This window comes from Tenrec ecaudatus, chromosome 2 (genome assembly GCF_050624435.1).
Source record: "Tenrec ecaudatus isolate mTenEca1 chromosome 2, mTenEca1.hap1, whole genome shotgun sequence".
Classification (NCBI taxonomy): domain Eukaryota; kingdom Metazoa; phylum Chordata; class Mammalia; order Afrosoricida; family Tenrecidae; genus Tenrec; species Tenrec ecaudatus.
This window is the reverse complement of record NC_134531.1, coordinates 27,421,532-27,493,620: the sequence shown is the minus strand read 5'-3', so window position 1 is coordinate 27,493,620 and position 72,089 is coordinate 27,421,532.

Genomic DNA, 72,089 nt, shown 5'->3' with positions numbered 1-72,089 from the left:
GGTGGACAAGTAGGTATCAATAGCCATTATGGAAATAGTTTTGGCGATATCTGACTCAGATGGAATCTAGCTACCATACAACCCAACAATTCCCCTCCTGTGCATATACCCAGAAGAGACAAGAAACAAACCACGGCCAAACATCTGTGCTCCAATATCCATCATGGCACAGTTCACAATTACAAGGAATTGGAAACAACCCAAAATTCCATTAAAAGATACCTACGCTATAACGAGGTGTCAAAGGTATCATGTATCAGGCATCATCAGAACAAAAATATCCTATCATTAAGAATGAGGGGGGGAAGTGGGTTGTGGAGACCCGAACCCCATTTGTAGGCTGCTGGACATCCCCTTACAAAAGGGTCTACAGGAGAAGATGAGCCAGTCAGGGTGCGATGTAGCAATGATGAAACATAAAACTTTTTTGTAGTTCCTAAAGGCTTCCTCTCCCCCCCCCCTCACCAAGCCCCACTATCATGATTCCAATTCTACCTTACAAATCTGGCTAGGTCAGAGGATGTACACTGGTACAGATAGGAACTGGAAACAGGCAAGCCAGAGTGGATGATCCCTTCAGGACCAGTGATGTGAGTGGCGATACTGGGACGGTGGAGGGAGGGTGGATTAGAAAGGAGGAACCAATTACAAGGACCTACATATAATCTCCTCCCTGGAGGATGGACAACAGGAAAGTGGGTGAAGGGAGACATGGGACAGGGCAAGATATGACAAAATAATAACTTATAAATAATCAAGGCTTCTAGAAGGAGGGGTTGCGGGGAGGGAGAGGGAAAAATGAGGAGCAGATGCCAGGGACTTAGCTGGAGAGCAAATGTTTTGAGAATGATGAGGGCAATGAATGTACAAATATGCTATACACAATTGATGTATGAATAGATTTTGATAAGAGTTGTATCAGCCCCTAATAAAATGATAAAAGACGAGCGGATTAAAAAACTGTGGTACATAAATACAATGGAATACTGCACATCCGTAAAACCAGTGATGAAAGTATAAAGCACATCGCTGTATGGGAAAAACTGGAGGAAATTGTGCTAAGCAAAGTAAGCCAAGAACAAAAGGACAGTACAACATGAGATAAGCTGAGATAAGCTTAAAAATGAAAAAGGGACATAGGGGAAAATCTACTATGCATTCAGGGGTGGGGTCCAGGTACTATGTACAGGGCCAGATCCAACTGAGGGATAAATATTACAGCTAACTAAAAAGGAAGGGAAAAGAAAAGAAGAAGACGATGACATGGGTAGTGGGAGAATAGGACACTAACCCACCATAGGAGAGAGTATTTTTATATCGCCACAGGAGGGGAGCTAAAGAGACCAGGCTTCAACCTGCTGTGCCAAGACGTGACTACTACATACTAGCGAACCAATAGAATGATCTGTGGGACTGGTTCTAATATGAAGTAGGTGCACACACACACACACACACACACTCAGAAGTATGATTATTATTGTGTCAACATATCTATCTAGATAAGATAGGCAAGAAGAACAATCCTGAGGAGAAAACAATGGCAGTTCCAAGGGAACATGAGAGAGGGGAGGTGGGGAAAGAAAGTGGGTATTAACAAACCCAGGGACAAGGGAACAACAAGTGATCTAAAAGTGATGTCAAGGAAGGTGTAGGACACCTGGTAGGGCTTGATCAAGGGCAATATAACTGAGAATAATTACTGAAACCTGAATGGAGGCCAAACATGATAGTGGGACAAGAGGAAGGCAAAAGGAAATAGAAGAAATAACTAGGAGGCATAGGGCATTTATTGAGGTCTAAATTCAGGCATGTACATATATAATTATATTTATAAATAATGATAGGGAAATCAATCTATGTACATATATTTTTATGTTAAGTATCAAGGTAGCAGATTGACGTTGGGCCTATGCTCAATTACTCCCTCAATGCAAGAATACTTTGTTCTCATAACCTGGCATTCCATGATGTTCTTCTTTCCAATATGATCGCTGAAGACAAAATGGATGCATAGAAAATGTAGTAAAGAAGGCTGACAGTGCTCAGCTATCAAAAGATATAGTGTCTGGGGTCTTAAATGCTTCAAGATAAACAAGCAGCCATCAAGCTGAGAGGCCAAAAGTCCACATGGAAGAACTACACCAGCCTGTGTGATCATGAGGTGTCAATGGGATCAGGTATCAGGCATCAAACACCCAAAACAAAACAAAAAAATCATATCATTGTGAATGTGGGGGCATGTAGAGTGGAGACAATTTGATATCCCCTTACAGAAGGGTCACAAGGAAATGACGAGCCTGTCAGAATGCTACATAAAACCAAGGTAACATACAGTTTTCCTCAACTTCCTTAATGTTTCCTCGCCCCCACTATCATGATCTGTGTTAGACAGAGTTCTATAGAGAGATAACCAGATTGCTGATAAATATATATATATATATATATATATATATATATATATATATATAACAAAAATGAACTGTTAAATTATAAAGCAGTACAAATGGCTCAGCGCAATTCACTCCCATGAGAGAGTTGTGAGACACTGGCAGTCCTTCAAGTCTTGAGGGTCACCAAGTAGTCCTCTGTAGAGAGAGCTAAGCTATCCCAGCACAGCCAGCAAACAGCAAGGCAGGTCACCAACCATCAGCCAAGTCACCAACTGTCAGTCCCCAGTTCCAGAAATGTACATTCCAATTCTCTGGCGAGGCAAGTCTTAAAGGGACCTCAAATTACAGAGACACAGTTCACAGATTAGGTGTCCCACAGGTAATGTAGTTTGCAAATTGAGGTACAGAACAAGCAAGGCAGCTGCACACTGATCTGATGATCAAAGAACTAGAGGCAAGACAGGCGAGGCTCACTGAGCCATTTTTCTATCCGCCCTTCAATTAATCCCACATGTGTTTATCGGCCAGGCTGGCACAATAAACTATCTCATGATCCAAATTCTACCTTACAAACCTGACTAGACCAGAGCATGTACACAGGCACAGATAAGAGTGTGCAACACAGGGAATCCAGGAGAGATAAATCCCTGAGGATCAATAATGAGTGTGGCAATACCAGGAAGCTAAGGGGAATGCAGGGGGATAAAGGGACAACTGATCACAATGAGCCACATATAAGCCCCTCTCTAGGAATGGACAACAGAAAAGTGGGTTAAGGGAGACATTATAATAAAATGAGAAATGGACAGAAAGTACTTCTAAGGATTCTCTTTTTAGTTTACATTTTATATCGTTGTAGAACAACGTAAAAACAAAACAAAAACATGACAAAGTTCTTCATTTAACAATGATACTATCTATCCTAATGCTGTTGTGTTGTGTGCCATGTGTTCTAACGCAGAGCAATCCTACAGGACTGAGCCTTACTGCCTTGTATAGTTCTCTAAGCGGTAATCTTCAGGTGAGTAGATCAGCAAAATGTTCCATGGAGTGACTAAGAATTTCAAAGCCCAGTCTCTTGGTGAGTGTGTAATCATTGTGCAACCAGGGCGCATTGTCCTAAGGATGGGATGGTTTTAAATGAGATTAGAGAACAGAAACTCTACTGGAATGAATTAATTGTACACAAGCTTTCCAATTTTTAAAAATAAACTATCCAACTTGATATACTCAGCTTTTTGTTTAATAATATCCTAGAAGTGTGTTTGAGGAACACACAGACAAATACTGTCTAGTTCATGATATTAAGATAAATGCAGAGCCATTAACACTGTTTTAAAAAAGAAAAACTGAAAGCTTACAGTTTTTTAAATAGAATTGGAAAATGAACTGTCAGAGTTAAAAATTGTTCATTATAGAACGTAGTTTATGAAATGATGTAACAGTGGTTTGTAAGAAGGTTAGATTGTGAACTTAACTTTGAAGAATGCAGTAATAATTTCTTTTAGAATGATAATTATTAGATTATTCCCAAAGAGTTAGAGATTAAAGATGTCTCAAATGTGCGACTTTCCCAAGATGTTACATCACTCCATCTGTCCCCTACTTGGCATGCTGGTTAAGCATTGGAGTGAAAACCACAAGCTCAGCAGTTCAAAAACACTAGCAGCTCCACAGGAGAAAGATGAGACTTTATATTCCCATAACGAATTACAGTGTAGGAAACCTGTTTTTGAAAAAATTGTTTTATTGGGGGCTCATACAACTCTTACCACAATCCATAAATGCATCCACTGTGTCAAGCGCATTTGTACATTTGTTGCCATCATCATTCTGAAAACATTTGCTTTCTACTCGAACCCTTGATATTAGCTCCTTATTTCCCCCCTCCCTCCTTGCTCCCCTCCCTCATGGACCCTTGATAATGTATAAATTATTATTATTTTGACATATCTTACACTGTGCGACATCTCTCTTCTGCCACTTTTCTGTTGTCTATCCCCCATGGAGGAGGTTATACGTAGATCCTTGTATCAGTTCCCCTTCTCTACCACCCTCCCTCACCTTCCCGCCACCCTCTGTGTATCTCCACTCTCACCACTGATCCTGAAGGGATCATCCGTCCTGGATTCCCTGTGTTTCCAGTTCCTATATACACCGATGTACATCCTCTGGTCTAGCCAGATTTGTAAGGTTGGATCATGATAGTTGGGGAAGGAAGCATTTAAGAACTAGAGGAATGTTGTATGTTTCTTTGTTGCTACACTGTACCCTGACTGTCTGGTCTCCTCCCCGTAACCCTTCTGTAAGGGACTGTCCAGGTGCCTTCAGATGGGCTTTGGGTCTCCACTCTGTACTCACCCTCATTTACAATGATACTATTTTTTGTTCTTTGATGCCTGATACCTGATCCCTTCGACAACTCATGGTCACACAGGCAGGTGTGCTTCTTCCATGTGGACTTTGCTGCTTTTCAGCTAGATGGCCGCTTGTTCACCTTCAAGCCTTTTAGGTGCAGTGCTACGATGTTCTCTAAGGTTGTTATGAATTGGAAGTGAATAAATGCCCAGGGAATTTTTTTTAAGTTTTCACATTAGAATATTACCTCACATGGGCTTTGTGATTCACTGCAATGTCTAGAAGAAACTCAGGGAATTTTAAGGAAATGTCTCATAATTAGGCATGCTGCTAAATTCCAAATCTAATGGTCAGCACAGACAAGCCGAATATAAAGCCTGGAGTGTGAAGACAAATCTGTCCTAATGTTAGTGTGGGTTTTCTTTCTCAGTCAGGATTTTGAGATCACGTGAGGGGACACGAGTTGAGATGTGGTTTTTGTCTTTCAGGAGACTATATCACCAAGAAAACTTGATTTGTAGCATCTAGTAGGCTAGAGACTAAAGATAAACCTGATCTTAATCCTCTAAAAGAGAACTCCCTTCAAAATCGGATTATAGCCAACAATAGAGGCTAGATTTCACAATACATCCCAGAAAGAATTATGCTTAAAAGGGCCACGTCAAATGATTGCCAACATCTCACAGAAGGAACATTTTAAGCATATTCACATTAGAGAAACATTTTTAAGCTTACTATCTGGTCAAGCATCATTCTAGTACAGGAAGTACGAGTGTATGAAGTAGATTCAGTGCTTGAATTATTTCCATCAGTGTCAGAATAATGAGTTATATATTTATAAGTGAATCATAGCAAGCAATGAGTCTCCTTGAGAAGAATAGGCATTCTAGGACATTTTATTGTAGTCACGTAGAACTACATGGATTAAGAGGCATGGATTAAGAGGCAACTCAGTTAACAGAACAAGGAGAGACTGCCTGGGTGAAAACCCTGAAATGTGTGTCAGAATTGTGTCCTTGCATGGTGCTCGTTGATCTGTGTGCTCGATGAGTCGGACACATCATCAGAGAAGCTGGATAATAATGAAGAAGAATGTGGCATCGGGATAGGAAGACGGTTAATTAACAACCTGCTATCTGAAAATAACATCATCTAGTTCGCTGAAAGTGAGGAGACCTTGAAGCGCCTGAAGATGAAAAAGACTACAGCCGTCAGTATGAATTTTAGCCTAATGTAAAGAAAATCAAAGTCCTTGCAGGGGGATCAATAGCATATTGAAGTCAAGGATTTCACTTACTCTGAGCTACAAGCGATGTGCATGGAAACATCACTCAAAAGTCTAAATGATACAATGCAATGAGCAGATCTGGGAATAAGATTCCTTTCAAGTGTTAAACAGCAAGGATGTCACTTGGAGGGCTAAACTGCCATGGTATTTCTAATGACCTCACATGCAGGTGAGAGCTGGACAGTGAAAGGCTGACTGGGAAACGATTGATGCATTTCATTCTTCATGTTGAGAACGCTGACAATACCATGGACTGCCAAAAGAAGAAACTCACTTTCAAAAAGGCACCGAATTCTTGTTAAGGAGGAGAACACGGATTGTGGCATCAGACCGCGTCGTATGAGATTTAGAAGCCAGCATCATTTTTTAAATGTAGAAAAATTTCCATTATCCCATGTGAGATTCCTCATCTGTAAAATCCCTGAAAAATAATACTACATGCTTCTTTGGGTATGATAATTTGAGACTATATGCATAAAGATTTAGAACAATATGTTTCCTATTTTATACATGAATTATATGGTTGCAATTATTATATATTATTGCTTTTGAGTGTCTCTCGAATCTTTTTAAGTAATCATTAATTTCATTCACAAACTAAGATATGTCTATATTTATTTATCTTTTCAAAATCATTTTATTGAGAGTCAATACATATATAATTTCATAGTTCAATAACATCAAGTAGTATTTTAAAACTACCACCACAATCAGTTTCAAAATATTATTTTCCTTCTTGAACTCCTTTGAACCCTACCCACCATCAACTCCCTTTGAGCCACCCCCTCCCATGACTAGATCCCCCAGAATCTCTTATTCTACTTGCAGTCCCTATAGGTTCATCAATGGATCAGTCATATTTATTTATTTACTTCTTTTACTTGAAGGAATTTAAAAAATGTAGTAATCATTTTATTGATGGGCTCTTACAAATCTTATAACAATCCATCATTCTATAGTATTAAGCCCACTTGTACATATGTTGCCATAATAGGTTTATAATTTTAAAGGAGAAAATAAATCTGTAGACAGTAGTGACTCAAATTTTGAGGTAGGGATTGGTAGAATATAATTATTACCTTAGTATAACAGAAAGATATGATTCATAAAATTGAATAGCATAATTGAATGAGAATCCAATGTTATATATTTTACTTATAAAAGATTAAATATACATTCTAATTTCAAAAAATCAAATATTTATAATTATGTTATTCATCCCTTTTTATCTTATTTTTGGTAGATACAGAAACATTATCAGTGGCAATTAAAGTGTCATACAAAAAGAAGAGAAAAACAAATATTAAAAAAGCATTTAATTGTTTGAATTAAATCAACAAAGGACAACTTAGAACTGACATCCTTTTAAAACACCATTATGAAAAAGAATTCACAACAGGAGTTATAAATGTCAACTTCAATGAATGAATTTCTTTGCTCTTGTCAATGTAACAAAAGACGTAAAATATTGTTTTGAGCACATTCAATCTTTTCATATTTAAAAATACCTTAACAGCTTCAAAATTACTATTATCCAAATTTAAGAGCTTATTACACATGTACATCTTATGCTCTCATTTTATTGATAACTCACAGCATTTTGTATAGCTCTTTAGGCTTTTGACAGGTATTGTTAATATTTGAAGTAATCTGCTTGGAAATGAGGGGCTTACTAAAAGTTTTCTTTCTTTGAAAAAGGGATATGGGAAAAAAACATGTTCTCCTATGGCTTTCGGGTTTCCTGTGTAAAGATGAAATGATTATAATTTCAATGTCCATCTCATAAGTATGAGAGGACAAATTTACAGCTTTGAATCAAATTGCTGAGAATGGACAAAGAAAAAAAATTAGTCCCTGGATATCATTTTAATCTGATTACTGTATCAACCCTAAAATCACCTTCCTAAATCTTCCTCTTTATTAAAATAGCACAGTGGTGCTATTTGAAGTAATTTGTAGTTGTTTTGTTTCTTGAACAAAATCAAACTAAATAGTATATAATACAATAGACTTTCATATATAGGCTCTCTTGGGTACAAATATGCAGAATATATATTCATTTTTTAAAACTGTTACTATTTCCATTATCTAGAACCATTGATTCTCCAGAACCTACACGTTGAAACCAGAATTATACCTTTATTAGAGATCCACATGGGAAATTATGATATTTCCATCAGCAACCATGGTATAATGCATATGTACATATTAACAAGGTCTATGGAATCTAGTGATATTTGGTGCCAGAGTTCTTTCAGATTTTTATTCCATAGCTATGAAAGTAGAAACCTATGATAAAAATTCAATGACATTTGTTCATTTATAACCTTGATGTGCTCAGACGCAGTGCATTTGTAAACTGAGAAAGGCTACATTCTTCCTAGAGCATATAATTTTATCATTAGTTTAACACATTTTGTTGTCCTAATCACAAATTTAAATATATAACATATACAAAAATAAAAATATAACATATATAAGGCACAAATGGCAGCAAAATGCAATGGCATCATTTTCTGAAAGCTTGACTATTGACTATGCTGAATTTTGTGCCATAACATTTTTAATAGTACTGTCTTCAACCTCAATGTCAATGTCATTCCAAAACCCTAATTTGACATTTAAATACTATTTTATAGCTAGAGTAGGATTCAATTGTTTTTTTTAATTACCTTTATGTCATGGAAATTTACTACTATATGATAGTTATTTCTTTGATGAAATTTTTCATTATTATTACACATAGTGTGGGTGGGTGAGGAAACTGTTAGAATTACAGCTAGAAGGCTGCTTAGAAACAAGGATGGTAAGCTTCCCTCTCATGTACTTTGGACATCACATCAGGAGGGTTTGGTCAATGGAGAAGGACATCATGCTTGGTAAAGTAAACTTCCATCAAACAAGGACTTTTAAAGAAATTAATAGACATGATCCTGCAAAAATTGTCTACAACAGTAATGATTGTGAGGCTATGTCAGGACAAGTCAGTGTTTTATTTTGAGTTAGAACCAACTCAATGGCATATCACTACAACCAAATATAATCTTTAGGAAAACTCAAAAGATGATCTTCTTCCCTTTTACCCCTGCAATACTAATAGGCAATTTCATTACAACTGACATGTATTATACATTCAAGAGGGTAAATTTCAATGTCACTTAAAAAATACTGATTTTGTCCTTTTCCCCTGAAAGATGGCTATTCAAATGATAAGTAAGACCCCCCTGCACCACCTCACAGGCTTTTCTTTTTTTAATTATTATTATTTTTTTTAACAATTTATTGGGGCTCATACAATTCTTATCAGAGTTCATACATATGCATACATCAATTGTATAAAGCACATCAGTACAGTCTTTGCCCTAATCATTTTTTTCTCCTCTTTTCTTTTTTTACATTTTATTAGGGACTCATACAACTCTTATCACCATCCATACATATACATACATCAATTGTATAAAGCACATCCATACATTCCCTGCCCCAATCATTCTCAAGGCATTTGCTCTCCACTTAAGCCCCTCGCATCAGGTCCTATTTTTTTCCCCCTCCCTCTTCGCTCCCCTCTCCCTCATGTGCCCTTGGTAATTTATACATCGTTATTTTGTCATATCTTGCCCTATCCAGAGTCTCCCTTCCCCCCCTTCTCTGTTGTCCCTCTCCCAGGGAAGAGGTCACATGTGGATCCTTGTAATCAGTTCCCCCTTTCCAACCCACTCACCCTCCACTCTCCCAGCATCGTCCCTCACACCCTTGGTCCTGAAGGTATCATCCACCCTGGATTCCCTGTACCTCCAGCCCTCATATGTACCAGTGTACAGCCTCTGTCCTATCCAGGCCAGCAAGGTAGAATTCGGATCATGGTAGTTGGGGGGAGGAAGCATCCAGGATCTGGGGGAAAGCTGTGTTCTTCATTGGTACTGCCTCGCACCCTAATCAACCCATCTCCTCTCCTCTATGATGCTCACTCTCCTGACACAACGGCTGGAGCCAAAGTGGGTGAACAAGTAAATGTGGTGAAGAAAGCTGATGGTGCCTGGCTATCAAAAGAGATAGTGACTGGGGTCTTAAAGGCTTGAAGATAAACAAGCGGCCATCTAGTTCAGAAGCAATAAAGTCCACATGGAAGAACACACCAGCCTGTGTGATCGAGTGGTCCCAAAGGGATCAGTTACCAGGCATCAAAGAACAAAAAATCATATCATTGACTGCACACCTCCATGACAGGATCGCTGAAGACAAATGGGTGCATAAGCAAATGTGGTGAAGAAAGCTGATGGTGCCCGGCTATCAAAAGAGATAGTGTCTGGGGTCTCAAAGGCTTGAAGGTGAACAATCGGCCATCTAGCTCAGAAGCAAAAAAGCCCACATGGAAGAAGCACACCGGCCAGTGCGATCACGAGGTGCCAAGAGACCAGGTATAAGGCATCATGCAAAAAAAAAAAAAAAGATATAAGTGTGTACGTATGTGTATATGTGTGTATATGTATATGTATATATATACCATATTAAATGAAGGGGGAAGTGCAGAGTGGAGACCCAAGGCCCAAGTGTCGGCCAATGGAGATCCCCTCACATGCTTTTCAATAAAAGTCCTGGTTTAAGGCTTAGCATAGTTAAATAATTTCATGTATTTTCCTTTAATATGGAGTTGTCATGAAAGGAAAATAATTGATATTGTTAGGGGATATGTTTTAACTTTATTCTCTGTGCTCACAAGAAAACCGTATATTTAAGAACTCTGAACAATATTCTTTTAAAAATAATTAGATAGAAATAAAGTTATATGTGACTGTGATCTGATTTATCCTAAATAAAGTTTTACTGAATTGATAGCCAATGGAATAGGATGTGAACATTGTCAAATAACTTTTGAACACACCATTATTTATTTGGAATGTCAAGTAATTTTTGATGCATATGTCATAGTGTCTGAACATGTGTAAGGTAATTTTCCTACAACCATCAAGTAGATCCTGACTTTTACCCTGTATAAGCATGCTAAGATGACAAATCATTAAGGAAGCAGATATCAGCATATCCACCCTGAAAATCTTTAGAGGAGTAAAAATCCTCATTTTTCTCTTGTAGATTGGCTGGTAGTTTCATATTGTTGACCTTGAGGTTAACAGTTCAATAAATTACCCATGATTCCACCAGGTCTCCCTTAAATACATCTAGACTATACAAAAGACAATCTAGAAAATAGTTATTTTTGTGCTACGACATTGCTCTTTTTTTCCAATTTGTTTAAGCTGAATATTTTGAGCCTGTGTTTTAATAAAGGATTTTTGACAAGTTTGCATTGTTCATGTAATTTTACTGAAAATATATCATTATATAACTAGAAAATAGAAAATATATTTAGAATTAATTGTGAACATTAGGCGATATAAAGATGGGAATTGTTTAAAAAAATAAGAAATATATTCAAATATTTGGTGTATAAATACTATATATGCTAGACAGATACAGAACACATACATTTTATGTATAATAGTTAAACATACTTATTTAATCAGTATATTATAGAGAAACACAATCCTAGAATATATCTTCTGGACTCATACCTGAAAAGACTATAGATACAAAGAAGTTAATTTCTGTGATGGATATTGATTGATGTATATTATTTATATGTAACAAACTATTAAAATTTTAATACTTCATTAGTATTTTAGAAAAATACTCAACAAAACTCATAGAAAAGGAGATAGCTTTGAAATGTATTACTTGATAGTAGATTTAAGAAAACATTCATTCATTTTAATTTGGAATATAAATATTAACAAATAATTTAGAAATTAATTATATTTCTTCTGATTCTGTTGTAGCAAATTGCTAGATATAGGCTATGTAAACAGCAACCATTCTGATATTTGTTTCTAGTTGTTATAGAAATCTGAAATGAAGGTGGTAGCAAAATGTTCTTTTCAGGGGTTCTATAGAGGAAGGTCTCTCTTCACTCAAAGTTTTACACTCATTGCATTTAAAATACCTTCTAAAGCCAAGGGCTCTGATGTGGTCTTGAGGGTTGGGGAGGGGTGTCATACAATTAGACGCTAACCCCAAGGACAGTGGGTCAAACCCACCAGCTTCTCTGCAGGAGAAGGACGAGGCTATCTGCCTCACTCATAAAGATTTGCAGTCTTGGAAACCACTGGAACAGCTCTACTCAGTCCTAAAGTGTTGCTATAAGTTAGAATTTTTTCGTGGTCAATGAATTGAGTTCTAAATACAGGTTCAGTTTATCTTGATATCTTTAATAACGTCTGAAAACACACTTTTTAATAAGGCTACACAGAGTTTCTATTATAGTAGATGGTCACAAATCAATCCACAATGATATGATCACAGTCATAAAAAGTATGAGAAAAAGATCAAGCTTAAAAATGCATTGTCCCTAAATGGAATATGGAGCTGGAAACCATCAATTAAACAATGAACGCATTTAAACTATTGATACTCTAGATTGGGAATTGACTAGACTGCAGGGGGTTGGGTTTCAGGTTCTACAATAGTGCATGCATGTAGACTAAGTAATGGCATCACTAAATTTTGCAACACTGAAGAGATAACGAATACTGTGAACTTTGGGGAGAAAAACATAGAAGGAAAGAAGGAGCAATAAAGAGAAACATAACATCCCGACTCCCATCCCTGACACCAACCGAGGGGCTGCCTGCCCTGAAGAGTCATTTTGGGGACTGCTGGGTGGTCATCCAGCCGGAAACTATACTGAACTTCACTGCTCACAACTACACACAAGCGATCACACAGTCTGACCAACCTTTTTCCAGGTTCCCACAAGTTCTGGCCAGATGCCAGAAGTGGGTGAATTGTGTGAGAGCCAATTTAGAAGATAAAACACCTGACCAGCTTCATAAACCTTATCAGTTATATGCCAAACACTTTGAGACCTCAAGATCTAGTTTGCAAAGGCAAACTAGGGAATGTATAACAAAAAAAACAAACCCATCTTTCTGGTCTTCTATGCTGTCAGCCAAGATCCACCTGACGTCAGCAAGGATATCTTTTCTTCCACGTACTCTTTGGCCTGAACCTCTGGAAGTTCATTGTCAATGTGCTGGTACAACCATTGTTGGATGATCTTCAGTAAAAGTTTACTTGTATGTGTTATCCGTGATATTGTTCTATGATTTTAGCAGTCTGTTGGATCACCTGTATTTGGGGTGGACACAAATACAGATCTGACTTCAGTAGGCCAAGTAGCTGTCTTTTTAATTTTCTGGCATAGATAAGGGAGTACTTTTAATGCTTCATCTTCATTGGCTTGTTGAAGCATTTCTTTTGATATTTAATTAATTTTTGGCTAATGCTTTATGTTCATCTACAACTTCTTCCTTCAGGGCCACTCATTCTTGTTTATATAAGACCGCCTGATAGTGGAATGTCAACTAGTACTTTTTGGTACAGTGACTCTATATTCTTTCCATCTTCCTTTGATGGTTCCCACATCATTCAGTATTTTGCCCAAAGTATCTTTAAATGCTGCAACTAAATGCTTGAAGTTTTTTTTTAGTTCTTTTTGTTTAAGGTATGCTGAGTCCTGTTCTTCATTTGTCATTTCTTCCTCTAGGTTTTTCATATTTTATTATAATATTTGACTTCGTTTTTTCTAACTGCTCTTTAACATTTTATATTCGCCCTTTGACTTCATCATTTCTCCCGCTTGCCTTGCCTACTCTCAAGATCACCTAAATTTTGAAAACATCTCAAGGATTGATTTTATGAACTCAGCACTAACGACAGCAGAACTAATGAGCGGTGAGAGAACCTCAAACACATAATTCTGGAAGATAGAAAAGGTTTATTAATAGCCAGTGAAGGACAGAAAGATTCAAGGGGAACTCAGAAAAGATTCTGACACTTGATCTTCTTTTATGTTTAGATGGTAAAAACAGTGGCACCTATGTAGACAGCCTAACTGTGCATTTGACTGAACATTTGTACTAAGTTGTACAGCAGTAAGTTTTGATTTAGTAATTATCCTTGTTGTTCTTAAATGCACCATATTTTCAATAAGAGATCATGGGAATTACCTCTGAGGGCAAACCTTGGATGTCTCCTTTGCCACCAGCAGTTTGACTGTGGCTCTGCATTCACTAAATGCAGTATTGACAAATATTGAAGTTTATCATGAGTATTGGTTTGAAAAAGCCACAGATTTAGTGATCAAAATTGCTATCCAAAAGAAACTCCCTGGGCAATTTTTGGTCACTCAGTAAGGTAACCTTGATTCTCAGATCCCCGCTGAGAGTTATCATCAAGAAACACTGAGTGATCCTAGAGTGGATCAGGTTATTCAGGACTGAAAGATTCATCCTCAGAACAGCACCCCTCAAAGCTCTTAAATGCTTATTTCTGGTACCCTGAGGCATGGACAACTTATATTCAGTACGTTGGGAGAACATCAAGTTGACAGGTATGGTAGTGACTTCCCACATCCTGATACATTGTCAGTAACCTTTCATTGTTGGAGAATTAAGTAAAACAAGAGGAAAAGACATTGAGTTTCCAACCACCATCTGTGAAGTATCTAGATGCCTGAAATCAAGGCCTTTCCTAATGTTTACTCGTTGCTGAAGGTCCTGTGTCTACTTCCTTTGCTTAACATGAATTTTGCTATGAAACAAGATCTAAATTTAATGATAAGCAATTGAAGCAAACTCTGTAAAACTAATTCAGAACTTCCTATAGGTATTCATAAACAGTTGAAAATATCTCACACACACACATATTTATTTTTATTTGTTTCTCATGTTTGCCATTTGAAAGGAAATTTGTACTGTGTAGATGACTTCACCATTAACGAGACCCATAAACAAGCCAGAGACTCAGAGCAGGCCAGAGTTCAGGAGAAGGCAGAGAGCTAGAGCTTGCTTTCTCCTGGCTCTGGATACTGAGTTGAGTTCGTTTCCATGGACATCCTCAGCTGATGGCCACAAGGTGATCAAATTGCTGCTCTCTCATCCCCTTCCAACCAAAAGCATCAGAATTACAGCCTTGAGGGTAAGGGAAGAAGGGTGGGAGGGGAACTGATAGGATGGAGGACTGTATAATCCCACTCAAGGGTAGTGAATAATAGAAATGTATGTGAAAAGAGTTAGTGGATGGCATAAGATAAGGCTAAAAAGAAAGAAAGGTTCTAGAGAGGGGATAAAGGATTAAAGGATTCCAAGAAGAAAAAGGTGTTTTGAAACTGATTGTTGTACTAATTGCACAATACTGCTTACTGTGGTTGAACCATTAAATATTATGCTGTCTCAACAAAATATAATAATTAATAATAATAATAAATAATAAACATTTTAATTGTAGGAGATGTCAGGGGGTGTAGTGTATTTTGTAAAATGTAACAATGAATTTCAAGATTAATCTTTGACTTATTGAGTATTAATGTTAAAGTTTGTAGAGGACAATTAAGGAATTACCAGAATGAGACAAACTGAGATTAACAAAGAAGGATTTCAATGTAGATTCTGTCTTTATCAAGGAATCTAAATGAACAAAATACAGTTCAAGTTCAAATGGAAGAGTTGGCCATTGTTGTTCCACAGGCGGTAGCCACATTGCTCTGTTGAGCCCCCATCTTAACTTTTTGGCAGTTATCTATGATCATTTTGTTATGTAGTCAAAACAGAATCAGGGGCCATGGACACTAACAACTAATCCACCTTAATTCTTCTGAATTTTTCTAAGTCTCTACCTTCTGCTTCATCTTGATTCATAAGCAAAAGCTGGAAAATCTTACAAATTTAAGATGTCTTTTGTTTATCTAGGAATAATACAAGAATAATTGCTGGTAAATTTGGTGAAGAAAATCAATTTGTAGTTTATTTCAATCAAAATAAAATGTAAATTTTGTTTATAAAAAGAGCCAAAAATAAAGGTAGGGAAAGATATAGAGAAAGGGGAACAAAATGTCATATAAGAAGATAAAGAATCACAATAATTTCATATTTCGAGACAGAAAAATAGGAAGCCAGAAATAAGAAAGATAGTGAAGCAATACCTTCGGTATTCTGAAGAGTAGAGGCGTTCCATCTAATTTTATACCCATCTAAACTAGTGTTAAGAAATCCAAGTACTATTTTTTAAGTTCTTTTTTTTTAAGGACTTCAAAATATCAAACTATAATCAGCTTGGGAAATGGGATAAGCTAAGAAGACACTAGAGAGAAAACATCATTTAAAAATGAAACAACAAAAAAACAAAAAATACCCAGTCATCAAGAAAATCAAAGTAAGAGCAATTCAAAAAGAAGAGTCAGATCCTGGGATACACTATGGTACCACACACAGGGGGAAAATATACACACAAACTTAGAAGACTTTAAAATTCCCCTTTTTAAAAAGTAAACGACATTATTCTGTAGTTAATGTTAATTGTATTTTGCTGAGAAAGTTAGCTTAGGGAAAATAACTTGTAGATGAATTAGTGATACACAGAAATTTAATAAAATGCTCAGGTAACATAGTCATTAACATCATAGGAAAAATGATAACTACAAAAATGAGTAAGTAAACATGCTTAGTATGTGGCTCACTGGTGAATACAACTTAATAATAATGTAAATACACAATAATGACTTCACCAATTTAATAATGTAATCCATTTTGAAGTATGGCACCTGGGAAACAGATGTCTACACACTGATCTGAGAAAATGAAAGAAAATTAACTTTCTCTTTTTAGCTTATTTAGTGGTAAATCAATAAATAATGCCTGAAGGATCAATTCAAGTACACTCTCTGGAGATATAGAAGTAAATTATAAAGACCCAGCTAACAGATTTGAAAAGAGTCTATTAAGGAAAAAAAATAAGAAAAGTGGAGAGATTTATAGACTGTACACTTTACCTTTATAAACATTATAATCCTGGTTGCCTCTTAATACTTAAAAATTAAATAATAATAATTAGAATCAAAAGTGTAGAAAGAACATAATCCTTTGTACATAAAGAGTAGTTGTGTCATTGTATTCAATGAAAAAATGATTAGGTTACTAATTGGAATAAAAAATGAACAAATCCCCTTACTGAAGGGTTGTGGGGAGGAGATGAACCTGGCAGGGTGCAGGGTAGCAACGATGAAACATAACTTTCCTCTAGTTCTTAAATACTTCCTTCCCCCACTATCATGATCCCAATTCTACCTTACAAATCTGGCTAGACCAGAGGATGTACATAGGCACAGATAGCAACTAGAAACACCGGAAAAATGACTCTTTCAGGACCAGTGGTGAGAATAGTGATGCCTGGAGGGTGGAAAGAATGTGGGGCAGAAAGGGGGACCTGATTACAAGAATCTACATATAGCCTCCTCCCAAGGGGAGGGACAGCAGAGAAGAAAGTGGGGGGAGACGTTAGACAGTGTAATATATGACAAAATAATAATAATTTATTAATGATGAAGGGTTCATGAGGTAGGGGGGAGTAGGGAAGGAGGGGGGAAATGAGCAGCAGATATTAAGGGCTCAAGTAGAAGGCAAATGTTTTGAGAATGATGATGGCAACAAATGTATATATGTTCTTGACACAATGGACGTATGGATAGATTGTGATAAGAATTGTATGGACCCCCAATACAATTATTTTAACCCCCCCAAAAAACAACAAGGAAATCCTTCGATTTAGTATAACTTAAATCTCTCCTAACAAATAGTGAAAATTTAGTAATTTCACATTCGATTTAGCTATATTGTAAATTTAGGGTTATCAGTGATCTATGCCACCAAGGTTTCATGCTATGTCAAATGAGATTAAATAGAACAGTACTGAATAATACTCACTAAGGTCAGTCCATCTTTCAAAACACTCAGCCATTGAGTTTTAGTGATAGGCTATGATTTGACATCAGATATTTGATACCTATGGATAACTACAGAAATGAGCATTGGTGATTGATTACTGTGTATAAGCAAAGTGAATAAAATTTTAAAGAAAATTAGATGTTGTTATTAGGTGCCATCAAGTTGACAGGAACAGAACAAAACACTTCATGGTCTTGCCCCGTTCTAACAATTATTCCTGTACCTGAGCCCATTGATGCAGACACTGTGTGCATCCGTTTCTTTAAGGGTCTCCCTCCTTTTCATTGTCTCTCTACTTTACCAAACATGATATCCTTCTTCAGGGACTTGTCTCTACTGAATATGTCCAATGTGTGCAAGACGCAGTCTTGCCATACTTGCCTCTAAGCAGGACCCTGGCTGTATTTATTCCAGAACAGATCAGTTTGTCCTGTAAGTAGTACATGATACTTTCCACCTTCTTCCCCAGCAGCACAATTCAAATGCTTGATATTTCTACAGTTCTTCTTATTCAATGTTCAACTTTCACATTCATATGATGCAATGGACAATACCATGACTTAGGTGAGATGCACCTTACTGCTCAAAGTAACACCCCTGTTTTTCAGTACTCTAAACAGGTCTGTACAGCGATTTACCTAATGTAATGTGCCTTTTGATCTATTGACCAATGCTTCTATGAGCATTGACTATGGATGCAAACAAAACAAAATCCTTGACAACTTTTTCTCCATTTATCAAAATGTCACCTGTTATTCTAGATATGAGGATTTGGGTCTTCTTTATATTCAGTCATAATCCCTACAGAAGGCTACAATCCTTGATCTTCAGTAAAGTTCAGTCCTCCTCACTTTTAGCAAACAGGGTTGTCTCAACAGCATGCCTCAGGCTGTTAGTTTAGAAAGATGTAAATGGAGATAGATGGATATTTTTCTTATTTTATATTTGATAAATAAATGTGTGTATATTTATAGTTTATTATATATGTGTATTTGTCAAATATAACATAGAAAAAAAGTAATAATTACACCTACTCACACTACCATAGAGTTGATATCAAATCATCCTGATGGGATTTCTGAGGCATTAACGCTGAAACAAATTGCTGATATTGCTCTTAGGAGCAACTGGTGATTGGGAAACTCTGAATGTTCAGTTATTAGCTAAACAATCCATTGAGCCAAAAAGGCTCTATAAAACTAGCAATAATTATATTTCACTTACAGGGAAATTTGGGAGCCTAAATGAAGCTACTTAGGTGAAAATGAATACAGCCCATTCTTTGAGTCATCTGTAATTGTTTCTTAATAAAATTTAATTGATATCATTGCTGTTGTTGTTACTTTTATAGTAATCATGATTTTATTTGCAGTATAAAGTTATTATGTCCAGAAAGTATAATGTTGGAGCATTAAATATTTACATTGCTCCCTATAGTTTTTCTTGAATCATTATCACAAAATATGTTTAATGCTACTTAGTACTAATAAACTACTTTATAATACTAAACAACAGAGAGATAATCTGTTTCTCTAAGGAAAAGGTTGGCAAATTAAAATTTCTCCTTCTGATGGTTGACCCATCCTTTGCAGATTTTTCTGACCTCTCTTCAAAGTTTAAACCCCATATCAATTTAGAAAATGTATAATAGTAATTCATTTGGGAGGAGACAAATTCTCTCTCTTGATTTTTTTATTTTCCATTGCTAAGGTTGCTCATTATCGAGCATACAGCAGTGTTATATTCTTCCCCTTTCTTTTATAAGTTATACCACAGTTTCTGATCTAGTAAAACATGATATGCTTTGAACTGCATATTTCAACATACATATTTTTCAGTTAAATAAAACACTGGAATATTTCTAAAAAGAAATGTATTTTTCTGATATATATATATATATTCATTTATAAATTTAATTTAATTTAATTTATTTTTTTTGTTTGGAATTTGTTATCCAACTGCACCTAACTTTAATATGATTATTATCTTAGACAAGATCACTGGGAGTCATTTAAGTTACTTTTATTAAACAGCAAAAGATGAAGTAATTGTCAAAGCACACAATTTGTGGTAGTGTATTAAAGAGCAAACACATCTCTTAATTAGAAACAGACGCTTTTGACTCTAATTCGAACAAATTATTGCTCACTTTCAAACTCACCCCCATTTTTTCAAGATCTATTAAATCTTTATAATATCATAAAAATCTTCTCCACAGGTATAGGAAGCCAGATTCTTGCCTGTGGCACACTTAATTAAAATAACAGCAGGATTCTGAATGTTAAAATCTAAAGAAATGCAATAGGTGTTAATGTTTCTCAAAATTACTGAAATGATCAAACGAATAGGGGTATAGTCTGGGGTCTTTGTATCGTGTCCCAATTTCATTAAAGATGATCTGTCCTGTAGAAGCATGTAGTTATATACTGTGACTCAGAGAAGTTGAAATAGCTGGATTATAGACATGTGTGCTATTTTTCTATAAATACAAATGGCTTGGTGATATAATAGCTAAGATCTCAACTGCCAAATGGAAGGTTAGCAGTTACAATTCAGTGGCCATTCTGTAGAAGGACCTATATTCTTTTGAAAAATTGCAACCCAGAAAACTCCGTGGAAATTTCTACTCTACATCACAAAGGGTCACCATAATATAAAAATTGCCTTGATGATACTAATGAAACAACATGACATATTTGAAACGAGGATTTATTATTTACTGATACTTTCTCAAAGGCTCCTGTGAATGTTACAGTTAAGAATAATACACTAAGCAACTGTTCTATTACTCCATATGGAGTCTTATAAATAGAAATTCTGTGGTAGTCATCTAATAATGCGTTAGAGAGATAAAAGAGGGAGTTCTGGGGAGATGGGGCCCATGTGAACAGCTTACTGTGGTACCACCAGATTTGTCGGTAAGATAGCGTGCTGGGGGACTAGGACTTGAGGCCGGTCTTGCACCAGGCCAGGCTTCTCTTTTGTCAGCTCATGCCTGGTCTGCCCATGCTTTGCTTCATTTGCTGGTGCATTAGCAACTCCCCACGTTTTTTTTATTTCATATATTTTTGGTCTTTTCTTCAACTTCCTTCCAACCCTCATTCAGTGGCTTGTCAATATGGGGAAGTGACTAGGGCTATTCATACCTCAGGGGCATCTCATGGCCACCTGGGGGACTGGGACACTGGAAACCATGGCGGTTCACAGAGAGAGGAGAGTTCCCATTGGAGAGTATCCCTAGCCAAGGCCCAGCTCCCTCCTGCCATCTAGAGAGTTTCTGCACTGGGGAAACAGAAAAGTTATTGGAATCTGCCACAAACAGGTTCTAGAAGGTTGGTAGAAGTGTTACTTTTTGTTCTGATAAAAGAAACACAAAACTCCTCCCCCTGCCAAAAGAAATGGAAGCCAGCATTTCTGGGTTTCCCAGCAGCTTTCCCACCACTGGACAGGTAGCCTTCAGAACTGGTGCACAGACTCTAGCCTGATGCCCCTCTGAATGGAAGGCTTTCCTCCATGTGTCATCCACTTTATGAGCCCACTTATACCCTATGACCACCTATAAGGAGTGGATGGTTCTGAGCTGTACAAGAACTCCCTGTAAGAGTCCTACACAATACACAAGGTCCATAAGGGACTCTGGAAGAGACATTATGCCTTTTCATTACTCCGCCCATAATCACCGCCAGAATCGGTTACTGTCACCTCTTTTAATTTACCAAGTAAAATCACATCTCCCTTTACCCTCTTCCCCCATGCCTTAATAATTACTATACTGAAATGAAGGCTTCCTATGATTAATATCAATACTTAAAACCTACTCCAGATCACCTAAACCCGAATTATCCTTCTCAACCAACTGACATTCCCTCTTCATCTCCACACCATACTCTTCCAGGATCTATCTGATCATCCCCTAATTGAAAGATCCAGCTCCACCCCCACTACACATTCCAGAATAGTATGATCCATCATCAACTCACCCAAGATATGATACAAATAGCCAGCATCAGAAACTACCATAAAAAAATCTAGAGAAAAAAAGTAAATTTCTGAAGCTGACCCGAAACAAACGTTTTGACCTGGAAGAAGCAGCCCTTAAAATGCCAGAGAAAGAATACTTGAGCATATTGCTTAGTGCCGTTCAGGAAATTAGGGGATCAATCCTGAAAACAAATGAGAGATACTACAATCCTTACACCAAAGGGAATTCCAGGAGTTAATAAATATAACCGAAATAGATAAAGAGGTGAATAACATTGATAATAGAATGGCATGAAAAGAGACCCGAATCAGCAATCTTAAAGCTAGCCAGGCAGAATCCAGCAGAGGATAGAAAGAATCATGCAAAAACTACCCAAAAGAATCTGAAGAAAACCTGAGGTTGATGTGGGATTCCATGAAGCAAAACAATATTCAAATTATTTGGGTCCCTGTGCAGGAAGCTATAAATAATCCTAAAGTTAAAATAGTAAGGGAATTCTTAGAAGAACATTTCTCCAATATCAAAAGTGAGGAGATCTTATCCATTCAGGGAGCAGAGAGAACACCAATTAGATTACCCTCCCCCCAAAAAAAAACACATCCAGACATACAGTAATCAAATTATCCAATTTCAAGGAAAAGGAGTGAATCTTGAGAGCAGCAAGAAGACAAGAAAGCAATCACATATAAAGGTAAACAAACAAAACAAGCTAAACATCTCCACAGAGACAACACAAGCAAGAAGAAACTGGAGCAGCGTGTTCTGAAAGCTGAAAGACAACATTGCAATCCAAGAATCCTTTATCCCTTAAAGCTCTCCATCAAATTTGAAGAAAATACACAATTTTCTCCGATAAGGAAACATTTAGATAATTCTGAAAACAAAACCAGCATTACAAAAAATACTTTCCAGTTCTTTATGGGCAGAATAACGACAAGCACAGCATACTAAAATGGGGCCACAACAGCATGTAATACTGCCCAGAAATCAACACACTGAAAATAGTACCTAATACATTACAGATCCCACGGAGATATGAAGACAAGAATAAACTCCTAAAACGCGCGCACGCGCGCGCGCACACACACACACACACACACACACACACACACCATCCTATAAAGGATAAGAAAGGAAAATACTAAACACAAATTGTACAAGATGGCAGCAACCAATCTACATTGAGATGTAATTACATTTAACGTTATGGCTTCAACACATATTTTAAAGGACAAAGCGTAGCAGAATGGGTTAAACAACAAAATCTAGCAATCTGCTGCCTTCAAGAGACACATCTCAAACTCACAGACAAAAATAGCTAGAGAATCAAAGGATAGCAAAAAAAATTACCAACAAATGGCAATTAGAAAAGCAAAGCAGGGGTAGCAATACAATCTTGGACAAAGTAGACCTCAAGGTCTATGATATATTGAGAGGAAAGAATTGGCATTATATAATGCTCAAAGGAACAGCAGACCCAAACCCCATAAACATAATAAACATATTTATACCCAATGAATGACTCTCAAAATTTTTCAATCAAATTATCAAAGAGACGATAAGAGAAATAATGGGATCAATAATTATAATAGATGATTTTAATACACTGCTCTCAAAGAAAGATAAATGAACATGTAACAACTCAATAAGTAAACCGAAGACCTGAAGGACACAATCAAAAAATTCTACCTGAGACATTGCATAGCTCTCTAACCACCATAAAAAAATACACATTCTACTCCAATGCATATGACTCATATTTGAAAATGGATGGCTTGCTGGGACACAAGGGAAAAAGAAAATTCAATCACATAGAGGTCATTCAGAAAAAAACACACCAAAGAAACACCTGGATATTTAATAGCATGCTTCTCAAAAAAATGGCTATTAACCCAAATTAGAGAAGAAATTAAGAACTTTCTAGAAACCAATGAGAGCAACAATACAACATACCAAAACCTGTGGGACACAGCCAAGGCATTTGTCAAGGGTTACATTATTGCAATAAATACACATTAAAAAAGAGGAGAGAAATGTCGTCAGCACCTTAACTCACCACCTGAAACAGCTAGAACAGAACCAACAACATAATCCTTCTAAAAGAAAAGAAAAATGATAAAAATTAGAGTGGAGATAAATGAACTAGAAAACAGAAGAACCTTGGAAAGAATCAACAGTGCAAAATGTTCTTTGAAAGGATCAACAAAATTGACAAAGCACTAGCAAACTTAACAAAGGAAAAGAAGAAGCAGATGTTAATATCTAGAACTGGGGATGAAACAGGGGACGTCACAACAGACCCTAAAGAAATAAAACTAATAATAATTATACAATACTACCAAAACTGTATTCTAAAAGATATTTAATAATTTGGAGGACATGGAAAAATACCTGGAAAATTGTTCTCTCCCCAAATTAACACATATGGACATTAAGAATTGAACAGACCAATAGCAAAAGAAGAAATGTAGAAGGTCATCAAGAAGCTCCCAACATCCTTCCCCCCCCAAAAAAAAAATCCCTGGTCAAATGGATTCACAGAAGAATTCAAGCAAACATTCAGAGAACTGACACCAATGCTACATAAACTCTTCTAGAAGCTAGAAAGTGATAGCAAACTCTCAAACTCATTATATGAAGCCTAATACCAAAAGCATGCAAAAACCACACAAGGATAGAGAACTACAGTCCGATATCTCTCATGAACATAAATTTTAAAATTCTCAACAAAATACAGGCCAATAGAATTCAACACTATATATATATATGTAAAAAAATAATGCATCATGACCAAGTGGGATTCATACAACGAATGCAAGAATGGTTCAACATTGGAAAAACATCAATGTAATCTACCACATCAGTCAAAAGAGATAAAAACCATAGAGTCATATCGGTTGATAGATAAAAATCATTTGATAATATCCAACACCCATTCTCAAGAGGAAAGCATTAGAAGGGAAATCCTCAACCCAATAAAATTCATATATGAAAAACCAATAAACTACCATGACACTCAGTAGAGAAAAGCTGGAAACAGATCCACTGAGCAAGAGAATCCAACAAGGATGCTTGTTATCCCCATTTCTATTCAACATCATGCTGGCAGTGCGAGCCAATGCTATAAGACATTGAGAAACCACCTAACACTCATTACTGAAGCCCATTAAAATAAAGCAGGACAACAAATGTTGGAAAGGTTATGGTGGTTTGGAACTCTTATCTCCTCCTGGTGGACTTGCAAATATGTCTAGTTACTATGGAAGGCAATATGGCCACCCCCAAAAAAACAGATGGGTATCGCAGAACCCTGGGACACAGAGTCCTGACCTTCAGATTTCATGTCATTTTCCAGAGGCTCCATTGGTGTAACCTCGAAGGCGACCTCCACTGGGTGAATTGTGTCTACCACAGACACCCTTGTAACCTGAGGACTTAAGCCAGAAACATACACAGTGTCTGAGGTAGAAGACAGCTGTATGGAGTGGTGCACTGTTGGTTAGCAAACAAACAAGGTTGCTACATCAATGCCTGGTCTGCTGTATCAAGACGGGTGATGGCAATTCAGTTATATTTTGCTTACATAAGTGCATCTTACGGGTACATTGCTGGTGGCGCTTCCCCTTTTGAAACTGTGTTATTTGTTCCATTAGTTTTCAGTCAATGAAACCCAGGGATGTTGAATCTACAGAGAAATAAAATATAACAAGGGTTTGGGGGAAGTGGGATATCTAGGAGTGGAAGAGACAAGATGGAGATGAAGTTAAGAAGTTCAGGAATGAAAAGTAAAATTTGGAAGAGAGCAGGTGGTGTCCAGATCTCAATCAGAATAGTGTCTGGGGTCTTAAGGCTTGTATTTAAACAAACAGACATATAATCAAAGAATCAACTAAGTCCACATGGAGGAAGCTCACCAGCCTGTGTGATCCAAAGATGATCATTTAAAACTTGAATATGGTAAGAAGAAAAGCATCAGAGCAAAAATTACAAAGACTCAATTTGTGGGGACGATTGGCGCCAGTGGGAAGGCAAAACCCATCCTCCCCTGGAAGTTCCACTCTTGCCACAGGCAATAGTCTTGAGAAGCCACACTATCAGGCAGAGACCATTGTAATCTTGATTATGCTGGATCTGACTCAGTACTTGGTAAGTTGACCACCCAATAGATGCAACCTGCATTTGTTCTGGATGCAAGTATCCTTTACTGGTTCAATGACAGAAATTTCTTCCCTGGCTCTTTGGATCAGAATTTTATATATCATCTTAAAGGTGATTTAACCCTAGGAGAGGGGAGGCTCTAAAATTGATGTGGGGGTGATTGTAATATTCTCCTTGATATGATTGAATGACTGAACTATTAAATTACATGATATCTAAATTTCTTGCAAAACACTTGAAAAAATTACAATCTCAAAAATAAAAAGATGAAAGGACTGGTTCAAATGGGCAGATAATAAAGAAACTTCCCTTTCTATCTCTGCTCAGAGAGCTATTGAAGACATTCCAAGAAAATGTAGAAAATGGTTTATTGATCTAAAATTCATATATCATACATTTAGTTAAGTTGATTTTAAAGCATAATTGTATATACATCACCATAATCAGTTCTAGTGCTCCCTTCTGTTCCCACATTCATTATTTGCTCCCCAAAGTCTCTCACCCTCTCCACCTACCCAACCCCTTCCACAATAAACCATTGCATCTGTTATTATCTTTATTCATCCACTCCATCTGTGCTTCATAAACTGAGAAACCTGTCAGGAACCTAAATTTAAAAAGAAAAAGGAAATAATAATAATATAAAATAAAAATAAAGAGTAAGAAAGAAAAAACAACCAGCAATATTTTTAATAAGCCAGTAAAGACGTTTCGGTCATGACACAAGCAAGAAACACTTTTTGTAGTTATGAGAACATAATGCTGATTGGTTTTCTGGAACATTACCTTCACAATGCTTTTGTGAAACGCTACTATGAGTTCTGATAGGGAAATTAGGTGTAGCGCAACACAGCACTGCTTGCTTCTGGGGCTCCTCACAGTCATGGCTGGTTGAACCCACTGTTGCAGTCAAGGTGGCAACCTACTTTTGGAAGGTCATTCTCTTTATGACTATATCTCTACTTTACCACGCTTGATGCTCTTCTTCAAAAACTGCTTCCTCCTGATGACACATCTAAAATACATGAGAGGACCTATATTTATGTTTTTGTCTGCAGCAAATAGCGTACTGTGTAATGTATAGTAGAGGTTCAGAAAATATTTACTGGTCGAATACATAATAGCTCAATTCAAATGGAAAACCCAAAGATCTTTTTATATAAAAAAACCTTATTTTTAAGCATTTTTATATTTTCCTTTTATTTTTTCTCAAAAAAACTATACTCATTGATTTAGTAGTTTCAATTATGTTATCTCATTCATGAAATTATTTAATATATCAGTCCACAATGATAATAATTCTATTATATGAAAATTCCTATATAATTTTAAGTACCAATGTTATTTATCCCCAGAGTTGGAATGAGAAATTAATTTTTCAATTATGAAATCAGTACTAACTTTGATTATATAATTTTGTAACAGTACAATATTACACAATGTAGTTTTATATATTATTTTATATATTTGTTATATATATATCATTGGATGTACATGAATCTTCTATCTTCCTTATTAAACTACTTTTGTTAAAAAATATATAATATTTCTTAAATAAACATAACTTTAAAGATCTCCAAGTCTCTCTTACACATATGAAAGTCTCTCTAAAAACCAGGACCTAGGGAATTTAAATGATTTTCCTCAATTTATTCAACTATTAATTAGAAAAAAACAAGCCATAAAAACTACCTCTTAGCAGTATCACACTACATTTTTTTACATAGTTTAGTTTCAAATAAAGGTAGTTTTACTTACTTGTTTATAAATTTTCCACCTTGTGGTACATGCTACCTGCTTATAATTATTATGCATGATTTATTTCTAATAATGTATCTTTGTGATTGTTTTTTATTTTATTTTAGGAAGGAAATAATAATGAATCATATTCTCTAGTATTAGAAAATAACTAGTATTATTATAGAATTACTAGTAATTACTAGTATTACTCTTCTACTTTTTCCAACTAGTAAATATTAGTAACTTCTCCATAGTTAGGTGTCTAATCCATTATAACACATCCTTATAATACCTCATTGCATAAAAATCAATGGCATTGACCATTATTTCTCATGTTAATTTTACCATATTTAGTTAGTTGCTTAAGGCTTCTGATGCACTTATTTTAGTGATTAAATAAAATTATCCCATTTCAAATACAATTTCAGTTTTTTTGTCTGCATGAAAATAGTACTAAAACCTAGTCAAGAATTCTGATAATCTTGATACTCTATTGGCTTTTAATAAAATGTAAGGCTGTAGTCCACAAGGGTTGAGCTCAGGGATGTTCTCAAAATTATCTCTAATCTCCACTCATCTTGCATTCTCTCTAACAGAAATCCAAGCAGCCTACCCTTTATAAAATTCTGATTGAAGTCATATCTATCTTAATATGTTAAAATATGCTAAGAGTTTGGAAACTTCTGATCCAAGTAGCTATCAACATGCATAATATGACTATCATTGTTCTCACAAGGTAAACAGCAATCATTCATGGGCTTAGTACCTTGCCCTCCAGTCACTGTGATGTGATCTGCTCCTTGAAGCTAGTATTGTTATTGATTAAATGCTCTTATCTCTGCTGCCAAGTTAATCTTGTGTGGCATCCAAGCTTTTATTTTTATCTTTTTCACACAGTCTCCTTTAGGCTCTACAAATCTGAGTAAACTTTAAAGGACTCACAAACCCACAGTCATCCTTTCATTTGAACACTTTGTTTTTCAAAAAAATATTCTATAAGTGACTACTTTTTTTCTTTTTACACATATTTTTAGTTCAAAAATTGAAAATAATATTAAGGTGGTATTTCTCTGTCCCCTATAAACTGTTGTTAGAGTTATATAATTTTTATATAATTGCTCAACGTATGCATATTATGGACCAAGATAGAATAAAGAAGGAAGGAATTAAGAGAGGAGAAAGAATGGAATTCAACTGGTGGGCTATAAGTTTTAGTTTTTCTAATGAAATAATAATAAAAACAATCATTAAAACATTGAGTGAGGAAAAATGATTTCTATTACTGTTGTGGGTTAGGTGCCCTCAGGTTGATTCCGTAAGATAGTAACCTGTGTATCACTGAACGAAACACTACCTGCCCCTGGACCATCCTCACAAATTGCTTTATCTCTGAGTTCACTGTTGCAGCCACTATGTCAATCTATCTTCCTGAGAGAAGGAAGCTTTCTCCCTGACCTTCTGCTTAAGCAAGCATGACTTCCTTCTCTAGACTAGTTCATCCTGATAGCATGTCCAATGTATGTGAGAGGAAGTCTCACTCACCTCACTTTTAAGAAGCTGTAGTTTTTCCAACATTGCTTTACTAATTCTGACCGCCCATGGTATATTCCATATACTTTATCAATACCACCATGCCAATGCAGTATTTTTTGTGGTCTCCCTTATCCATTGCTCAATTTTCAAAAGAATAATTAGGGGATGTAAATAACATATAGTTAGTCAAAAACATCTTATTCCTCAGAGTGATATTTTTTGCTTTTTTACATGTTAAAGAATTGTATTGCTGGATGTTTGTCCAGTGCAATACATTTCTTGATTGCTGCTTGTGCAAGTGTTGCTTGTGGATCCAAGTAAAAGGAAATCCTTAGCAACTTCTCCTAATGTTTGGGCATATGTTCTTTGGTCCACTGGGGAGGATCTGTGTTTTCTTTATATTGAGGAAAATTCTTTTTTTCCAATCATTTTATTGGGGGCTCATACAACTCTTAACATAATCCATACACACATCAATTGTGTAAAGCACATTTGTACATTTCTTACCCTCATCTTTCTCAAAACATTTGCTCTCCACTTAAGCCCCTGGCATCAGCTCCTCATTTTTCACCCTCCGTCCCCACTCCTCCCTCCCTCGTGAACCCTTGATAATTTATAAATTATTGTTTTGTCATAGCTTTCCCTGTCTGATGTCTCCCTTCACCCACTTTTCTGTTGTCCATGTCTCAAGGAGGAGGTCACATGTAGATCCTTGTAATTGGTTATCCCTTCCTACCCCACCCACCCAGTATCGCCACTCTCACCACTGGTCCTGAAAGGACCATCCACCCAGGATTCTCTCTGTTTCCTGTACATCCTCTGGTCTAGCCAGATTTGTAAGGTAGAATTGGGATTACAATAGTAAGGGGTGGGAGGGGGGATGAAGCATTTAGGAACTAGAGGAAAGTTGTATCGTTGCTACACTGCACACTGACTGGCTCATCTCCTCCCCGCAAACCTTCTGTAAGGGGATGTCCAGTTGCCTACAGATGGGCTTTGGTTCCCCAATCCACATAGCCTTTCATTCACAATCATATCATTTTTTGTTCCTTAGTGCAGATACCTGATCCCTTCGGCATCTCATAGTCACACAAACTTGTGTGCTTCTTCAATGTGGGCTTTGTTGCTTCTATGCTAGATGATGGCTTGTTTACTTTCAAGTCTTTAAGACCCTAAGTGCTATATCTTTTGATAGCTGGGCTCCATCAGCTTTTTTCACTACATTTGCTTATGCACCCGCTTTGTCTTAACCAATTGTGTTGCATCATGGAATGCCATTCTAATAGAACAAAGTATTCTTTCATTGAGGAAGTACTTGAGTGACTCCCAATGTCCATCTGCTACCTTAATACTAAATCTATAAATAGATGCACACAGATCTATTTCCCCATCCTCATATATATACATATATATTTACATATGGACATGCCTTTATTTAGACCTCTATAAAGGCCCTTTGCCTTCTAGCTCTTTCCTCTACTTCCTTTTACTTTCTTCTTGTCCCACAATCATGCTCAGCCTTCATTTGGGTTTCAGTAATTCCTCTTATTTACATTACCCTCGATCATGCCCTACCAGGCCTCCTATACCCTCCTCACCACTAATTTGAATCACTTGTTTTTTCCTTGTCCCTGGGTGTGTTAAGAACAATTCTTTTCCCCCTACCTTCTCCTCTCCCATGTCCACCTGGAACTGTTGGTCCCATTGTTTTCTCCTCCAGTTTGTTCATCCAGCCTATTTTATTTAGACAGACCTACATATATAATAATATGCACAAAACAAGACAGAGAAACCCAAGCAACAAAATAAAACAACAACAACAACAAAAAAAAGCCAATGACAAAAGCAAAGCAAAAGAAAAAACACAACGCAACAACAAAAAAATAGAAAAGCCTGTAATTAGTTCAAGGACTGTTTGTTGGCCTTTAGGAATGTTTTCCAGTCGAGTCTGTTGGGGAGCAAAGCCTTGGCCCCAAAGTCTATTTTTGGTATTTCCTGGAGACATCGTTGCTCTGCTCCCCTTGCTGTTCTGTTCCATGCCCTTAGTGTTTTGCCTTGGTGTGGTAGGAGAAGATTGGGCAGAATTCCCACACTGTGCCTCCAGTGTTGTCCTCTGTAGGGCTATGGGTTAGTGAGGGGTGATTTGTCTCATAGTGGGGCTGGCCATATGGTCTAGTCTGTGGATTGGCTGCTCTCAGTGGGAATAACATCGTCAAGGCTTGGTGGGCCAGGATGTGCTCAACTCTCTCCTCCTCCTCCTTCATCTGTCCACGTATGCTCAGATCAGATATGTCCCTCTCCCTGAGCTGCATCTTCAGTGCTGCCCTCTGAAGTAAATTCTTCTAGGGAGAGGGACAGCTGTCTATGTAGTTGGGGTTGGGGCAAGCACCCCAGACCTCTCCACTTGTTCTCTATTCCATGCTGGCATATCGCATTCACATCTTGGAGCACAGGGCTGAAGTCTTGTCCGACTTTCCCTGTGGAGATATAAACAATTCCCTCCCTTGGGTGGGTTAGTGCCATGTTCCCCGGCTACCCATTTCTTTTTTACTCCCCCCTCCCTTTTTTAGTTGGCTATCATATGTATCCTTGGATTTGGTCTGGCACCTACCACGCAACCTGGTCGTCATCCCAGGAATGTTTGTATACAGTAGCTTTTTCTCTATACCCCTTTTTCATTTTTTTTTAAGCTTACCTGAGTGGACTCATGTTGAACTTGTCCTTTTGTGCTTGGTTTACTTCACTTAGCTTGATTTCCTCCAGTTCTTCCCAGGCAGTGATGTGGTTCATTCGTTCATCACTGCTTTTTAACGATGTGTAATACTCCATTGTATATATGAACCACAGTTTTTCAATCCACTCGTCAGTTGATGGAAATTTGGATTGATTCCAACTCCTTGCAATTGTGAACTGTGCCACGATGAGCATTGGAGCACAGATGTCTGGCCTTGGTTTCTTTCTTGTCTCTTCTGGGTATATGCCCAGTAGGGGGATTGCTGGGTCATATGGTAGCTCGCTTTCCATCCGGTTTAGATATCGCCAGATCAATTTCCATAGAGGTTGTACTTACCTACAGGTTCACCTGAAGTGGATAAGAGTTCCTGTCTCCTCACAGCCCATACAACACTTGTTGCTTTCTGATTTTTTTAATTGGGCTATCTTTGAGGGTGTTAGGTGGTATCTCATAGTTGTTTTAATTTGCATTTCTCTTATGGCTAAAGATTGGGAACATTTTCTCATACTTTTATTGGCTATTCAGGTCTCTGCCCCTGTGAAACTTCTGTTCAGATCCTTTGCCCACCTCCTCAGTGGAAAATTATTTTTTTCTCTTTTTGGAAGCTAGCAGAGTATTGTAGATTTTACTAATAAGGCCTTTGTCTGAAGTGTCATTGCTAAAGATGTTTTTCCAGTCCATGTACTCTCTTATTACTCTCTTGGTGAATTCTTTTGATGCACACAGGTATTTTATCTTCAATGTACATCACTTGTCAATTTGTGCCTCCTCTGTGTTTGCATCCTTCCATATTTCTGATAGCCTATGTATTCCCTGTGCCAAAGTTCTCAAGTTTGTCCCAATTCCCTTATTGAAGGCCCTAATAGTTTGGGGTTTTACTTAAAGTTCTGCATTAAAACCTTGTGTTTATTCTTGTGCATTGAGTGAGTTAAGTGTCTTGCTTTTTTTTTTTTCTGCAGGTAGATATCCACTTTTTTCTAGCACCACTTGTTGAAGAGGGCATCTGCTTCCCATTTGACATTTTTTGGGCCCTTATCAAAGATCAGTTTTTCTGTATGCTGATGATTTTATTTCTGTGTTTTCAGTTCTTTTCCAGTAGTCTGAGAATCTGCCATTATACCATTATCATGCTCTTTGAACACTGTGGCTGTATAATATGTTTAAAAGTCGGGTAAAGCAAGTCCTCTCACTGTGCCCTTCTTCTTGAGGAGTTCGCTTCTAATTCTGGGCTTCTTCCCTCTCCATATGAAGTTTAGTAATCAGTTTTTCATTTTTTTAACAATTTATTGGGGCTCATACAATTCTTATCACAGTTCATACATATACATACATCAATTGTATAAAGCACATCTGTACAGTCTTTGCCCTAATCATTTTTTTCTCCTCTTTTCTTTTTTTACATTTTATTAGGGACTCATACAACTCTTATCTCGATCCATACATATACATACATCAATTGTATAAAGCACATCCATACATTCCCTGCCCCAATCATTCTCAAAGCATTTGCTCTCCACTTAAGCCCCTTGCATCAGGTCCTCTTTTTTTTCCCCTCCCTCCCCTTTCCCCCCTCCTTCATGTGCCCTTGGTAATTTATACATCATTATTTTGTCATATCTTGCCCTATCCGGAGTCTCCCTTCCCCCCTTCTCTACTGTCCCTCTCCCAGGGAAGAGGTCACATGTGGATCCTTGTAATCAGTTCCCCCTTTCCAATCCACTCACCCTCCACTCTCCCAGCATCGTCCCTCATACCCTTGGTCCTGAAGGTATCATCCACCCTGGATTCCCTGTACGTCCAGCCCTCATATGTACCAGTGTACAGACTCTGCCCTATCCAGCCTTGCAAGGTAGAATTCGGATCATGGTAGTTGGGAGGAGGAAGCACCAAGGATCTGGGGGAAAGCTGTGTTCTTCATTGGTACTACCTCGCACCCTAATTAACCCATCTCCTCTCCTAAACCCCTCTATGAGGGGATCTCCATTGGCCGACACTTGGGCCTTGGATCTCCACTCTGCACTTCCCCCTTCATTTAATATTATATATATACATATGCATATATACATATACACACATATACACATACATACACACACTTACATCTTTTTTTTTTTTTTTTGCATGATGCCTTATACCTTGTCCCTCGGCACCTCATGATCGCACTGGCCGGTGTGCTTCTTCCATTGGGGCTTTTTTGCTTCTGAGCTAGATGGCCGCTTGTTCACCAGTTTTTCATTTTTTTTAAAGAAAGATGAGGGTAATTGTATCGAGATTGAACTAAACTTATACAGTGCCTTGGGCAGAATTGATATCTTTAGTAGATCGAGTCTTCCAATCCACGAGCCTGGGATAGTCTTCCATTTGGTGAGGTCACTCTTGGTTTCTTGTAATAGTGTTCTACAGTTTTCCTCATATGGATCTTTTGTTCTTTTAGTCAGGTATATCTCTAGATATTTCAATTTGTGTTTGGCTATTATGAAGGGTACCACCGTTTTTATCTCCTCATCAATTGTCTTATCCAATGTGTATAGCAGTCTGATGGATTTCTGTTTATCCTGCCACTCTGCTAAACTCTATATTGAGGTAATTCTATACTGAAGTATTTGATCTTCATCACTAAGGATTTTAGTTCCTCTTCATTTTCAACAAGCAATGTTTCCTCATCTGTAAATGAAGAGAGAAGAAAACAAACTCACTGCCATCAAGTCTATTCCAACTCGTGGTGACCCAAGAGGGCAGAATGGATCTATCCCCGTAGGTTCCTGAGACTAACTTTTCACTGAAAAATAAAGTCTCATCATTCCCCCAAGGAGAATGGAGTGGTTTTGAATCGCTGATCTTGCTGTTGGCAGCCCCACTTGTAACTCACCATAAGGCAGTTAATGAGCCTTGTATGAATCTAATGCTGAATTTGTTTTTCATCAGTCTGATTTAGAGAATTATTTTACTAGGTATGGAGAAAGGATAAAGCTTTAACTCATGCTTTTATTAATTGTAAATAATTTAGTGTATCTGTGCTAATTTTGTAACTCCCTCTTGTTCTACATACCTATGTACAGGCTCCCCAAGAGCATAATCAGGTGATCAATAATTCCCACTCTTCTCAAAATTACCCATAATTTTTTATCATTCACACTGTTAATTTCCTCTACATAATAAATAAAACACAGGGACACATATTTCTGTCAGTCTCAATTTTCAGCCAAGGTCCATCAAACATAAGCAATAATATCACTTTTCTTGTCCTCTTTGGAATCTGTCTTGAAGTTCTGGAAGCTCTCCCTGCCGATTAACTATGTAGCACTTCCCCAAATTTGTTGTATACACTGTTTTTCTATTACTACTTGCATTGGCCAGAATATGTCAGTTGATTTGCTGTCAATTTCTGGAGCAGAGGGTTTTTCCCACCAATTTCTCCAGTACAATTTAAACCTCTTCCTTAAATATTATCCATTATTAAGTATATCTTGAAATGGATGAACATTGAAGATTTTTTAATATAGTGACTATGCATATTCTATCTTATTTTTATATCCCTGTATTATTCAATGTTTAGATTATAGAACTTTTCAATATTACAATTTATAGCTTGAATTTTTTATGAGCCCTTTCTAGATGAGAAATGGTGAGCATGTTCTTTTATTATTTTCTAACTCAGGGTTCTTGCACATTTGACTATAACACTCTGTCTTTTTGAACCATCCTATTAAATTTTCTCTTCCGTTATTTTACTCTATTATATTTTCAAAGCACCTTAGATTCTCTAAATTCAAGACCAAGTTTCGTAGCCTGTTCGGAAATCCATTTTGGGCTTTTCTTTCTTCCTTGTCTTTTAATTAATTTTTATTTGTTTCATGTATGATATTTTCGATGTCATCCTAAAAATTTTCTGAACTTTTAGTCCTTAGTGTTATATGTGTCTAAGCATTTTTGAGCTGCCTTATAAATTGCTGGCATATAGATTCAAGATCATGGAATTATTTTAATTGTCTTCAGCATCTATCTGAACTAGCATATAAGCAAGTGAGGGTCCATTCCACAATTAGGCTCTGATCTTGTTTTGCCTCAGGCTATTGATTTTATCTATTGTCTTTTCCAAAAAATATAACAAATTTGATCCCTGTGCTTTCAATATGCTGGGCTCCATGTATATATTTACTGTTTATATTGCTTTAAATGGTATTTGCAATAAAATATTTGTTGATCTCTCAAAATCCTAGTTTGCGATATTCAAGTCCTTTTAATGCCGCCATATTTTCCAACTACTTATCCTTTATCTATGCTTCCAATATTCACATTTCAATTACCAGTAAATTTAATTGCATCTTGATTGCAAGTTTCCTCAAGTTCAAACTGGAAAAGTAGGTACAATTTTTAATTCTTCATCTTTCATTTTAGCCATTGGTTCATAAGTTTAAACAACAATTGTATTTAACTGTTCTTCCTTGTATAGTCATGGCTATTACCCTATCACAGACAGCACTGCACTTGAAGATAGATAGGAAAAAATATTTAGTGATGAATGTGATGACATTCTCTTCAGTGTTTCACTCTCAGCATAGTAGGGCATGCTGTTGTTGTTAGGTGTCATTGAATTGGTTCCTACTTGTTGAGCTATCCCGTGCACAACATAATGAGCCCTCATCTGGTCCTCAGCCATCCACATCATTTTTGCTATGCGTCAGCCCACAGCTGTTGCCATGGGATCCATTCATCTCTTTGACTGTAGCCCTGTGTTTCAGTGGTCTTCACTGTATCCTTTTCTTAGAACTGGTTTCTCTTTTTGACATGTTCAAGGAATATGAGATTTGTCAAAGGAGTATGCTTATCCAGTTCAAAAGGGCCCAACACCGTCCTGTAGCCTAGGATAATTGCTTTTATTCACATCCATTCATTTTTGACAGTTTACAATTGCCTCGGTTTCATACTTCGTGTGGTCCACACTCTGGTGACTACAGGAGGTTAGGCAGTTTCTTCTCATTTTGAATTGTGCCACATCAGAAAATGAAGGTTCGCCACATATTTCTTTATCAACTGCTTTGAGGTCACACTGTTTTCAGGGGATAGCTCTAACCTAATCTGATTCGGAGTGATTTTCAACCTGAGGAGATTATCATTTATTACTTTGTCAGAAAATTTTCTCTCGCTATGCATAAAATAGGAGCCCTGGTGATCAACAGTGAGAAACTACCAGCAGCTTGGTGGGAGGAAGAAAGACGGGCTCAGACTCGTAAACACAGTTTCTGTCTCATACCGGTGACAGCACCAGAGTGACCCTCAAGTTGCCGCTCTCTGAAAGCACTGGCAGCCCAGTCGTCGACTGTTGCTTGTGACCACTGCCAAGTCAGCCCTGGGCACATGAAGAGTTGCTATCATTTCTATAATAACACATTTCTTACTCAGCTTCACAATTTTGTAAAGAGAATAAAATATTTATAAATTGTTAAATTAAAATGTTATTGTTTTTTCTTTTCTCTCAAATTAGAAGTACATGTGGGACTCAATGTGAAATTTTAAAATTTGGAAATGGAAATGCTCTCCATGCACTATTAAAAGAAAATGGAGATAAAATTGAGTGAGCATTCCAGTTTTCTTAAATATTAATTCAGAAGGAGCTAAATTATAAGAAGAAATAACCTGTTTATTAAATAACAATAATTATTTTTTAATTCCATTAAACTCAGTAAATTATCTCAAGAAAATAAGCATTTTTGACTGACATGGTGGCTTCAGTCATGGGCTCAACATAAGAACAATGGTGAGGGTGACTAGGACCGGGGGAGTTTTGTTCTGTTGTACAGAGAGTCGCTATGACTTATAATTTAGAACTGACTAGAAGGCACCTACCAACAACAATATAGAAATAAGGAATCGCATGTATATGTGTATATATATCATATGTAAATGGTTAATATGTGACAATTATGTGACAAAAATTATCAAATTGACTTTAAAAGATATAACTATAAGGTCTATAGAAGAAATTTACTTTAAATATAATCATATACATACATTAAATATAAAAAGCCTAATATATATATCTTGTGTAAATAATGACAAAAATAAGCCAGAAGAGATAAAGAATTAATTGGATGAATGAAAAATTATTACCTGGAACACTTCCAAAAACCTTCTAAGAGAATGAAAAAAACTGACAACAGCCTAGAAAAACAAAACATGTAACCAATTATGAAAGGCTTGTGTTCAAAAAACAAATAATTCCATCAAAATGGGACAACAGAATTTGAGTAAGTACTTCACCAAGTCAAGATAGACATTGAAATGCTGTCACTCTTAGGTACCCTTGAGATCGTCTGATTCACTGCAGCACTGTACAGGAATCCCCAATTGCAGGCCATCCTCGCCGTCCTGTGTGACATCATTGTTGCATTCTCTGTATCAATCTATCTTAGGGGGGAAATGAGGACCTCATGCCAGGGGCTTAAGTGGAGGGCAAATGTTTTGAGAATGATGAGGACAATGAATGTACAAATGCACTTTACACAATTGATGTATGTATGGATTGTGATAAGAATTGCATGAGGTCCTAATAAAACAATTTTAAAAATACCAAGCATGATACGCTTGGAACCATTAATGAAAAGAAAAAAAAAAGAGTTTTTCTTTTATGGCCAACTTTCTACCAAGCATAATGCCATTCATTCCTCTAGTTCTGGGACTATCTCCTCAGATCACATGCCCAACGTCTTGAAGACCAAGTGTTTAGTCCTCACTTCGAGGAAACATTCCTGTTATACTTTTCCCAGATGGATTTGTTAATTGAATTGGATGCTCATGGTACATACAGTACTCTTTACCAACACTGTCATTCAAATGAAGTAATTCTTCTTTAGTCTTACTTTTTAATTTTCAGCATTTCTCAGAATATGTGTTTATGGAAACATCATGACTATGTTCAGGTGTACTTTGGCCCTCAAAGTAGCATGCTGATCTACATGATATTAAAGAGTTCTATTGCAGTGCATATTCCAGTTCAATGTACCATTTAACTTCTTGACTCCTGCATCTATACGGTGTGGTTGTACTGTCAATTAAACTGAGATTCTTGACAATTTCAAACTTTTCTTCATTTTTCATGATGTCATCAGCCTACTTTTGAGGATTTTAATCTTCTTTATATTAAGGTATAATCTATAATAAAGGCTGCAAACTTTAATCTTCATCAGTGTTTTAAATCTTCACTGTCAGCCTGCAAAGTGGTAGTAGCTACAAACTGTAAGTTGTTAACGAACCATTGTTCAATTCATTCCTGGTGCATATTCTTCTTTGTATAATCTACCTTCTCATGCGTGTTGATCAGCACACAGACTCAATAAATATGGTGAAAGGATACAACGAAATGTAGGCCCTTCCTGATTTTCAAGCAGGTGATTTCCCTTTGTTCTGATTGAATGACTACCTATTGGTTTTTGTACTGGCCTTGGACACACATGTGTTCTTTAATTCCCATTTTTGGAAATCTTTTTTGTAATTTGTTAAGAACTACACATTCCCGGGCCTGCACCTAGTCAATGAAGCACAAGTTTAATATCTTAAAGGCACTGTCACACTTGTCAAAATCTCATCAGATATAAGCAGTGATATATCTTGTTCCATGTCCGGTGCTGAATACTGTTTACCTTCCTGGCCGTGTCCTGTCTGCCTGAGTGCAACTGTTGTTGAGTTGTCTCAGCACAATTTTACTTGTGCACGACATTAATGAGATTGTGCGATATTTTCTACCTTCTGCTGGCTCACCTTTCTTTTGAATGCGAACAAATACAGATCCCTTCTAGTCGGATGGCCAGGCAACCATTTGACAAATTTCTTTGTTTAGAGGAATAAACCCGCAGGGCATCATTGGTTTGTTGAAACATCTCCAATGGTAACTTGCCACTTCCTGGAGCCTTCTTTTCCAATAATGCCTTCATGCTACCTCCCTAAATATTCAAATTTGATGAGCTACTTTCAAAGAGTGTCTACATGCATTCCTTCAGTCCATCTGTGATGCTTCCCACATTGTTCAATATTTTGCATATGCAATCCTTCCATATTATTCATTAAGACGTGAATTTTCCTTCAGACCTTTCAGCAAGAAAAATGCTGAACATATTCTATCTTTATAATCTCTCAATTGCTAAAAAATATATTAGAATATTTTCATTGTTTCTGGAGCCATCTCATATAACTTATGTTCTCTTGCCCTCGATTCACCGTGTCTCCTCGCAAGAACGTTTCAGTCTCTTCATAGATCCATTTTTAGCTTCTTCTTTCCTTTTTGATTTTTAGTGACTTAGTGCTTGCTACACATATTAAATTCTTAACATTTATTCTACTGCTTATTTGTCAGGTTTTTGTTCTGTGTGTTTGTATGTAATGCTGTTTTTCTTGGCACCGTGTTGTTGGAAGCTGTGCCTCTGGTATTTCAAATGTAAGGAGGGTTATCCATGGTGTACAGGGTTCAGTGGAGCTTCCAGAATAAAGCAGGCTATTTAAAAGGAGGAGTACAGCTACTTCTAAAATTTTGCTATTGGAAGGCTCAGGAAAATAAGTTCAATATAATAATTCACATAGGAAATGCAAATTAGAACCACAATAACAAATCATTATATTACGATTACAATGATTAAAAATTTAAAAAAAATATGCTGACTGTATGGTAATTGCTGGTGAGTGGGCAAAATGATGGGAACTCTGATTTAGCACTGTGGGATATGTCAGATAGCATGGCTACTTTGAAACACAATTAATCAGCTTCTCCTAAAGTTTTGTGTGTGTGTGTGTATAATTTTAGTTACCTTCCCTCAAAACAAATAAATAAACAGAATCAAGAATTTATGTTCCCACAAATATTTGGTTACAAATGTTTTTATGTGATGACAGCAGTCAGCTTGAAAAACTTGCACACTTTGTGTCAACATTCATGTGACACTGAGGCTGTAACAAAGTGGAAAACAGACAGTAGTAAGTTCAGGCATGTAGGGCTGTGTGGAGAAGGATGAATAGGGAAAACCCAGAGCGTTTTTATGTTATTGTGGGGTTTCTTCAGGAGAATGTGATGATGGATGCCCTGCATTTTTGGTTTCCAAAATCCATAGAACAGTTTAACATCAAAGGAACCTTGATGTAAAAAGTCTCCGGATGCTCAGGACAGGAGGACTGAAGTGAAAGGAGGGGCATATGTCAGATGTCTCTGCTTTCATCGTGTCTGTAAATGAATATTTCTAAACATATTGTCTATTTAGACAATGCGAATATATTATGAAAACATAATCATGAAAATTAACTACAGTAAATCAAAAGTATTTGTGCATGGTGTATGTGTGTAATATGAACCATATGGTTTCCCCACAGATTTCTGAAATACCACAAGTAGAAAGATGTGAAATTCTGAAATTTACATCACTTCCGGAGGTGATGATCAAAGGTGTAAGAGCTGAAATAACAAATGACACCGGAAGGAAACCATTCCCTTGATTTGCCTGTGACCGGTGGCCAGTCTCTATGTGACTGAGGGGCAGTGCTCCTTAAGGCTGGGTTTCTAGTCTATCATCTTGACAGAAACCCAGTGGCAGGTCTTTCTTCTGTGACAACCTGGGGTGGGTCTAAATGTACAATATGTAAACTGATACAACATGTTTTACTCTTTCAACATCCTTCTCATGTATAAAAAACATTAACTATGTTCATCGTGCCATTTTTGTTTTCTTAAAAATATGTCAGGAATTCAGAATTAAAAACATACTTGATTTTGAGTTATTCTTTAGGAAATAAAGTAATCACAAATGAAACTATGGTTGTAATATTAAAAATCACATGCTGACTGTGGAAAAGCAAAAGTCATTGAAGACTCTCTTTGGGCTATTAGGTGACATCTTCAACTGTAACTGGATATAACTCCTAACTCAGTTTACACAATTCCATATCGGGGCAGTGTACCAGTCAGTCCTCCTGCCAAACACCAAACCTTGAATGGGAGAATAGGAAATGATTTAATAAGCTAATTGTTACCTTTCATAATCACATGCAATATTGTTGGGGTATTTTTTTTTCCAAAATGATTTTATTGGGAGTTAACAGATATCATATCATTCCATAGCTCAATGACATCAAGCAATATTGTATAATTGCTACCACAATCAATTTCAAAATATTCCTTTTCTTCCTGAACTTCTTGACATCGACCACCACCCCAACCACCGTACTCCCCCAAACCCTTATTCGATGTGCTGTCCCTATAGGTTCATCAGTCCTGGGTTTCATATACTGAACAACAAAAAAACATAGAATAAAAATTCAAGAGGGTGACCTCTGCTGCTGTATCACAACTGAGGTAAACCCCAATACAAACAAACAAAAAATACAGACCATATTGAAAACCAGAGCAGGTCTATTGTGCATCAGAGGGGGGAACAACTGACAAGGATTTCACAATTCATGTCAGGTTTATCATTTGATCCCATCTTAGGTTTGGACAAGGATGCTGTGAAAATTTATCAGTGACAATGAATTACGTGTAATATTTATCACAGGAAGATATAATGCGTTGGGCACATCAAGGACACAACAAGGTTGATGGGTTTCCTTCAGTAATTCATTCGCATCTTTAACAAGCTTAGGGAAATATTTACTTTGGTAGGAAGTATGGCTCTGGTTTCTCTCCAGCATGTAAATGTTTCTGGAAAAAACTTGAGTTTCTAGTGTCAAGGATTAGTACCGCACTGTGTACTGATGAAAATTCTTTTGGCAAACCCATTGTGGTCATCATCTTCATTATATTAAGTTTAAATTTATTATTACTCATGGTACATTTTCATCTCCTTGAGAAGTGTCATGTCTCATATTTCAGGTGAATTCTTACACCATTAAAATCATACAGCTTTTCACTGAGATGACTTACTAATGTGACCTATTTAGTTATCAGTCTATACCTGTTTATCTACATCTACCTATCTACCTTCCTATCTATCTTTCTAAATTCTCATCAAGGAATACCCTTGGAATGACTGTCTGCCTTATAGGGAAATTAGGAGGAAGAACTCATGCAGAGTGATAGGAATTGTTAGGCTTGTGAACATTGTAGGAAATGTATGGGTGATTACCTTTTGAGAATGAGTGATTATATATGGGTCTGATTAAACCACATATTCTGCTATATTATAAAGAATGCTCAATTGTGTAATATTCTTTATGTCCTTTACATAGAGGAAATATTAATAATATAATGGGGACATCCCAATACCATAAGCAAAATGGGATGCTTATTATAGAGAATAAAAACTTTTAAACAACATATAGTCATTGACTGACCAGTAGCCCCTAAAATGATGACCTGTAAATAATGTCTAATAAGAACGGAAGACTTCATTTCTCTTCCTTTTCCATAGTCATGGCCACCCTTGTAAATCAGATCTTTGTCCTTGGGGTTATAAACATCACATCTCTATTTACAGTAATATTTTAATACAAAGAAATTATTAATATTTACTCTGACCATTCCATTTGGGTGGCTTTGGCATTTTACCAGATATTATGATTATTTCACTTGTGAAGCATATTGGACTGCCTGGATTATCTCTGGGGACACGGGTGACATTTCTAGTTAAGGACTTAGTGAGACTTGCCTGAGCAGTGCTTTCTATTTTTTCTTCATTTATTTTGTCGTACTCTATTGCTGCCTCTCAAATTTACCCATCAACTTCAGCATAGTGATTAGTGCAGCATTCATGCGTTCAAGCAACAAAAGCATGTTTCAGGAAAAAAAAACAAACCTTCAGCAACTATTTTCATTGTAAACATCTGTAATAGCTTCTGTCCCTCCTCTTCCATGTTATTTCTGAATGTGTATTTCCATTTGTCCTTTTCTTTTTCAGTATTTCTTCCCTCTTCAAAATCCAGTAAATTTAATATGACAATTCCCTTTTTTATGAACTTCAACATATTCCACATTGAGTTAAGATGTACATTAAAAAACAAATCAAACTGAACCAAAATGTAAGTTGAAAGTTTGGCTCAATGTAGTTCATCAACATTTTAGCCAGGGAATATCTGTGCTGTTAACCAGTACAGCAGTTGATAGAACATGCATAATAAGGGTAGTCAACCCATGCTGTTGGTATGTTCCCTAGCAACAGTTCAGACTCATAGCAACTGTAGGCACCACAGAGCACAACCCTGCTCAGTTCTGTACCATCTGCGTAATTGTTCCTGTGCCTGAGTCCATTGTTGAAGCCACTGTGTCTGTCCATGTCCTTGAGAGCCTCCTCTTTTTCCATGCTCCTCCACTTTATGAACATGGTGCCTTTCTCCAAGGACTGGTCTCTCTAGACAACATGTTCAAATTACGTAAGATTATGAGATAGTTTATTGTGCCAGCCTGGCCAATAAACACAAGTGGGATTGATTGCAGGACAGAGAGATAAATGGCTCGGTAAGCCTTGCCTTTCTTGTTTCTCAATCTTAAATCACTGGACCAGTGTGCAGCTTCCTTGCCTGTTCTGTGCCTCAACTTAAAGGGCACATTACCTGTAGAACGCCTAGCCTGTGGACTGTGTCACTGTAAGTTGAAGTCCTTTTAAGACCACACAAATGAAATTTATATCTCTGGAGCTGAGGACTGATGGTTGGTGACCTGGCTGATAGTTGGTGACCTGCCTTGCTGTTTGTTGCCTGTGCTGGGATAGCCTAGCTCTCTCTCTCTCTCTCTCTCTCTCCAGAGGACTACCTAGTAGCTCTCAAGACTTGAAGGACTGCCATTGTCTCACAACTCTCTCAGGGGAGTGAGATGCACTGAGCCATGTATACTGCCTTATAATTTAACTGCTCATTTCTTGTATTATATATCGATCTGTTTATAATTTAACTGTTCATTTCTTGTGTCATATCTCTCTCTATATATATATATATAATTATATATATAATTATCAGCAATATGGTTTTATCTCTCTAGAGAACCCTGTCTAACACATAAACTCTCACTATCTTTGTCCCTAAGGAACACTTTCGCTGAATTTCAACCAAAAGGGTTCTATTGTCTTTTAGCAGTTCGTGGTACTTCCAATATTCTCCAGCACCACAATTCACATGCACCAACTCAAAGTTGATCATCCTTTCTCCAGGTCCAAGTTCCACTTGCATATGTGGCAATAGAAAACACCATGGCTTGGATAAGTTGCAATTTAATCTACAGAGTAACATCCTTGCTTTTCAACACTTTCAATAGGTCTTGTTCAGCAGATTTTCAATGCAAAGCTTCTTTGGATCACTTGACTGATACTTCCATGAGTACAGATTGTAGAGACAAGCAAGATAGAATCCTTGATAACTACAATCTTTTCTGCCTTCATCATGATATTACCTATTGGTCCAGCCCATACTGCTCCTTAATTCATATCTTAAGCATGCAGTTATATATATATATATATATATCTCCTAAAATTTTATGTAGTATTTAATTATTAAGAAACAGAAAAGATACCAATTTTGAGCCAAACTTTTAAGAATTCTTTTTCTTATAAACCTGCTCTGAAACAATAAAACAATTAAAAATGCATATAAAATTAAATTGTAAAATTATTTACAAAAATTATAATACCAATTAATTCAACTTTGTATTAAATACATTATCTACAGTGATTGTAAACAATGGAGAATAATGTGCTTGTTTTTCTATTGAATATAATATTTACTATTATGTAAAATAAACGTGCCTTTTAAAATTGAGTATAGGAAATGTGTGTTTATAGACTGATTATAATAATTTATAATTATAGAAAAACATAGCCAAAGTGATCATTGACATTAACACTTCCCATATATTTAATTTTCTTTTGCAATATCAACTTCTAATTTTGATGCCACCATAATTGGATGCTCTTAATAGAGTCAGAATAATTATAGAATTGTTAAAGTGATAAGATGAAAAATACAGCCTAATGACTTAGGTTGCTACAGTTGCTAATTTTTCCTCTTTAATCTATCTCCATACCCATCTAAAAGACTTGAAAATGAGGAATTTTGCTATGTTGATTATTGCTGAGATAAACTCTGAATTATTACATTTAGTATATTAGGTTTTGGAAGTTGAAGTAGTATTATCTCAACCATAGTTGATACTGTATTTTGGGAATTAAAATTATTTTTTTCTAAAAATTATTAGTTTTCTCAAATATACATGTTAATGTAACATTCTGATTTCAGAAATATTTAATACTTTATGAGACTCACAGACACCTGACCTAACAGAATCTATTTTATGTCGATCCGACACAAGGTTCTAATCACTCTAACATGTTACTGGGAAAGTGAATGCCTGCCAACCTTTCTTGAAGGTTAATCCACAATCAGTGCACCTAACCCCATTTAATGCACTACTGCACCCCTTCTTTTTATTTTAAATATTGCTTTTTTCTATAATCCACATATCATGCAACCATATCAAGAAGGCTTATGCAGTCATCACAACAATTGATTCTAGAACATTTTCTTCTTTCTTGTACTCCTTTTGGTAGCTTCCCAATTCTTCCCAGCCTCCTTCGCCATGACCCTAGCAAGGTACCAGTGCCTGTCTCTAAAGGTTTACCTTCCCTGGATTCCACATACAGGAAAAACATGCAAAACAAAGTGAAAACCCCAACAACAATCAACTAAAACATAAGTACCTTAATTACAAAGAAAGCAGAAAATATTAAAAACTGAAACAAATTTAAATAGAGTCAAAAGGGAGATCAGATGATAAGGTGTTATATTTTAACCAAACTACTTCTACACTCTTCTGCTTTACAAAGCTCTCTGTTTGAAAACAAGGCTATTCAGAGTTTAGGGCCATGCTCAGAGGCGATTCACCAGAGGCTTTAGTCACCTGATGAAACTGAAAATAGATTTTGGGCTTCCATTGTCACCCATAACCTCTGCAAACCAGGTGTTCAGAATTTAAAATCTAATACTGTTCTTTTTTCAGGGTTGGGGTTTTATTGTTTACAATCTTTGGTTCACACAGAAATGGGGCCTTCTTCCATGTGGACTTAGTTGATGCCTGACTTAGATGGCCACTTGGTTTGAGACAAGACTTCAACCCCCAGACATCATTAAGGGCCTCAAGCATCATCTGATTTCTTAACCATACTTTATTGTGATAGTACCATGTCTTCAGTGATGTTTACATGATGGGAATATCAAACAGAGATCTGTCATAAGAAATAATTGTTCTTATAATGGGGCTAGGGTTAAGTGCAGCCCCAAATCCATGCCGATATCAATGATTTACATTTGTCTCTGCTTCACTTTAGAGACATCATTGTCATTTTGTATTTACAACGTTATCAATCATTCCTATGGGGCATAAGATAACTTTGTTCATAGTATCATTAATACAGCCAATTGTATAGAATTTAAAATACTGTTGACAAAATGAAATTATACAAACACAGGGCATCTTTTTGATGTTGACTTTTAGGGATTTAAAATAAGTGGCTGGACACTATTTACACAACGAAGGTTGATGATAGAGTAAAACTTCCATTTACACTCATTTACAAAGGCAGAACCATAGACTAACACACATCATAAACATGCGGAAAGAGCATGAAAGTAGCACATGTAATGTATACTCAGGCCACCATCCACTGGGCATCTGCAAAAGCAAGAGTCCCGGACCATCAATAACATCACCTTGGAAGAGCAGTCATCTGCGCTTTTTTTGCACAAGAGTGTTACTGCCTTAAGTCGAAGCAGACTTTATTCTTCCTCCATCTTTAACTTTCCTTTTCTTTTAATACATTTCCCTTAAGTGAAAATCATGTAATATAGTACATTGATATGGTGCCCTTCTCTCCACAATTTCTTATGTGATATACTATAATTCTGGATTCCACATCTTTTGCTGTCATCCCATTTTGCAGGGAGTTATCTGCTGTACAAATGGACAAGATTAAGGTGGGTTCGTCTCTACCTTAGTACAGGGTATGAACCAAGCCATACCTCCGATTTCCTTGGATGGTATGGCCTTCTAAAAAACAAAAAACACATCTCATCAAAAACATTCCTTTTTGTGCAAGACCCATCTTGAACACAGAGTAAGACCATTGGAATACCTCTTAGTCATGCAAAAGGAAGCCAATAGAGCTCTGATATGTGTCTCTGTCCATGCTGTTTACTACACCATATTCAATTGGCCTGATTACATTGGCTTTCACCATCAAATTTCTTAAGTAATTCAAATTTCTTTGTTCATAGCTTTTTTTCTTCATTGCATACCCATCTTTAATTTTTTGTAGTTGCAAATATATATTTGGTCATTTATCTTGACAAGGTTGAGTTCTACTGCAAAACTTCTTTGGCATTAACATGAACTTAATGACTTATAGGTAGTTTTTTTGTCTAGGTCAGGCCAGGGTTCTCCTTGATTTGGTAGTTGAGGCTGAAAATCCCCAGCTTTGCCATGTGTGTAATTTGGATATTGTGGAAGACCATAGAACAATGGATGCATTCGAATTGTGATGCAGGACAAGAATATTGAAAGTACCATGGACTTCTAAAAGGACAAACCTATGTGTCTTGGAAGAAGTAAGACCAGAGTGATCCTTAGAGACAAGAATGGCAAGATTCATCTTACAAACTTTGCTCATACTGTCAGGAGAGCCCAGTCCCTAGAGAAAGCCATGATGTTTGATAAAATTGAGGGCCACTGAAAAAAAAGAAGGCCCCCAAGGAAATGCATGAACACATTGGCTCCATCAATGGGCTCAGGCTTAGGAACTATTGTGAGAATCGAGCAAGTTTGCAGAATTTCCTTCTGTTGTATACAGGGTTTCTATGGGTCTAAGCTGACTCAATGGCACCTAACGACAACAGGAATCCCAATGGTATGACCTAAAAAAATGTAGTCAGCTCCACAGTGTGTTCTCTCATGAGTAGCCAAGCAGTTGTAGAAGATTAGTGCAATGTCCTTACCCTTGTCAGAGCCTGTATGCAACAGAAAGGAAGTCTCATCTGGGGTGTGACCTAGTTCCTGTATGGGGAACCCCTGCAGAAATTCTTGTTTGTTTTTTTGTTGGTCCTGAAGTCTCTGTGTGTCTCACTGACCTCCAGCTCCTTGGTTGTGAACGATTGACCTACTTATTGCTCACCATTCACAGGGACCTGCAGCAGCAGCTTCCCATCTGATGGGTGATCTGAGCATCCATCCATTGCTGGTGTAACTTTCCCCAGAACTGTGCAAGTCATGGAAAACCTCTAGCCTAAGCTCTGGGTCTCAGAGTTGGGACCAGTCTGAAGTTCCCTAGTTCTACTACTACATACATAATCTTCTTGATGGAATTTGTATGTGTGTATGTTTGTGAGTCACTTATTTTGTTTCTTTAGAGAAGTCTGCCTAACACAGTGACCTAAAATAGAACAAAGAGTTAGATTAATTTTCTTTCTCCTCCTGAGGTCTTACATCAAATGATTTATCAAGGGCTATTATTACCATTTTATTATAATCACCCATTTCTTACTTTCTTTTGATAGACATTTCTAACTTTAGTTTATATTTTGATCATTTTTACCAACCAATATAACTTCCTTTCTTTTTGCTTTTTATTTAGCTCTCCAAAATCATTCTTCTACCAGAGAAATCTTGTTAAAATTTATACTTTATCATGTTTTCCCACTGGAAATACATCGGCAGTTCTATTTAGATAAATTATGTTGTCACATCAATGCTTTCACATTCATTCTTTGATTCAACATTTTAGGTCAATTTTGATGTTAGAATACAGCAATGAAGAAAGTCTAACATCTTACGTGCATCACATCCCCCAGTTGTAAGAAGATCAATATGAAGCAAGTAAAAGTTAATTCAGGGTCAAGGGTGACACACAAGGAACTATTTTATGAGCGCTCTGGAGATGATCTTTCTGTTGGTAAGCAACTTGTATGCAATAGTATTAAATCTTTCAGTGGCTGGCAGAAGGGAATTACTACAGTGTGGAAATTCCCCAGAGGTCAGTACTGGCTAAAAATTGTCAGTCCAAACACAGTCAGAGCCACATGGGGGACAAGCCGAGAGATAGGTTTACTAAATGTCACAGACTTGAAAACGCTATAGAACAGTTGTGGCATGCATACATGCATTACCATGGGTGAGAACCAGCTCAGCCTCAACTGACAACAAAAATAGCTGGTCAAATTACATTTAGTTGAGACTGTGATTTGTATGAAGGCAGAGAAAGCAAGAAAGATGAATATTTTGACATTTTTAATAGAGCAGTGATGTGAGATGGGTTGAGAAATAGGATGCAGTCAAGAGTCGAAGGAAAATAAAAATGAAAATATAAATAGGTTCACAAAGGGGCTGTAACAATGGGCTAGACATTGAACTAATCCCGAGGATGGCCCAGGAAGTGGCAGTGTTTCCTTCTCCTGTAGAGTGGGTCGTTGTGAGTAAAAGTGACTTAACAGCACTTAGCAACAACAAAAGGCAAAAATCGAGGTAAATTCAACTGAAATGTATGGTTAAATAGTTATGTTGTTATTTGGTGCCATCAAGTCCGTTCCACCTCATTTTGAAACGATGTGCACAGAATGAAACACCCCATTCTGTGTCATCCCCACGATGGTTGCAGCCACTGTGTCCATGATGTCAAGAGCCTTCCTAGTTTTTCTTTTGTTTTGTTTTTTGTCCCTCAACGTTATCACATGTTATCTATTTTTCAGGGACTTGTCTCTCCTGATAGCATGCCTAAAGTTTGTGAAACAAAATCCTAATAACTTTGATTCTAAAGTGCATTCTGGCTCTCCTTCTTCTAAGAGAGGGTTTTTATGTCTGTTGACAGTCCATGGAGCTTTGGTTACTCTTCTCGGTCCATATTCCTATGTATCAGTTCTTTTTCAGTTTTCTATATTCTATGTATAACATTCACATGCATAGGAGGTGATTGAAAACATCAGGAATTTTGTCAGCCACACCTTACTCCTCCGAGTAACTTTCTTGATTTTTGATACTTTAAATAGGTTTTGTGTAGCCATTTTATTCAAGGCAATGTGTCATTTGATATCTCGACCACTGTTTCCATGAGTAGTGATTATGGATTCAATCAAGATGAAGTCCTTGATGAATGCAATCTTTTCTATGTATCCTGATGTTTCCTATTATCTCACTTGTGAAGATTTTTGCTTTCTTTATATTAAGCTGCAATCCACTGAATCTGAAATCCTTAATTTTCATCAAGTGCTGCATACCCTCCTTTTAGAAAACTAGTTTGCATCACCAGCCCCTCAAAGCTTCTCCGGTTGTTTTCTATGAAATGAATAAGTTTGACGATAGGCTACAACTCTGACACACACCTCTGATTTAAAACCCTGCAACATTCCCTTGTTCTGTTCACATAACTGCCTCTTGATCCATGTACAGTACATACATGTGCGTACAGAGGTTTACTAATAAATTGAAAATTCCTTGTAAGTGAAAGTGAGAAAACAATAGTACCAGATTAAAAACATGTTATTTAATAAGTCAGAAATCACTACAGAACCAACACTCAAGTAGAAATTATGGTAAGTAGCCCAGGTGTTTTGAGGTAAGTATTGGTCTGTGATCCACAAGATCAGACATTCGGAGACACTGGCAGCTCCAAGGGAGAAAAGTGGGCTTTCAACTCCAATAAACAGTTCCAGTCTCAGATCTCAATGGCAGTTCTCTCCTGTCATATAATGTTGCTATGAGTAGGCATCAGCTTGTTGTCAGTGGAGCTTTTTTTAAGAGGACACCTAACAAAAGTATTAGTTCTGTTAAGTTGAATAAAATATATTATAGGATTGATTACTATATTTGATTATGGAACAGGATTGATAAAATTAGAACATACACGGTGAGAAAGTTTTAGATAATTCTTAAGGATATCTCTTGTATGGATTGAAATATGTATCAACAGAGAGGCATGAGAAGTCCTAAGTCCTATACCTTTGAATGTAATCTTCAAAAAAAAACCCAAAAAACCCAACAACTCTTCTTTGTAGCTGTTATCAGTGAAGTTGAATAGGTAATACCATATTAGGACTAATAGATACCATAATAAATAGAGAAAAGATGGAATTGGCCAAGGATTTCATGATATTCAAAGAAGCAGCATACAGGAGATCAAACGAAGTTATGAATTGCATAAATCTGCTGTACAAGATCTCTCTAAAGTGAAGAAAATTAATGACGTTATTTTGAAGACTAAGGCGTGCCTGACCCAAATCATGGTGTTATCACTCGCCTTATACGCATGGGGAAATTGGACATAGAATAAGGAAGACTGAAGAAGAATTGAGACATTTGAATTATGGTGCTGATGGAGATCTTGAAAATTCCATAGACTGCCAAAAGATTGGAAGAACAATCAGAATGCTTTTTGGAAGCAAGGATGACAAGACTTTATCTCATATACCTTGAATTTATTATCCCGAGAGACCAGTTCCTGGAAAAGAACATCATGTTAGATATAGGGGCAGCAACAAAGAGGAAGGCCATGGATGAGGTGGATTGACAGAGTGGCTGCAAACCTGGGCTCAAATATTAGAAGAATTATGGTGGCCCAGCTCCTGAGAGTGCTTCACTCTGTTGTACATGAGTCCACTCTGAGTCAGACCAATTTGATGGCCCCTACTCCCACCAGCATCAGAGTAGGATAAGTCCTAATCCTTTCTGAGTGGTGTTAGAAAAGATTAGAGAAGGACATTGAAAGAGAATGGCATATAGACAAGAGACCATGTAAACAAATATCTAAATAACGATACAGAGAAGATACTGAAACTACTGGAAGCCAGAGGTTATGAGGAAAGATCCTCCCCCTATAAAATTGGCAGTGCGAAAGCATGGTCCTGCTGATTCTTTCTTTACAACTTTGTGTTGACAAATCACTATCCTTTTATGTGCCTTTCATTTGTGGAAACAAAAAGAAGTCCCAAGGAGTGAGGTCAGATGAGTCAGGTGTGTGGGCAAGAGAGGCATACAGTTTTTTGCCAAGGGCTGGTGTACTGAGAAAGCTGTGTGAGCAGGTGCATTGTCATGGTGGCAAAACAGTCCACCATCTGCCACAACACATCAGGCCTTTTTTATGTGTGTGTGTGTCACCCTGTTACACCATCTCTTCAGAACCTCTAAAGAGAAAGCTTGATTAACAGGCTGACATGGCAGAATGAACCCCATATGCACTATGAGTTAATATTTCCAACGGTTCTCGAAGTTGACGGACCTCCAGAAGGAAATTTTTCATCAATTGATACTTCTCCTTTTGTAAAACAATAAAAACACTCATACACTTGAGATTCCCATACCACTGTCCGTGTAACCTGTCTGCAACATCACAAGTTTCTGCAGCATTTTTTTCTCAAGCAGGAAACAAAATTCCACAGCCATGAATGCTTTTCTCTCAAATCATACATAACAAATATGAGGTTTGACTGAAACTGCTTTTATGAAAACATTCACTGTGACCAGAGAGAACCTTCCCAGGAGATGCCACTGGGTGCACTAACTAAGAGTGAATTGCTTAATGCTCACTTAATAGTGAAATTATGTATAATGAAAGCCCTGCCCAGTAGAGCTTTTTTCTATTTGGGGGTGGGGTAGCCCTCATAGGTACACCTAAGAAGATGGGGCTGACTCATTACATTTTCTAAATTGCAATGAATATCTCACATAAACATGTAGCAAGAATCATGAATAACAAAATAATCCAGATGCTTACAAAAGGATGGGAGATAAAACCCATGACATGGTCACAAGTTGATCTACTTTGAAAATGCTAGGAATTTAATAATTGTGGTATGCTGAGCATCTATTTTTTAGTTAAGGAAAAATTGCTTTATTTGAGACCATACACCATGAAAAATTAATACCACACAATCTGATGTGACTCTTTTTAGTTTGAAGACAACCAATTAAACCGGAGCGATCCATGCTTTGTCCTTACTGGAGCTTTGTAGAGCGTTCAGTGCCATCTCTAAGAAGTATGTACTTTATGATAGTAAGTCAGGCATGCACATGAATTAATTTGTGCATAGTAAGTAATTAAATAAATTTTTTATAAATTTTAATTTTCAGTAGATAAAAGCAAGCACAGAAACAAATAAAATCAAATGCATAAAAACAATTAAGGAAACCATTATAATGAAGTAAACTGTTATCTTCAGTCTGCTGCACATAGTTTCCCTCTGAGTCAAAACTAACCTGGCAAAACCTAACTACAGCATCCCAGAGCAATATTTACCAATATTTTTAAACAGTCCAACAATTTTTTTCTTGATTTAGAAAAATGGTTCTTTAGGTCTTTCCTGGGGTTATTTATGAAGATGATTCAGAAATCAGCATGGATAGACCACATCAGCACTAGTTTCTTAGATATGTTATTTCATTATTTTTGAGCTATTAAGTTATACTGATTTATTTGTTCATTATACTATGAAGCCTTACAAGTGGAAGGAATTCAAGCCCACAAATTAAAGGAAAAACAAAAATGGTAAGACATGTGTAAAAGAGTTAGGTATTAAAAAACTGTCCAGTGAAGGTGTAGTTGGACCCATGGTGGCTAGTTTATTTCACAGGGAAGTGCCTACCATCGAGGCAATGATTCTAATCGACCATGAACACTGCAGCCTTTAAAACATGGAGAGGTTTGGAAAACCTCATGGAAAATTCTTCTCTTTCCTTTAGGGTTAGTATGAGTTGCACTTGATTAGAGGAAGTGAGTTTTTTCTCTTTTACATGGAAGGCTGTGCAATATATATATCGGGAAAAGTGAAATACTGGAAATCCAGAGCCTTTAGCTTAAGAAAAATGGAAAGTCCAAAAAAGATAATCAAAAAGACAACTACAGGGAAAATGTAAGGGCAATGTAAAGTGTGCACAATGTAAGACTTCATAGAAATTTCCATAAATATTTTGAAAATTTAAATTTTTCTTCTTTAAATTATACATGAAACATTTCACAACACATTTTAACATATAGAAGTAAATTTATAATTCATGTTAAATGTTTCATAGCAGTTGATGCCAAGCTTCTTTATTTTTGGCTCCAAACTTCTTTATGAGAAAAAAAAATTCCAACTTTTCTTTTAAGAGATTTTCTGTAAAGGTGAAGAAGTTATACCAGCTTATAACAAGAGTGGATCATTTTGATTTTAATAAAGGAGTTTGAACTCTAAGGTTTCAGAACATCTGAATTTCTACTTATTGTACTGAACTCACTGGCAGCCTGTTGATTACAACTAACAGCAACCTCATATGGCAGACTGGAACTTCTTTGGGTTTCTGAGGATGTAAATCCTTGTGGGTGCAGAGGTCTCATCTTTCAAGTAGCCAAACCTGTGGTTAGCAGTCAAATACAGAACTTGCTACTCCATGAGGGCTCTTTATTCATTTGACAATAAGGCTTATATCTGACTTCTTTTTACGATAAAAAATTAGAACTGTCTACTATTTAGTTCCCAATAAAAGTTAAGTGATGGTTGGGGAAAATTTCAAATTCATGTAATATGCACCACTTAAATATATGTTTGGATAAGAGGGCACCATTTGAAGGACACTTCACTTAATATAATATAATACAAACAAATTAAATATTGCAAACATTGCACTTCCTCTAATCCAGGGTAGCCAATATGACACTGCAATAGCCTATCTTCTTATGAGTGAGAAGAGTGCAGAGTGGTAGATGAAATGTGTCCTCTAAATCAGAAACTGTAACTGACAAGGAAAAACTGTTGTATTTTGAATCAGCTGGTCAAACTTCCCCCAAAACATGTCTAATATTTGAGAAACCAAAGTGTATGTTGGCTAGTGTATTCAGTCAAAAATTATGGCTCTTCTACCTTTTTTTGGATTGAAAAGTATACAGAATCTGTGACCTTTGAAGTTTCCTAATGAGCAAGGATCCTGATAAAGCCAATTTTTAATGGAATATTTGACTTTTGTTTAACTAGACTTGTGATTTACCCAGGAAAACTAAACATCTTTCAGTGACAGGAAGAATCAAGTGAAAAGAAAAATGGATACTCACTATTAAGAAACAAACTAACCAACAAACCAGCAACGAAGCAAATGAAAATTTGCATCCACAGATCATGAAACCAAATATAAGAGTTTTCTAAAATCAGGATCTTATTTATCTTTGTATAGATTGCATATTTGAAAAACTGTCTATGATAGAAAGAAAAACGGTGACAACAACAAAGACAATCCCAAGGGCACAGATTAGAAGGTCTCTTTGATATTAGAAGTCATGAAATTCCTTGTTAGTTATAAGTTGGAGGAGAAAGCTTCCTACTATTGTCACGGACCGGCAGAAGTCGAATAAATTGACTGGGTTTCACCAGTCGATGAGGGAGTATGGTAAGTGCAGTGTCTTCAGCCACATCCACCTTTCTGCCTGGACGACCTACCAAGGCTGCATTTCAGGGAATACATGAGTCAGTGAGGATCAGCCTAACGACCCACACAGGAGGCTCAAGCCCAAGGGGTGGAGGCGATAGGGAGGCCTGAGCCCTGCTTTCATCCTATGTATAAAAGTAATAAGAAGCACCAGAAACCATAATGTCTTTCATTTGAGTGTATTTTTTGATGGGGGTCTGAAAGACATATTACACTGAATAGACATTTTTTCTCTACCTCACCGGACCATTGAGTTGATCTATTTTATGAATATTCTGATGCAAAGACCACCCTAATAAGAATTATGGGCATGGAGATTTATATTGAAGCTTGGTCGCTCGACCTAATGCCTCTGCTGGTTCTGGGTGGTTCCAAACAGATAATTTTAAGAAAGAAAATCCACAACCAAGGAATTCATGGAACCTAAGGCAAGGTTATGGTTTCTTGCTCAAACCCAGGAGACTCAGTAAGAGAAAGTCACCTGACACCCTCTTGAATTCTGTTATATTCATAATCTTATTTTAATTTATTCATTGCAAATTACTGAATAATAACTTACTCAAAACTTAGAAGAATTTAAATGTATTTTGAAGTATAACCCAAATGTATTTAAATTCCAAATATGAGTGTTTGAAAAATATATTAACTTAAAACGGTTGTGATAAAGTTATAGAAACAGATTCCTATTGCAAGGCTATATTTTAAAATAAATATTTATCTCCAATACCAAATTGTTAGATGTATTTTAATTAGTTCATATAAAAGCTGGATATTAAAGAGACAAGTTTCAACAATTTAGAGTAGCTTCAAAAGAATAAAAAAGTGGAAATATATACCATTATAGTATGCTCAATTATGTAACACTTAAAGAGCATTTTAAGCTATTTATAATCATCCTCTCAAAAATGTTAAGATGTCATTATACTGAATAAGTACTTAACTATTTCTATGGAAATATAAACTGCCATAAGAAAAGAATTTTCAATCTCCTTGAATGGAGAATAAATTTTATTCATCGTTTCTTTTAAATTCCGTATTTTTCTTAGGTTTAATAGACTTATCCCTTAGATATTGGTCAAATAGTTTGCTTTACAATACACCTACAATTTATACTTAGGGGGTGGAGACACAAAGCCTATCTGTAGGCAATTGGATATCCCCTTATGGAAGGGTCGCCTGGAGGATACGAACCAGTCAGGGTGCAGTGTAGCAAGCATGAAACATACAACTTTTCTCTAGTTCCTAAAAGCTTCCTCCACCCCCACTCCCCACCCACCCCAACTATCATGATCCAAATTCCACCTTACAAATCTGGCTACACCAGAGAAAGTGCACTGGTATGGATAAGAACTGGAAACCCAGGGAATCCAGGATGGATAATCCCTCAGGACCAGTGGTGAGAATAGTGATACCTGGAGGGTGGAAGGAGGATGGGGTGGAAAGTGAGAACCAATTACATAGATCTACATAAAACCTCCTCCCTGGGGGATGAACAACAGAAAAGTGGGTGAAAGGAGACATAGCAAAGTGTAAGATTTGACAAAATGATAATTTACAAATTATGAAGGGTTCATGAGGGAAGGGGGAGTGTGGAGGGAGGGGGAAATGTTGAAGCTGATGCCGGGGGCTTACGTGGAGAGCAAATGTTTTGAGACTGATGAGGGCAATGAATGTAAAAATGCGCTTTACACAATTAATGTTTGTATGGATTGTGATAAGAGTTGTATGAGCCCCTTATGAAGTTATTTTTTAATTATATGTAGGAGTATTTATTTTTACTCTTAGACTTCACTAATCCTCCAAAAAAGATTTTTTTTTCTGTTTGAAGTACTTTTTTCTAAGATACAAGTAGATCAATTATCTTCTAAATTGTTCAGTAGATGCTAATATCCTTCAATTTAAAGTCATATCAAAGTAGTCTTTAGTGATCTGGCACATATTTAATTCTCTTATCTAATTCCACTAATATGTCATTAATAGTTATGGAAACCAATTTTAAACACAATGGTTAAAAGACATAATAGTTCTATGATACAAGTGGTTTCTCAGTGGAGCAAAAGCAATGAATAAGAAAACAGGAAGAAAGACAATTTTGGAAAGTGATTAAAGTCTTAAGAAAATAATTAAATTGAGTAATGTGATAGTAATGGGTTTGGAGACAAGAATATTAAAAGACCTAGGAAACGAACATAACTGACGAATCCAACCCTATCATGATAGTAGAAACCAATAAAGAAAAGAGATGAGAATTAAAAATCTTGAAGTAGTGACAAGGTTTGTTTGTTCAAAAGCAGGAGGAACAAAATCACTGTGAGTGAGGGGTATGTCCAAGAGGTGTGAGGAAGAGGAATGGAAGGGGTTACATTATGAAACTAAACCAAACTCAATGCCATCCAATTGAGGCCAACCTCCAGTGACCCTAGAGGACAGGTTAGAACTATCCCGGTGAGTTTTGTAAACTATAAATCTACAGGACTGGAAACTCCATCTTTCTCCCAAAGGGTGGCTGGTCATTTCCAATGACTGACATTTGATGACAGCAGCTTAATGCATAAATGTAGATTTCTCAGTAGCCCTAGAAAACATTCCACAAACTCAGGTCCCCCCCCCCTCCTCCCCGGAAGATTCACCTTGGTGTCAACTCCTTTTGTCACCTGAAACCCTCCTTTCAGCTGAGCATCCAAGTTAAGTGTTTGCTTATCATGCTTCGGAAATTAGCATGGTGTTGCTGTCACTCCTGTGAGGTATCATCCAGTCAGTTCCTGTCCAGTGCGGTCCTATGTACAATGTAATGAAATATTGCATCGGACTGCACCTTTCTCATAACTGCCTTTATGCTTGAGCCCATCGTGGCAGCCACTGTGCTGATCTCTCTCCTTGAGAGACTTCTGTCCCTTCTCCATGACCCTCTACTTTGCAACACACGCTGTTTTCTCTGGGGACTAATCTTTCCTCACAACACGTCCAGAGCATGGAATATGATGTCTCACTATCCTTAGCTCTAAGAAGCACTTCGCCATATTTCTTCAATTGCAGATCAGTTTGTCCTTAGCAGCCCAAGGTACTCTGAGTATTTTTAACTATCATCGCAATCCAAATGCTTCGATTCCTTTTTAGTCTTTTTTATGGAATGTACAACTTTCACCTACATATAAGGCAACTGAAAATATTATAGCTTATGTAGGTACATCTTAGTCTTCGATGTAACATCCTTGCTTTTCAATGCACTAATGAGCTTCTGTGCAGCAGATTGACCCAAAGCAAAACCTTTTTTGATCTGATGACTCCTTCTTCCATGAGCATTTATAATAGATCCAAGAGACAAAATCCTTGATGAATTTGATCTTTTTCCTATTTATCATTAAGATAGTTAAGGTTTATTGTGCCAACCTGGGTGATAGACACATGTGGGATTAATTGAAGGGCGGATAGATAAATGGGTTGGTGAGTGTTGCCTTTCTAGCTCTCTTGTCTCTTGCTTTCTGATGGTCAGACCAGGGTGCAGGTGTTTTGGCCAGTTCTCTGCTTCAACTGGCAAAGTTCACTTCCTGCAAGACATCCCTTAGGAGAAGCCACGTGACCCTAACCCGATGCAGCCCTAGGTGCTGGGGCAGCTGCATGAAGACCTCTGCCAGTGCTGAGATGCTTACAGGCTCACTCATTTGGCTTTCCTCCTGTAGTTGGCATTATTGCGTGTGTTTGGTGAGATTGAGGAGGATTTTTTAGATCGGTGTTGGATATATGGGCTAATGTTGGACTTATGGGCTTGGACAGCACTGGGTTGGAATGCTTTCTTAGTGTACTCTTTATATAAAACTCTCTTACATACATATGAGCACATGAGTTTCTGTGGATTTGTTTCTCTAGTTTACCCAGACCAACACAGTCATGATTTTACTTATAGTCCATTTGTGAGGATTTCGGTCTTCTTTACATTGAGTTTTAATCAATACTGTGGCTATAATACTTGAACTTCATTAGCAAGTGCCTCAAGTTTTCCTAACTTCCAGTAAGGAAAGTTGTGTCATCTGCATAGGGCCGATTAATAAGCCATTGCTTCAATCCTGATGATACATTCTCCTTCATATAATCCACCCTCTCTGATAAATTTGCTTAGGAGAAAGATTGAATAAGTATGATGAAGAGGTCAAAACCCTGATGCACACCTTTCCTAATTTTAATCCATGTAGTATGCCCATCTTCTCCTCACCGAACTGGCTTGGGCCATGTACAAGCTCTGCAGGAACACAATGAAATGCCCTGGAATTGCCATTGTTCTACAGATCATCCATAGTTTGTTATGGTCCTCACAGTCTAAGGCCTAGGGATAGTCAATAAAATGCAAATTAACAGTATTCTGGGATTCTCTGCTCTCAACCAAGATCCACCAGATATCAGCAATGATATCCCTTGTCCCATATCCTCTTAGGAATCCAGCAGCTCCTTGTCGATCTACTGCTGTAACTGTTGTTGGATGACCTTGAGCAAATCACAGATGAGCAAGTGTTTCCAGGGTTTCAACAGCTTGTGGAAACGCTTCAATTGGTATTCCATCAGTGATTGGAGCCTTGCTTTCGGTTAGTGCTCTCAGTGCAACTTGAACTTCTTTCTTCAGCACTGTTGGCTCTTGCTCATATGGTACCTCGGGAATGGTGGAATACTGACTAGCACTCTCGAGTGTGGTTACTCTGTTCTTTCAATCTTATGTTGAAGCTTCCTGTATTATTCATTAGTTTTCCCAATGGATTTTTCAGTTCTGTAACTCAAGGCTTGACTGTATTCTTGAATTCTTGCATTTTAAGAGAGCGGAACATGTTTGCTTTTTCTTTTGGGTTTTCTAAGTTTAAGTTTTTGCATATTTCATCATCATTTTATTTTGTCTTTTCAAGCTGCCTTTTGAAATGATCTATTGAGTTCTTTGATTCATCATGTTTCCCCTTTGATTTATTTTAATTTTGGGAGTTTGGGATGAATTTATTTGCCACTAAAGACTACAAGTCCATTTTAACTTTACTCACAATCCTCCTACCCATGTCCCCACTTTGTTTTTAAAGCATTAAACTATCGTCTGTTTGGAAAGATAAGGAAGCTGGATGGAATTTTACATGCAACCTGGTACATCTCCACCACCCTTTCTCTTCCATTTGCTTTATCTGCTCTATAATTAGAGAACATCAGAGTCTCTCATGACATCCACTTTGATCTGTGCTTTCTTTCCTCTTTATTTTAATGACCGTTTGCTTATGCTATGAATAATGATCTTGATGTCCTTCCACAGCTCATCAGCTCTTTTGTCATTTGTGTTCAATATGCCATAACTGTTCTTGGGATTCAGGTGGGATAGACTTAAGGTGCTGTTTTAGCTTTGTTGGATGTGTATTTATTTTCTCAGCTTCTATTTGAATTTATATATGAAAAATTGATGGTCTTTCCACTCTCAGTTCTTGAACTGCTTTCATTTGCTCATTTTGAGATTCTCCATCAACTCGTCCCACAGATATAGTCTGTTTGATTTCTATGTATCAATCTGGAGAAGTATAAGTACATAATTACCATTTAAAAATGCATTTTCTATGAAGAAGTTGTTTTTGCAAAATTCTATCATTATGTCTCTAACTTCTTTTCTATCATGAATACCATATTTTCTAACTACTGTTCCCTCCTCTGCTCCAACTTTTGCATTCCTAGCACCAATAATTATCAATGCACCTTGATTGCATGCTTGATCAATTTTCAACTCAAGATTTTGGTAGAAGTCTTCAATTTCTTCATCCCTAGCTTTTGTGGTTGGAGAATAAATTGTATTGCCTTGGTTTATTTGAAGGCGGACAGATAGAATTCAATCAAAAACAGTATTGTTCTTTGAGGCTGATTTGAAATGTGAATTTTGACAATAAGTGCAATGCTTTGACAACAAGAGCAAAGCTATCGCTATAGATTGATTATTCCCGGCAAAGCAAATCAAATGAAATTCTGGTTGAAAATAGAACTACCAGTCCATTTCAGTCCACCAGCACCTAGGCTATCAATCTTTATGTTTTCTCTTTCATTTTTGAAGCTTTCCAATTTTCCTGGATTCATCCTTCACACATTTAAAGTGCTGATCATTAGTAGATTTTTTTTTGCAGCAGAATCTTCAGATTTTCAGTCCTGTCTCATCAGCAAATGAAGTTTTTAACCAACCCTTCAAGAGGCTTTACTCCATTTAAGTCACCCTGGTAGACATCACTCTGAGAAGTCAGCTCTTCCTCAGTCCTTGCTGAGTGCCCCCTGATCAGAAGGCTCGGGCCCTGGGTTTATCACTGGCAATATTCCCCACCCATTTTGAGGCCCAGTAGATTCCTCAAGTTTTAAGAGACTATTCCCTGCAAAGTGGGCAACCAATTCCGTTTTTATGATCTTTTCTTTGGCTGTAAGCCCAGTTGAAACCGGTTCACTTTGAGTGGGCCCGGTGGCATTTGAAATTTGGCCACTGACATAGTTTCCAGCATAAAAGCAACACATAAGCTACAACAGTACGACACATGAATGGAAAAATAGTGATCAAGATGACTTTAGAGTCTTGGAAAGGAAGGATGTTCCTTTGAGAACTAAGGTGAGCCTGACCCAAGTCATGGTATCTTCGTAAAAACAATTGTGAGGAAGCTGTAGGGCCCGGCCTTGGTTTGTCCGGTGGTGTTATGAGTTGCAACGGACTGGATGACACTGAACAACAACATCAACACCTGTTGAATAAGAAGATCTAGCAATTACTATGCAGAACAAGAATGATAAAGCTGTGTCAGAGGCCACAGTACTACTACTTTGTTATAACTGAAAAGAGACCGTTCTTCAAAGCACCCAGCCTGGCAGCCATATCTTTCCTGTTCCTCACCCTGATATTATCTTTGGCGTCAGGAACAAACCACAGATCCACCAATCGTGGTGAGAGAGATGCAATTTCAATGTAAGCATCAAGATGTCCGATCACTCGCATATGGGGTGATCGGGTGGTACTCAAGTCCCTCGGCTCTGCAGTTAGTGGGAAGCAACCTACCTGACTGGAGATGGATGGGTCCCTCACCTATGATGCCAGATGAAGGAATATGTGGAACCGTTTCCTGGTGGCATGTTATACAACTGTCTCTTTGAATGCCTCACCTGCAGTGTGGATAAATCCCCCATTCTCCTTTGTATTTCAATGGGTTTATTGGCATATAGTTTGCATATCATACAATAGTTTAATCACAAAAGAAGAGTTGTACAATCAGTTTTAGAACAGTTTCTTCATTCTTGTGCTCATTGTTAGTAACTCCCCATTACTTCACACCTCCATGCCATACCTACACAAGGGAACATAATTTTGCTCTCTTGTGGAATACATTGGAAAGGGGATTATTGCAGATGCAGTTGTTAAAGTTTAGGATCCCATCATTTGATCTCTCTTATAATCCCTTTAAATTTGTGGTGTTTTAAAAGTTTCTACTTTCTTTGTAATTGAGGTCTTTATTTTACTTTGCTATTGATGTGAGTTGTTATTTTTTCTTTGAATGCTTTTCTGTATAAGAAATCAAGGATTGCTAAATGCAGAGGGGTAGTAACTGCATTAATGTTACTCTGTCCTTTTGGTGGACGGTACCTGAGCCAGGACGTATCACACACCTGTTAGCTGTTGCTTCTTTTTCTAAGTCATAAATGCTATTTCCACATATCCATGTGTGCTCAGCCTCTGATCAAAAGTGCATGGTAATAATGGAGAAATAACACATTTTTCTAATGGGTTCCAGGCAATTAAAAAGTCTGGGACATGCCACGACTACTTCACAACTACTATTTTTATTACTGCATCCTAATACAAAACACAGGCACTATACAAGTATTTTTGGGCAACTGCACAACACATGATAGATTTTGGTGCTCACTATGTGCATTGCATTACTGTGATCATTATCCATGGGGAGCATTATATGGGAAAACATGGTAAACAACTCGAATTCTTCCTTTCATTAAAAAAAATCCAATATCCTCTTTGATAACATTGCCGTTACTAAATGCTGAAGACATTTTGTTTCTCCTCACTAAGAACTTTCCCAAGAAAAATATAATTCTTTGAAAAGATTGATGATAGTACACCTGTGTGTAATTTTGGAAGTTGAACACATTATGGTTTCAGAAATTACCTCCAATTTACTATAGCCTTTATTCTTAATGCCCATACATTTATGCAATTTGAGAGTTTATTTTTTCTATAAATCAAAAAATGAAAAATTTATTTTATTTCTCAGCAGTATTTTCAGTGGGTATAAATATATTTAATACACATGGCATGTTTGGGTCAGCTACCTAAGGCAGATATATAAAAAAATTCTTGTTACATTCAATAGAACTGAGATTTTTATAGTAGCACACATTTTATAGATTAGTTGCATGAATTAAGATACACTGTCTTCACTAGTTTCAAAACTACAATGGAAGTAGCTGCATAAGTGAGTAAAAAAATGTTTGCCCATTACACAGCAAAAAAAATTTTCAAAGTGGCAGCTGAGAAGTGGGTCACCTTCACTTTGTGAATTTTATTATTATTTCAAAGTGAAAAATCTGTATGTGTACCTGAATTCCTTCATGCACATTAATAAAATAATATTCAAAATAAAAAAGTAGAGCTTTATAGAATTAAAACCTACTAATTAAAGCAATTTTTTATTTGAAAATTTAATTGACATTTTTATTCATAATGAAATCTATAAAGCACATATATGGCTTAAGCAGCTTCTCAGATATCTTGCACTGTTATATATGTAAAATTTTATGCAAAATAACAAAGGATAGAGATTCTCAGTAAATTTGATTGGAAAGTTTTTCCTCACTATGGCTCTCTGGTGGTGCAGAGGTTGCACACTGGGCTGCTAACATCAAGGTGCCCCATTTGACACCAAGAGATGCTCCGTATGAGAAACACGGGGCTTCACACCGACCCATAAAGAGTTACAGTCTCAAACATCCCGAAGCAGTCCTACTCAGCCCTATAGGGGCGCTATAGGCAATGAATTCATTTGTTGAAAAATGTTGTAAATATATTACTGTTATATATGGTAATAATTTATTTGTTATAAATGAATACCAGATTAGTTGCAAGGAGCTGAAGATTGAAGAGGTCTCAAATGTCAACCTCTTTCAAGATATTGCTTTGCTACATTTCCTCGCTCCTTTCCATGACCACCCTGTCCTTCCACCCACACACTCCTTCCTTAAACATATTCCTTCACATGCCTGAGTTCTACAAATGGATGCGATGCCCCACAGAAACTCATGAACCTTTCTCCGTGGTTCACAACCATCCTAATACCACGACCCTTTAATACAGTTCCTCATGTTGTCGTGACCCCCAACCATAAAATTATTTTTGGTGCTACTTCATCACTTTAATTTTGCTACTGTTATGAATCAAGCAACCCCTGTGAAAGGGTCGCTTGACCCCCAAAAGAGTCAGGACCCACAGGCTGAGAACTTAGGGAAATGTCTCCCAGATTGGTGCTGGTCAGTCCCAAATCTGAGGTCAGAGCTAGACTTGCCAAATGCAGGATCCAGAGACCAAAGCACAAAATGGCCACAACCACAGTGGGACTTGTTGCTTCTACTGTAACTCAGGAAAATAGGGCTGGCTTTCCTGGTGAGGCGACCTGTGTTGTTGTTGCCAAGCCATTTCTGATTCAGAGTGATCTTAGGCACAACAGAAGGAAACAATGTTCAATCTTGCGCCAATGATACTGTTTCATTCATACTATACATACTATGCACAGGGGTCCTCTGAGTCAGAACTCACCCAATGGCACCTAACAACAACAATATCCATTAAACATTGAATTAATTCTAAATCATAGATATTTGATGTACAAGGGGGTACCCGTCACACACACACACACACACACACAGCATTTTTTCAAAGCTATGTATTTATTTACAAAACAACCTTATCACTTTCAAAGTACTCTCCATTACACACTTGTCAAAACTGCTATTCCATTCTTGGAAACATTTTTCAAACTCATGTTTGTATGGCTGACAACCCCACCCTTAATTTTTTCTTCACCTCTTCCATGCAATCAAATCACTGTCCTTTCATGTCCCTCTTCATTAGCATAAACAAAAAGAAGTCTTTGGGAGTGAGGTCAGGTGAGTTCGGTACATGGGCAAGTTCGGTACATGGGTTTTTTTGGGAGGAAGGGTTATTTTTTCCCCAAAAACAGGACACCTAGATGGCTGCTTAAGCAGATGCATGGTTGTGGTGGCAAAATCAGACCCCCATCAGCCAAAAATCAGGCATTTTGGGACACACAATGTTATGCCATCTTTTCAGAACCGCTCAATAGAAAGCTTGATTAACAGTCTGACCTGGTGGAACAAACAAATGCCCAAAACGCTACGAATCGACATTTTTTTTTTACTTCGGGTTGTTACTTTGGATGTCCAAAATACGGTTTGTCATCAATCAACATTTGACCTTATTGAAACAAGAAAACCACTCATACACTTGAGTTTTTCCCATAGTGCTGTTCTTGTAAGCTGTGTTCAACATCTCAGTAGTTTCTGTTGTATTTTTTCTGACCAGGAAGGAAAAAAAATTGGCAGCCATAATTGTTCTCTTACATTGGGTATCAAGAAAACCAAGGTTCAAGCAAAACCCATTTTACAAAAAAAAATATCACTGCAACCAGAGGACCTTACCAGACGACACCATTGTGTGCATTAACTCAGATTGTGTTGATTGATGTTTGCCTCACAGGAAAAATGCGTATGATGAAGGCTCCACGTGTGGAACTTCTTTGGGTTTTGGAGGGTACCTCTTGTATGTCAGAGTAGAAATATGCTTAGCAGATTTTGGACTGGTCTTTCCTAAATAGATTGCAGGGTCTTACTTTCAGGATGACCTAACTGGATGCGAAACTCCACCAGCATTTAGGTTAACCATGAAGAGTAAACTATCTTTTATAAACAAAAAAAGTATCACACACATAAAACATAAAGTATGCTTGTTATACCTTAAACTGAAAACAGTCAAGAAGAACTTTAAGCCTGAAATAGCCTTATTAAAAGATTCTACGGGCAAAATTCTGAATGATGGAGGAACCATCAAAAGGAGATGGAAAGAGTACGCAGAGTCAATGTATCAAAAAGAACTAGTCAACTGTCCACCATTTCAGGAGGTACCATGAGAGCAAAAACCAATGGTGCTGAAGGAAGAAATTCAAGCTACCCTGAAAACATTTCCCCAAACAAATTTCTGCAAATTGATGGAATAACAACTGAAATGCTTCAAGAAGCTGATGAAGCATTGGAAGCACTTGTTCATCTATGCCTGGAAAATTTGGAAGATAGCTACTTGCCCAACTAACTGGGAAAGATCCATTCATATTTGCACCCATTCTAAAGAAAAGGGACATGACATACTTATCAAATTATTAGACAATATCATCAATATGTGGTTCAAGTAAAAGTTTTCTGAAGATCATGAAAGAATAATTGCAACTGTACATTGACAGAGAACTTCCAGAGATTCAGGCTGGATTCCAAAGATGATGTGGGACAAGGGATATCTTTGCTGATGTCAGATGTATTTTGGCTGAAAGCAGAGACTACCAGAAAGATGTTTACTGTGTTCTATTGATTATGCCAAGGCATTTGACTGAGTGGAATGTAGAAAATGATGTATAACTGTGAGAACAATGGGGATTCTAGAACACTTCATGTGTTCCTATAAAACCTTTGCAGGGATCCAGATACAATTGTGTGAACATAACAGATGGCCAAGAGAACAAACGAGCCTGTCTTGGAAGATGAGTGACTAGAGGGCTCCTTAAAGGCCAGGAGAGTAAGACTCCATTTTATATATTTGGACATATTGTCATAAGGGTACCAGTCCCTGGCCATGCTTGACAAAGTGATTGGGCAGAAAATAGAGAAAGGCCAAGGGATAGATTGATACAGTGGCTTCAGCAATGGGCTCAGGTATGAGAACAATGGGCTTAGGGATGAGAACAATTGTGGTGATGGTACAGAATGACTGGGTATTATTGCATTCTGTTATGCATAAGGTTGTTAAGAATCTGCAGCAATTCCAGGACACATAACCACATAAAGAGACAGAGAAATTATAGGTTAGAGAGTCTGTTGTTTGTTCTTTGGCTGGTCTCTTAGCTAATGGAGTAATACTACCTATCCAGAATGATTTTTTAATTTCTTTAAAATCAATCACAAAAATCACTTGAATGTGATTGCAGGTATACTTACTGTTGTTGTGAAGTGCCTTTGGGTTGGTTTCAACGCATAGTGACCCTATATACAAAAAGGTCCCATTTCTTCCTCAACATTGTTCTTCTACTTGAGCATGTGGTCATAATCATTAGGTCAACCCATCTTAGGGAATATCTTTGTCTTTGTGTTGCCCTTCTCTTTTACCAAACATGATGTCCTTTTCCTGAGATGGCTTCTCCTGATACCATTTCCAAAGTCAGATGAAGGGTTACCATCTTTGTCTCTCGGAAATATTCTGACTATTTCATCTGAGTCAGATTAATTTGTTTTTGGTGAATCTATGGTAGTTTCAATATTCTTCACCAGCACCATAATTCAAATGCATCAATTCTTCTTTGGTCTTCCTGACTCAAAATCCAGCATTTACATTCATAAGTGTTTGAAAATAGCATACTTTTATTCAGGTATCCCTTATTCCTCAGAATAATATCATTGCTTTTCAGCACATTACGGAGGTCTTGTGCAGTGGAATTAACCAATGCAACATGTTGATTGAGCTCTTGACCTCTGCTTCCATGAACATTGTTTGCGGACAAATGGAAGATGGACTCCGTGAATAGATAGATCTTCCCTTAGTTTATTAGGGTGTTACATGCTGTTCCAATTGTGAGTATTTTGGTTTTCTTCACAATGAATTGTGATCCTTACTGATATTGCAATCTTTGATCTTAATCAGCATGTGCTTCAAGTCTTCCTCACTTTCAGCTAGCAAGGTTGTGCCATCTGCAAAATTAGGCTGTTAATAAGCCTTCCTCTAATCCTGATCCGCCTTCTGCGTTATAAAAATCTAGCTTCTCTGATTACTTCCTCAGCATACAGATCAAATACGTATGGTGAGTGACTGCAATCTCAGTGCACGATCTTTGCTGCACAATTGGAGCAGATGCAAACCCTTATGATCCTTCAGATCTTACATTGCTGGAAAAAGCTTTGACTCAGCATCAATTTATTTTCTTCCTCACAAATATGAATAATAATTCATCTTCCCAATTAGTGGTTTTCATTCTTACTATAGTAGGTAAACATTTACAAAGAAAAGAATTATGAACAAAGCAACTTTGAAGAGAAAGTCTCAAAGTCTTAAGAGTATTTCATAAGCACAGTATATTTAAAAACTGTCTGTGTCTATTGAGAAAATCTGCATGCATTTACGACTCTGTTGACATAAACAGTTTTGGAACCTGAGAATACCTAAGCTTTTATGTTTTTCAGAAAATAAATACAAAGTATTTGAATAATTGTGAAAGTTTTATATTACAAAATTCAAGTACCAAGAGTTTAAGATTTATTCTGTTCAAAAGTTTAGATACATTGGTTATATGCTTCATTTCTTTAAGTATTACTTGAGCTACATGGCATATAAGGAAAATGGAAGGGCTTGATTTCAGAAAAATATTAGTAATAAAAAAGCACATAAACTAGTATCTGAGATGGTGTATCAGTAGAATTGCTATTGATGTTTAAAAAATCAATAGGATTTTTAATGTGTTTTATTGTTCTGAGAACTTCTGTTCATTGTGGGATGTGTGGCATCCTTTGTTGTTGATAATTAATGTTGAACATCAATTTCCAATTATTAGCATTACCAAAGACGCCATCATCCAATTAATACGGCATGTTGTTAAAACCCTACGTTAGATTCTGTGGCAGTTAGATTTTATGTCAACTTGGTTGTGTGGATGCGTAGGAGGTGAGTCCAACCCTTCAATCAAGCAACTGCCTGATGATGCCCCCTTTTGAATTTATATAATAAAGACAGTGAGAATGTCTGTTCCCCTCTCTGGCTTGGGCCTTCCTGTTCCCTGGGATTCTGACTGCCTCTAGGTGCAGCCCCATGTAAGTAACTGACCTGCAATGCCATCGGCATTTGCAGCCATGTTCCCACTGACCATGGATCCATGTGAATCTACACCCACTGACCTACGTACTCCATGCAGCCCACTTCACCTTTTGGCATCACCAGCCTCTGGCTACATAAGACTGAAGAGGACTTGCCTAGCAAGGGACCCAGGGACTTGAGTTGGACTGAGATGGGATGCTTTCTTAATAGAAACTTCTTTCTTATACATATATGACTGTCACTGGTTTTGTTTACTCAGCCTAACACAGAAGAACCCTTTGGAAATTCTCTTTTCACAGTACAGATTTTTTTCCCATATTGTGTCATTTACCAGAGGTCTTTATAAGTGCACAGAAATGTCAACAATTCCACTGCAAAAACAGTTACTTTTCCCCCCCTGGGGTTTCTCCTTTATCATATTATCAGACCCTATCTTCAGATGATAGTATAGTACACATTCTCACAGACTTGAGAAAATTCCCTGACTTTTGGATTTCAATAAATATACTTCCCAGCACACATACATTACTTCTATAATGATTTCCCCCATCAACACACCTGGTTTCTTTTCAAACTTGAAAATGTTAAGCTGAATTAGAATGCTGAATGTCAGCACTAAAGACTACAGAATCTGAGCTTTCAGGAGTTAATAAATGCCAGAAGACATCAGGAAGAATATAATTGTACATTGGTACAGATAGCAACTGGAAACACAGGGAATCCAGGACCAGTGGTGAGAGTGGCGATGCCTGGAGGGTGGAGAGAATGTGGGATAGAACGGGGGAACCGATGACAAGAATCCAGATATAGCCTCCTCCCTGGGGCATGGACAGCAGAGAAGAGGGCAGGGGAAGGGGAGACGTCTGACAGTGTAACATATGACAAAATAATAATTTATGAATTATGAAGGGTTCATGAGGTAGGGGGAGGGAGAAAATGAGCAGCTGATATTATGGGCTGAAGTAGAAGGCAAATGTTTTGACAATGTTCATGGCAACAAATGTACAGATGTGCTTGACACAATGGATGTATGTATGGATTGTGATAAGGATTGTACAAGCCCCCAATAAAATGATTTTTAAAAAGACTATAATAACTAGATTTTAGTATTTGCTATATTTTAAATTTGATGTAAGACTATATCGATAAAATGTACAAATCTTCAGTGAAGTTGATCTGTTTTGAATAATCTGTTTATTCAAACATTAATAAAAAAAATGTGCATGATCCTCATTGGTGGTGTAACAGGCAATGCTTTTCTAGCCGAAGACTTTGAATCGCTCACTGAAAACCTGTCCTGCACAGGCCTGGATGAGACAGTTGGGGAAGACGATGCCATGACTCCCATGAGTATCTGTTCACAGGATCCATTGTGACTGCCAGGCTGCTGGGTATAAAAAGGAATCATTTGAGAAGAGAATGAGTGATTTCACTACCAAGAGCCAAGAATGGGGGACATCCTGCACTCACCGAGATTCTGCTGTGAGCGCCTTCATCCAGAAGCCAGCTCTGCCACCTGAGGAGGGCAGGAGAGAAGGAGGAGCAGC